General features: G+C 49.4%; 2 protein-coding genes across 2 annotated transcripts; both read right to left on the reverse strand.

The window, feature by feature from the left end:
• Window positions 1–695: 695 nt before the first annotated feature.
• DUSP8 (dual specificity phosphatase 8) lies at window positions 696–18,141 on the reverse strand. Its single transcript, XM_064287561.1, has 6 exons — window positions 13,985–18,141; window positions 12,031–12,169; window positions 4,744–4,910; window positions 3,988–4,147; window positions 3,587–3,710; window positions 696–3,291 (listed from the first exon to the last, which is right to left on the reverse strand). Exons 1-6 carry the CDS (start codon window positions 14,213–14,215, stop codon window positions 2,250–2,252), a joined length of 1,863 nt encoding a protein of 620 aa, XP_064143631.1. The 5' UTR covers window positions 14,216–18,141; the 3' UTR covers window positions 696–2,249.
• Window positions 18,142–63,581: 45,440 nt separating this feature from the next.
• Window positions 63,582–64,718, reverse strand: LOC100659587 (keratin-associated protein 5-6-like). The gene is made up of 2 exons (XM_023541578.2): window positions 63,989–64,718; window positions 63,582–63,721 (listed from the first exon to the last, which is right to left on the reverse strand). Exons 1-2 carry the CDS (start codon window positions 64,218–64,220, stop codon window positions 63,582–63,584), a joined length of 372 nt encoding a protein of 123 aa, XP_023397346.1. The 5' UTR covers window positions 64,221–64,718.
• Between the last annotated feature and the right edge of the window lie 5,960 nt (window positions 64,719–70,678).

Raw genomic sequence — 70,678 nt, forward strand, 5'->3', positions numbered from 1 at the left:
AGGTGGGCCACACAGGGGGGCTGGGGAGGGGCGTGCGGAGGCTTGGGGAGGACTCCATGGTCCAGCCCTCCTGCTTTGGACAGTGGGTGGACCAAAACCAGGAGGGAGGGCCTTGGCCCCCTCACCCAGCGTATGGGAGGTCAGCGGTGGAGACAGAACCATCTTCCCCATTTCGGCTGCTCCCTTGGGGTGATCTGTGCCTCAAGGGCAAGAGCCAGAACACACTGGGGCCCGAAAGGCCCCCGCGCCTCAGGGTGAGCCACAGCGATGCTGGCGGCCATGAAGAAAAGGAAGGGAAGGGAAGGGAGGAAGTGGGGCCAGCAGTGGGACCTGCCTCCTGGGTTTCGGGGCCCAACCAGCAGCCCCGCACCACTGTCTCCTGGACAGCATGGGGGGGAGGTGAGGAGGGGCCCAGTGCATCCTCCACACCCAGGGTCACCTCAGAAACCCAACGAGACAGACGGGGGCACATTTACATAATTAATAATAATAATTAACCAATAATAATAAATACTTAAACCCCTAATCCATAGATTGCAAATACAACAATGATAGCTTATTTTCTTGGGGAAAGGGTGGGGATGGGGAACAGGAACAAGACTTTTGCTCTGAAGAGGACAAGGACACTGGGCTGGAGTGAAAACAAGAACAAAGAGCGAGGAAACAGCAGGGGGTAGGGGCAGCTTGGTGGGCATCCCCCCTCCCCGCTCCAGGACTCAGTCCTGCCTGGGCTGCCCCCACTGCAGCGTCCCTGGTCCCCAGGCGGCTAGCCCTTACTCCCAAACTCTAGGACATCTGAACCGGTGGGGAGAAGCCACTCTGGTCCCCAAAGCCTTGGGTCCCATTGGCCCAGGGGGGTGTGGGGCAGGGGTAGTGAGCTTTTCTCCTGCCCTCACCCTCTGGCTGGCCCACGTGGGGCGGGGGCTGGCACGTTACCTTGCAGATACTGGGGAGAGTCCAGAGGGCAGCAGCTTTGGAAAAGGGGGTGTGCAGAGGGCTTTCTCTCCTGAGAGGCCCCCATGGGGTTGGGGCAGACATGGCAGACATGGCTGCATCCACATGTCAGGGGTCTTTACGTGCCTTGAGGTGGTTCTCCCAAAGCTAAGACCCCACCCCCTGGAAGCATAAGGGTCTAACAGGGGCTAACTTCCCATTCCTGACAAAAAACAAGAACGCCTCACGAAGGCCCCTTCAACCACAGGTAAACATACCTGAATTCCAAATACTTCCTGGAGGCATGAAGCTGGGGGAGGCCCAGAACATGACCCTGAAGTCATTCCCTTCCCATAGCTGGGGCTGGGCCAGCCCTCATTCACTCAGCTCCTCTTGCCTTGAGATCTGCTCCCCCTCCAGTGGCTACCCCATACTGCTCCATTTCCCCACCTGCCCACCTGGCAGGGGACTCTACAGGGCACCAGCAAGGGACGGGAGAGGGAGGCAGCCTCCACTGGAGCCCAGGCTTAGGCAGGAAAGTGGGGGCTGGACACCCTCATCCCGTCCCTGTCCTTGGGACCCATGTCACATGACACAAGAACCCCCTCTGCCTAGCCCAGCCCCTACCCTGTTCCATTCTCCAACCCCACTGAAACCCTGGCCCCATCCAGCCAACACTCCGTTAAGACCCACAGGGACCAGGTCTGAGGCCGGTAGGCGGCAGGGGTGGCACTGTGCCACCAAGGCCGGGCTCCAGCTGGTGGGCAGGGACCGACAGGGCCTCCTCTGTCCCACCCCGGGTCCTGGGGCCAGCCCGCCACTTATGGCTTTGGTGCAGAGATGGAGAGCGGAGCAGAGAAGGAGAGGAGGGGAGGAGACAGGGAAGGGGGGGGTTCTGCGGCTCAGTTTGTGGCAAAGGTTTTTTTTTGTTTGTTTTGTTTTCCCCTTTTTCTTACGTAAAAAGTGCACGAAAGCTCTGCAGCCTCCCCGCAACGGTCAGCAGTGTTTCCTGTGGGGTGGAAGGTGGGGAGGGGACCCCAAGCCTGGCACCCAGCTTGCGGCAGAAGGTGGCCTCATATTGCTTAGAAACATGTTTCATTTTAAATACCAGACAGTAAAAACAGAGGACCGCCTGAATCGTTGCCCAATCATTGCCAGAATGAACAGCTTAAATAAATAAAAAATCGAAATATTTACTTCTGGATAAAAATCGCGGTAAAATCGTTTACCTTTCTTTGTACTATATATAATCTGTATCTACAGCGGCGGCTGCAGAAGGCCCAGCGCAGGCCCAGGTCAGCGGTCCCGGCCCGCCGTCAGGACACCTCTATGACCTCCACGCTGCCGGAGAAGCTGGCTTGCTTGCCCAGGGCGGCCAGCTCCTCTCCGCGTGCGCGCCCTTCCACCATGCCTTCCTCGAACTCCATCTGGCAGCTGCGGCGCTTGAACTGCGTCTCCGGGGCCGGCTCCTCGGGCCAACCGGTCCGCGCGTCCCGGGGCTCGGCCCGCGCCGCCTCACGCCGCCGCAAGTCACAGCTGCCGCCGCCCGCGTTAGGCCCGGTCGGAAGGCCGAAGGGCACGAAGCGCGCGCCGCCCACGCCGCCCGCGCCCTCGGGGCTGAAGCACCAGGGCGCGTCCGGCGACGGCGTGCCCGGGGAGTCCAGTGGCGGTGCCCAGCCCCCGGGGCCGGTCGGCTGGCCCGGGCCAGGCAGCCCGGGCACTGACAGGGCCGAAAGGCCGTGTCGCGGAGTCTGCCGGGCCGCGTCCCCGAAGTTCAGGGCCAGGCCGTGCGCGGGGGAGCGCGCCGGGGAGCTGGCCGAGGGCCGTGCGCGCCGCCGGGGCCGCGGGCGCGCCTCAGTCGCCAAGTCCGGGCTGTCAGCGCCAGGCGAGGGCAGGCCCAGCGCGCCCCCGGGGCTGTCCAGCTTGCAGAGCTTGGGGGCCTCGCCGGGGTCGGGGGGCCCGGGGCCCTCAGGGCGCCGGCTCGGCGCGTAGGCCGACTTGATGTCCAGGGAGAACGAGCGCTTGAGGCGGTTGGTGTCCTGCAGGCGGTCCGAGGAGAGGTGCAGGCCGCGCAGGCCTCGCTGCAGCGCGCTGGTGGCCGGGGCGGCGGCAGGCGTTGGGGGCTCCCCGCCCGCGCCCAGCGCGCCCTCCCTGGCTGCGGTGGTGGCGCTCTCTGAGGTAGGTGGTGGCAGCGGCGGCGGGGGGGCTGTGGGGTCCGGGAGGGGCTCTGGGGTCCCTGGCGGCGGTGCCCCGTCGTCCTGTAGGGTTGCCAGCAGCTTCAGGCTGCGCTCGTACTCCAACAGCTGACCCAGGAAATTGAAGTTGGGCGAGATGGACGGGCGCCGGTCCTTCACGAACCTGGGCCAAGGTTCCAGTCAGGGCCAGGCCAGGGCCAGGCACCCATCTGGCTCCACCTCCTGACTCCCCCTGCACCCAGCCATGGGCGCACAGCTGATGCGCAGACCCATAGGGTCTGGTCCGTGCGGGTGGGGGCGGGGCTCAGGTTCCCTCCCCTGCCCAGGCACCAAGTCAGGGGACTTGAAACTCTGGGTGGCAGCCTCATCCCAGCCCTTCTGTTGCTGGTGGGAAAGGAGATGTGGAGCCACAGGCTGGAGAGTTCCAGATGGGGGCTCAGGACAGAAGGAGGGGCTACCTGTAAGCATCATCAGAGGACATGCCCATGGTCTTCATGATGTAAGCGATGGCGATGGTGGCAGAGCGGGAGATGCCGGCCAGACAGTGGACGATGACTTGGCAGCTGGACAGCTTGGCTTTATCTGGGAGCAGGTGGGCAATGGGATGGGGGAGGTCCGGGGTTCCACAGCCCCTTCCTACCTAAGCGATAACCTCAGGGGACCCCGCTCTCTTTCCCGCCAACAATCCCAGCCAGTTCTCAGGGACCTGCACTCTTGCAATGCTTGTGTGTGTGCCGTGTAGCTCACATGCCGGCTACACATGCACATGCCTGTGCACACACAGGCTGACTGCACCCCGCGAGCACATACACACACCAGGCGCTGCCTCTCCCCCTGCGCGTGCAGGCCCCGCCCTCACCAATGAACTCGATGGACTTGTCCAGCCAGGGCAGCAGCTTCTCACAGTAGTTGTCATTGACAGGGATACGCATGAAATGGCTCTCGCAGATGAAGTCTGGCTTGGGGCACGAGTTGCTGGCATTGAGGACGTAGCTTATTCCGTTTTGGGTCATCAGGTCCTGGAGGGTCAGAAGGACAGGTTGGGAGGAGGTGGTGGGAAAAAGAGAAGCCCTGGGGGGGAGGGGGTGGAAGGAGGGTGACTTCTTCCTCCCTGCAGCCAGGCAGGATCTTGGAATCTTGGGGTGCTGGCACCCCGGAAGCACATCAGGTGAGCCTGCCTCTTGGAGCCCCAGTGACTTTCATCTTGGCCTTGACATGTCTGGGCCAGGAGCCCACAGGACCTGCTCTGGGGTGGGGAGAACCATGGTTCTCTGCAGCCCCACCCACAGCCTGCGGGAGGCTCAGAGGAATTTATGGCTGCCTGGGCGGTGCCTGTACCCTGTTCCCTCTTTACCATTTTTAAAACACGGGATCCTTTCAGGGCTGGCCAGGGGCCCAGTGACATCAGCAGTGAGGCAGCTGGCTCCACTGAGGGCTGGGGAGCCTGCTGCTTGGCCCAGCCCCCACGGGCCTTCCCCCAAGCCCTGTTTGGTCCTGCCCTGACCCTGTGGGCTCCCCTCTGGCTCTGTCCACCCTTCTCTCTCCCCCACCCCCACCCCCAATCCCACCCCCCCATCTCCCTTTCTCCCAGCAGAGCCCCTGGTAGAGCACACACCTTGTTCAGGACATCTTTCTGAGAGCCCAGGTAGAGGTGAGGCAGGATGCGGGTCAGGCCCACGCTGGGCACGGGCAGGCAAGGCTGGGAGAGGCTCATGGGCAGCAGGGCGGCTGGCTTGCCCTCACAGAGGCCAGGGAAGCAGGAGGAGAAGGTGGCAAAGCCCCCTGCAGGGGAGAGTGTGGTCAGTAGGCGGCCACCGGGGCAGGTGAGCTGGCCATACCCAGCCCGTACCCCAGAGCCGAGGCCCAGCCGCTGAGTGTCTGGCCAGAGCACCTGGTTTGTGTCTGCTCACCCGGTATGTCCTGAATGTGGAGGGCAGCTGTGACCACGGCGGGCGCGTGCCGCTGCCCACCCACAGGCTACTCCACTGGCTAATTAGGGGCTGGCCTTGCTGAGGACGCTGTTGACAACGCCCATAAACATAGCCATAGTGGCTGGCCAGTGAGGCTTGGGGCCCAGGCAGGGAGCAGCTCCCAGGCCATGGAAGTCTCTGACGGGAATGTGGTTCACAGCCCCGAGAGGAAGGGCCCTCCCCAGCTCCTGACACCATGGCTTGCGGCCAGGCCGGGCCTTCCTGCCCCCCTGTGCTGATGCAATCCCTGCCTCCAGTTGGCTGGGAGCCCCGGGCTAGGCCTGGGTGCCAGGACCAGGAGGCAAGGGTTTCTGAGGGCCCTTCCCCCAGGCATGACATCACCCCTGGAATTGGCACAGCCCGCAGTGGCATCTGTGCTGCCATTCTGGCTCCAGCCCACCCTGTGGGAGAGGACAGGGGCACAGAGGCCAGCAGAGGGCAGGGGACCCTGTGGACAGGGAGCATACAGCCAGAGAGGGCAGAGTGCCACACATGACTGCCTCCCACACGTGTCTGTGTCCGGGACTGCAGATGTGGCAGAAGGAGCCCCTCTGCCGGCTGGACAGACCTGAGTTTGAGTCCCTGGCATGTCACGGACCCTGTGCGTGACCACGAAGAGGGAACACGTCACTCCTCAGACCTCAGGGGCCTTGTCCTGCCTGCTGCTTGGACAAGACACCAGCCAGGAAGACTCACAGTGAGGACAGGTCTTGGCCTGGCTGGACTGGCCTGTGGCTCAGATCAGCTGCTTGGCAGCACCCAGTGCCCCCCTCCACAGCTCTTGGGAGGGCGGGTAAGAACTGCCTGGGGTCCTTCAGAGCTGACCACACTGCTGGGCACGGGTAGACTCTACAGAGCATGGCATGTCCCTCTCCACAAGCATGGTAGGCTCCTGCTTCTAGCTGTGACTGCCCACCAGCCACACAGAGACAAGTGGGCTGAGGCCTGAGATCCTACCCACCAGAGGGGGCAGGCCGTGAAGGCAGTGCTGGGACCCCTAGTGCTCTTTCCTACCCTCTTCCTCAGAGGTCATTGACTGGGGCCTCAATGACCCCTGAGAACAGAGAAGCCTGGGGCCTCAGCCTTCTCCCTGGCCAACTCCAGGGGCTGTTTGTGGGTACCTCCCATCAGAATGCCTGCTGAGGGGGCTCTCTGAACCTCCAAAGGAGGCTTGACCTGGGGCCTGAAGCTGGGGAGTAAAGGCAGCAGCCTGGGGGGCGGGAAGTGTCCCTCCTGGAACCTGCTGGTCCCGTGGGAGGAGGCTGAGTGTGAGCTCCGGGTGCCTGGGTGCTCCTGCACACTGTCCAGGGCCAGTAGGCATGGGGGGCAGACTCTGCCCAGTCTCTGCAGACCCTTCTCTACACACAGTCCCCTGGGTTCCCCCTTGCTTCTTCTCTACTCTACCAACTGCTTGGCCAGAGTGGGTGAATTCCACCAGGGCTCCATCCTCCCCAAAGATGGAGGTAGAAGAGTGTGGGCAGGTACACAGACCTGACGGCCTTGGAAGCAAATCCTCACGCCCCAGGCGCTCCCTGCCCCTGCACACCCCCACAGATGACAGCACAGGTAGGCACTGAGGCTCCATCCTGTGGAGGTGCCAGGTGGCTCTGAGAAGTGGGTGAGAAGGGAGGGGGCTGGGAGCTGAGAGAGGGGCATGTGCCCCACCTCAAGGTATCGCCAAGGGCAACCCTGCTTGCTGTGCTCGGGATGTCAGGGCAGGTGAAGGCAGCTCACCCGCTTCCTCACAAAGAAACCTCAGACATGCACAAAAGCAAGCGTGTGCGCCCAGGCCCTGGGCCCATCCATGGCTCTCAGGACATGCAGCCACTGCCAGAGACCTACTCCTGCCTCAGTGGCCCTGCTGGGAGTGCGGGGTCCACACTGCACAGGGGCTGTGCCCACTGCCGATGGTCCGAGGCCAGACTGGGGCGGACAGGGCGCACCTTGGGGTCGCCTCAGCTGGTTGCCACAGGTGGCACCTGGGCGCTCTGTGGGTGCAGCCCCACTTAAAGGGCGAGGCTCCCTTCCTATCCCAACCCCTTCCCCCCAAGTCACAGGCTGTGCAGCTGGAGGGGGAGGGAGTCACAACAGCCATCCTCAGCCCCAGAGAGGCCTGTCCCAGGGCTCTCCTCCACTCCCTGCAGATCCCCATCAGGTGGGATCCCATCCCTCCCCGCACCAGCCTCTCAGCTCCAGGAAGGATGGGGTCCTTGCATTCCAGCCGCTGCTGCTGCAGCGACACTGCTGTCTCCAGCAGATGACTGAGCAGCCCTCCTGTGCTGAGTCCTAGAACCACCCCTCTCCCCATTCAACCTGTCCTCCCTGTCTTTTCATGCCTGTGCCCACCTTGCAGGGGCTGTAGGCAAAGCCAGTAGACTCCCCCCGAAACCCTGGCTCCTGATTCTGTGTCACTAGGACTCACTCCCTAGTCACCTGGGCCCAGGACTCCATCCCGATGGCCCTGGAGGAATGGGAACAAATAGCCCAACCTCCCAGGTAGGGATGGCATTGTATGGAGGAAGGGCAAGTGGCAGCTCGGGGCCTGAGAGAGCTGGGAGGGGCACAGCCAAGTCTCAGGTAAGCCCAGCTTGACACAGGTCAGGGGCTCTGGGCCCCTTCTTCCTCCTTCCCAGACCCTTCTGCCTTGTGTGGGTGGGGGAGGGGATACTGCCCCTTCCCATCCTGAGGGATGAAAATGGAGGGGGGCTGGTACCCAGAGGGCAGCTGCCCAGCCTAGAATCACCTCCCTCCCACATGTGCACCCAGCCTCTCATTATTGGACACATGCCATGAGCACCTACTAAGTGCCAGGTACAGAGGCTGCATCTGCCAGCATGACAGCATCTTCATCTGCCCTCTGGCTCAGAGCCCAGTGGGGTAGATTAACCCTAGCACAGTAATGTGACTCCGGGTGGAGCCCCAAAGGAGCCCAGGACCACGCATCTAATCCAGACAGGCTCCCTGGAAGAGGGGGTATTTGTACTGATCTTGAAAGGACAAGTGAGAATGTGCCCAGCGGAGGGCCAAGGACCAGCAGGCATAGAGCCCACCTAAAAGGGAGTGTGACACAGGGGGGCTTGTCACAGGGGGCTGGGTCTCTCCCCAAGGACAGTGGTGTGGAAGGAGAAAGTACAGGCTGCGCGATGGTTTGACGGGAGTGAGGGGCAGGGAGGTGGCTGCAGGTTCTGGCTTGAAAGTGCCTTCAGGGTCTGGGAATCCCAGGGTTGGGAACATGGTGAAGTGGGGGACAAGGGATTTCAGAAACTGAGGTACGAGAGGGAGATCTGGATGGAGAACCGCCACTGGTGCAGCGGGAGAGGGCCCAGGACAGATCGGCCAGGGTGGTTGGGAGCAGAGCCAGGACTGGGCAGCCAAGAGTCACTGTGGGGGGGTTAGGGGAGCAGGGGGAGGGAGGAAGACCAGGAGGGGAGAGGAGAGCAGTGAGGAGGTTCCTCAAGGCTCCTGAGCATCCTCCCCTCTCTCCTCCAGTGACCAAGTGACTGGCCACCATGGCTTGGGGCCCTGTCTGGAGGAAAGGAAGGGAGGGAGGGAGGGAGGGCGGTGGGTCGGCACCTTGGTTGCCGGTGTGCGCGCTGCCCTCTGTGCTGGGTGTCTGAGTCCAGTGCTCGGCACGTCTGGTCTGAGTGGGCACAAGGTAGAGACCCTGGGCACAGCTCTGGGAGTCTGGTAGTCACGTGTCCGTGTGCCTCCCCCACCTGTGTGTGTCTGTAGTGGTCCTGTGCATGTCTTGGTGAGGCATGTATCTGTGTGTGTTGTGTATGTGAACTCTGGGAACTGGAGAGCCGTAGAACTGCAGATTGTTGGATCCAGCCATCACCCGGGGTTAAATCTGAGGGCTGTGAAGGTGGGGAGGAGAGGGGAAGGGAGAGAGAACAGCGGTTCTGGGCTTTTCACAGCTGTCCTGGGAGTACAAGGCACCCTTGCCAGGCCCAGCTTGCTGCCCTAGCCAGGAACCTGGCCACGGGGTCCTCTGGGAGTCTGAGGGGGGGGTCCCAGGGGAGCTCGCTCCTTGCCCCTGCCCACCCCAGCAACCCTGTCTCCCAAGCTTTCCTCCTCATCAGTGCCCCCACCCCCACCTCCCCAGGGGCTGAGGGTCTGGTGCAGGGCCAGGGGCAGGGCCAGAGGTGGGCTGGGGATGCTTGCTGCCTCAAGGACAATGGTGGGGAGAGGGATGAGGAGTCCATGCAGAGGGCCCGGGATGTGCACCGGGTGAGTGTTGTGGTGGCTGTGGCTACTGTGGCGGCTCGGTGGCCGTGGTTACTGTGGTGGTTGCGGTTACCGAGGTGGCTGTGGTTACCCTGGTGGCTGTGGTTACCGAGGTGGCCGTGGTTACCGTGGTGGCCGTGGTTACCCTGGTGGCCGTGATTACCGTGGTGGCCGTGGTTACCGTGGTGGCCGTGGTTACCGAGGTGGCCGTGGTTACCGAGGTGGCCGTGGTTACCGTGGTGGCCGTGGTTACCGAGGTGGCCGTGGTTACCGAGGTGGCCGTGGTTACCGTGGTGGCCGTGGTTACCCTGGTGGCCGTGGTTACCGAGGTGGCCGTGGTTACCCTGGTGGCCGTGGTTACCGAGGTGGCCGTGGTTACCGAGGTGGCCGTGGTTACCCTGGTGGCCGTGGTTATCCTGGTGGCCGTGGTTACCGAGGTGGCTGTGGTTACCCTGGTGGCTGTGGTTACCGAGGTGGCTGTGGTTACCGAGGTGGCTGTGGTTACCGAGGTGGCTGTGGTTACCGTGGTGGCTGTGGTTACCGAGGTGGCTGTGGTTACCCTGGTGGCTGTGGTTACCGAGGTGGCTGTGGTTACCGAGGTGGCTGTGGTTACCGTGGTGGCTGTGGTTACCGAGGTGGCTGTGGTTACCGTGGTGGCTGTGGTTACCGTGGTGGCTGTGGTTACCCTGGTGGCTGTGGTTACTGTGGTGGCTGTGGTTACCCTGGTGGCTGTGGCTGGGCATGGGGACTTTTAGGAAGGAGCCCCAGTACCTGCAGTCCTCAGCTGGGGGTGTGACACATAGTGCTGGAAGGAGAGGTTCATGGCCCCATTTGAACAACCCCCACGACCTGTGTGGCCATGGAAAAGGCCTGACATTGGCTTTGGTTCTGGTGCCCAGGGCAGAGGATCAGCTCTGTCCCTGCCTCTGTCTCACCAGGAACCTTGGGTGAGTCCCTTTCCCAGTCTGAGCCTCAGTTTCCCCATCTACAAAACCGAGGTGGGGGGACCCATACGCAGTTTCAGACCGTGAGTGCTGCCCTGGCAGAGCATGGGGCAGTGGGCGTACAGCCTCAGACATAATGAGTGTCATGGGGTGAATGGCATCCCCAAAAGATATATCCAAGTCCTAACCCCTAGTATCTGTGAAGGTGATCTTGTTTGGAAGTGATGTCTTTGCACATATAACTAGTTAAGTTCATATGAGGTCATACTGGAGCAGGTGCGGCCTAGTCCTATGTGACTGATAATCCTATGTGTCCTGATTAAATAGAAGAGACACAGAGACACACAGGGAAGACAGAGGCAGAGAGTGGAGTGATGCAGCCACAAGCCAAGGAAAGTGTGGGCCACCAGAGGCTGAAGGGACAAGAAAGAATTCCCCCCTCAAGTCTTCAGAGGGAGCACAGTCCTGCCAACACCCTGAGTTCAGACTCCTGGCCCCTGCACCGACAGAGAATAAACTTCTGCTGCTTTCAGCCGCTTAGTTTGTGGTGCTTTGTTACGGTGGCCTCAGGAAATGCAGCTGGGGACAGGTGGCCAGTGTAGGCAAAACCCAACCCTCTGGTCATCTTTGCTGATCTTCCCAGCCCTGTCTCTCACCTGCCCGCCTGTCCTCGCTCTGCCCCCGGCACTGCCTACCTGCAGTCCTGCACCCACTCCAGGCTCACCCCTGCCTCAGAGCCTTCCCCCTGCACCCCTCTCCTGACGCGCTGGCACCACTTGGACACCCTTGGGTTTGGGCTCATGTGGCAGCTCCCCGGAGGGTCCACCTTGAGCAGCCTGGCTTAAGTGACCAACAGACCCCCAGCCCCCTGCAGCCTGACACGGGGTCCTCAGGGGCCTGTCACTGTGGGTACTCAGGACGCGGTGGGGGAATGGACAGGTGGAGAGGAACATTCCATTGCTGTGTAAGGAAGGGCTGTGATGGCATCTCCATCCTCTGTGCCTGCCCTGCACCTGCCACAGCCCCTGGCATGTAGAGACCAGGTGGCAGGTGTGTCCTCAGAGGCCCAGACCCCAGCTGGTAGGACACACATCCCAGAAGAGACCAGCTCCATCCAGCTCTGGGTCCTGCCCTTCGGCTCCTCCAGGGGAGGATTTTACAGCGTGGCCTATACCAGGATGGAACCATGGAGCCTCTGTGTGTATGTGTGCGTGTGTGTGTGCGTGTGTGTGTGTGTGTGTGTGAGTGTGGGTGCAGAGGGCTTCTCAGCCTCAAGCTGGTCCTGTCTGGGAACTGGCTGGCCAGGCTGCCTTTGGAGAATGGGTCACCTGGGGGGGCCTCTGCTCATCCCCTGGGGGGCAGCTGTGATTGGCTAGGCTGTTGCTAGGCAACCTGCACTGAGCCCAGCTTTCCAGGGGATTTCCCTGGTGTGGGACCGGCTCCATGTCAGACTTCCAGATGGCGGCCACCACCAAGGGAGAACTCTGGGAGGGGGCTCCTAAGGTGGGGCCACCCGTTTGCCCAGGTCCCATCTTCCTCTCACCTCCAGCAGCACTTGGGGTTTCCTTCTGCCCGCCCCCACCTGCTAGTAGTGGTGGTGGGCTGTGTGGAGGGGGTCCAGAGGAGGCATGGTGGAGTCCTGGGTACTGTGAGGTACTGAGTGAGGCCCCTGCCCGCCCCGCCCCAGCAAAGGATGGATCTGGCCCCACCAAGCTGACGTGGGATGTGGGGAGAGGCCAGGGAGGGTGTGGGTGAACTTACCCGTGAGGATGGCGACGCTGTCGAAGCAGCCATCCAGCTTGCTGAGCAGGAGGGAGAGGAAGCTGTCAGCAGCCAGCACGCTGGCATCCCGCGTGCTCTGGTCATAGACCACCACGTCCTGCGGCTCTGCGGCCTCCACCTGGGGGCCGTGAGGGCAGAGGTCAAGGTAGCCCCTGCTGCCTCCCACCGCCCACTGCCACCGGCCGAGGGAGGAACTGCTGTCACCTTGCTGCATATGGGGAAGACCTGAGGAGGCACTGGCCACACACCTGACATGCTCCCCCACACCTGGACAGATGGCAATGCCCAGAGCCCCATTGCCAGCACCACCCTCTCCTCACACAGGCAGGCCATCAGGGGAAGGGAAGCTCATGGTGAAGGGAACGATGATGGGCTGTGCCAAGGAGACGGAGGTGAGGGAAACAGGGTCTGCCTGGAGGCACGTACAGGTGCACGTGGAGGGAGGCACAGGCGGGGCTGGCTCCCTGGGTGCCCAATGCCAGGGAAACCTGCCCAGAGGGTCCCTGGGAGGCCTATTTCGGGGTTTCTAAAGTGGGGTCCCTTTGAGTTGGGGGTCTCAGTAGAGCTTCCCACTGAGCCAGCACGCCACTCCTCCCCTCCCCTCCTCACCAGCGATGGGGAAATGGGGTGCTGCGCTGGGGACCCCCTCTACTTAGGAGGCAGCGCAGGAAGCTGGGCTCTTCCTCTCCCTCCCCCAGTGCAGGGGGGTGGCCCCAGGGGTCTGGAAGCTGAGCAGCTTTTGCTGTAGATGGTGATCCCCCCCCGCCCCCCGCCAGCACACGCTGCCCAGAGTCAGCTGAGCTGCCAGCAGCTGATGATGTCACTGGCAGCCAATAGGATCGAGCTCTGGCCGCGTCCTCAGGAGGTGATTAATCAATGGATGGATTCCCCACATGGGACCTTGGGGAGTCGGTCTGGCCGGGGTGGGGGACTCCCGACAAGGCTGCCCCACCTGGGTCATCTCTCATCTCAACACTGTGCTGGGTGGCCCACCCCACAGCTTTGCAGGCATGTCATCGCTCCCCAGGCCACAGGGGTGGGGGGGTCCTGAGCCCCAGGAGGCAGCGGTGGAGGAGGGGCTGCTGCCCTCCCAGCCCACTGGCCCACACGACCCTCCCCAGGAACAGGACTTGGGGTTCCTGGGCAGGATCGAGGCATCCCTCCCAGTGGAGGGGATAGAGACATGTGAGTCCAGTGCAGGTGACCCCGACTTTCCTGGGGGCCGCAGAAAGGATTCCAGGCCACTAAAGACTCCAGAAAGGAAAAGGGACCTCTCAGGGTGGGCAGGTGTGAGAATTGGGGGGCTGGGGACATGGCTGCTCTATTTGAGCCACTTGACTACCCCACCTTGTCCCCTCTGCGTTGTCCAGACCCAGCAGTCCCATCCCCTGTGTGCACCCGAGCTGTCCAGGGACCCCCACTGCAGCCTGCACCCTGTGTGTATACCCACACACCTCACACACCCATTCACCCTGTGCCCAGTGCTGGGCCCCAGAATGGGGGACACAAACATGCAAGCCCAGGGCCCCTCAGGAGCTGAGTGGGAACCCTGACATGGCCAAGGCTCTGGGTCAGAAGGAAGGTGACAAGTACAGGGAGATGATGTTGTCCTCGGGGGGGTGTCATCTGTGCAGTTCTGAGAGGTCAGCACTAGGCAGGGATGGGAGGGACAACTGTGGCCCCTCAGAGTGTGCTAACCACAGGAGCTCAGTTCAGGTATGAGGGGCAGGGGGGCAGGGCTGGCTGATCCAAGGGCTCAGGCACCTGGCTGGAGAGCCCCTGGAGGCAGTGGCGAGCCCCTGCAGGTGGTTGGGAGCCCATAGAGGCAGTGGAGAGCCCCTGGAGGCAGTGGGGAGCCCCTGCAGGTGGTAGGGAGCCCTGGAGGAGGTGGGAGCCCTGGGGTGGGAGAGGCCTGCCTGGGCATGGCTGGTACCTGGCTTCGAGAGGCCGGCTGGACAAGCTCGGCGATGGTGACCTTGCCCTGTTGCAGCCTGCGCTTCACCAGCTTGGAGCAGCAGATGTTGACAGAGCTGAGCACATGCCAGCTGTTGTACTCCACGAAGGAGCGGCTGTCGATGACCAGCGGCCCCCCAGGCCCTCCCCGCAGCAGGCTGGCCAGCTTCTTGGCATCCATCACCTTCCGCGGGAGCCGATCCCCAGCCATGGTGGGCAGTGGACTTTAGGGAGGGACCCCTGAAGCGAAGAGGGGCTGTCTGATGGCCTGGGGTCTGGCCTAGAGTTTGGAGTGACTGGGCATGGCGCCTGACCTGTGGGGAGAGATGGTGGTCAGCAGGGCTGAACCCTAGGCAAGGGCACTGGCCAGCACCCCCCTCCCAGGGCTAGCCTCAGTGGGGCCAGTGGTGGGCCCGGAGCCTGTCCCCATGGGGCTGTCCCCGCTGGCTGGAAGATCAAACCCCACTAGCCTCCCAGGTGAGTGTTAGAGTCTACCACCCACGAAACTGGAAGAGTCCTTAGGGCAGAGCTTGTCCAGCCCTGGCCTGTGCAGGCCACTGTGCCGGCCTCCTAAACAGGAAGTGGCACAGAGGGGCTGGGGACCAGAGTGGGGTGGGTCTCAGGGCTCTGAGAGTTCCCATCCTGTGCCAACTGGGCCAGGCAGGACCAGGCTCAAGTCCTTCCTCTGGGCCCTTACACACCCGAGAACACTCCACCCCCCACAGCTTGTGTACAATCTCCCCCATTCTCGGGGTGCAGACCCCATTCCTCTGGCCTCGTCTTCTAGCTCCCAGGACCCCAGCCAAGCCAGCAGTCCAGAACACTCTCCCCTGCCCTCTTCTCAGCTCTGAGCTGTTGGAGACCCCCACCCTTCCCTAGCACCCCCCAGCCTCGCACAGCCCAGTCCTCAGCAGCTCTCTGATCCCCTAATCCTGCACTCCGGTGGATGGTGGGGGCCAGCTGCCTCAACGAGCTAGGGGGCTCCCGAGACTGACCTCCGGATCTTGGGCTGAGGGGTGTGTGGAGGGAGGAGGAGGACAGGGGCTAGGGGATCTGTGAACTCCAGACCTGCAGGGTAGAAGTCCCCTTCTGTGTACTTGGTGGACAGCCTCTGCCTTCCCCCACCCCATCAGTCCCCTGCCACCTGCCAGGATTGGCCCTTCTCTAGCCCCACCCAAGTCTCACAGCCCCCCAGGAGGCAAGCACCATCAGGATGATGAGTTTGCTTTAAGTATGGGGAAACTGAGGCTCAGGGAGGGGTGGGACCAGTGCAAGGTCACATATAAAGAGGCTGCAGGGAACCAGGCCCCCTAGCCCCTCTGGAGGCACCCTTCGCAGAGGGCCCTTCATGGTTGCCTTCCAATCAGGGTCTTCCCTCCACCCCCCAGCTCAGGGTTGGGAGAGGCTAGGAGACAGATAGACCCCCAGGGCCCACAGAAAGGGGACCACAGCGGGCAAAGGCCCCCAACTCTCAGCTACAGAGGATGCTGGGTGGCTTCCTGAAGACACTTGTCACATCACGGTACAATGACTCTGGAGACAATGGTGGCAGCTGCCACCGTTTCTGGACCACCCCCTCGGGTGACTGCCAGGCTGGACACTTCACACGCATCACCCCCTCCACATAGGAATTCTCGGGGTCCTGAGTCACAGCAGAGGAGGTAGGGGCCAGGGAGGCTGTAGAACAGCAGGTGCCAGGCAGGTAAGGGTCGTACACTCACCTGGCCAAGCCCGTGGATAGTGGGCCAGCCCCAGAGTCTCACCCCCCACACTCCACACACTCCTGTCTTCAGCCCCTTGGGGCTCAGCCCCCACCTGGCTCTCCCCGCCATGGGCATGGCTGTGTGCCCCTCCCACCACCCCTCCTGTGGCCCTGGGGCTCCTCTGGATGGGCAGACTGGAGGCTGTGCCATGGCTGACACCATGGAGGTGCCCCAGGGTCTGAATGGTCACGGGCCTGGTCAGCGGCAAGGGCATGGGACTCAGTGCACAGACCCCTCCCCTTAGGCCTCCTCAGGGTCTCCTCCACCGTGGGGACCAGGCCAGGGAATGGCTGGGCCACACCAAGCAATTCAACAGCAAAGGGTCTGCCTGCCGAGAGAGGTCCCTGTCTGACAAAGGGGGTCCCCACCTGTCAAGGGGGAATCACTATTCCATTCCTGTCTGAGCTGCTTTGGGAAGCATATCCTGGGTTCTGACATGAATCTTCCCCACGGTGGTGACAGGCCGGACCAAGGTGAGGAGCAGAGACCCCTGCCCTGGGACCATGGGACCTAGATTCTGGCTGGGAGGCCCAGGACCTGCCCAAACTCTGTGACTCCAGAGGGCATGGCTAGCGGGACACAGGCATCAGAGGGTCCCTGCTGGAGCTGGGGTCACCAGGGCCACCATGGCTTCTTCATGTAAATGGGTGGCTGGTCTCTCACCTGAAGACCAGAAGCCAACAGAAGCTCCAGTACAGGGGCGAGGGGATGCCAGGAGGGTCTGGGGGTCCATGGAGGCGTGGTACCCAGGAAATCAAGGCGGGGGGTGGGGAAAATGTGCCCAGAGGGTGGGAGGGCAGGGACCTGGGAGGGCAGGGACCTGGGAGGGGCAGGGCCAGCCGGGCTGCAGGCAGTGGGCAGGGGCTGGAGGGTGAGCAGGTGGGCCCTCCCACCTGGTACCTGTCCAGGCCCCTGTCTTCTTAGGAATCCTCCCAGCTCAGCCCCATTAACCACTGTACTATTGTTATTTGCAGCCGAGGGGGACTCATTAGCAAGTTAGCACCTCCGCCGTCACCATGGCAACAGCAGAGGTGCCAGGCAACCGCTTCTCCTGCGGCAGCAGCCACTGAGCAGGCTCGGTGTGCAGATCCACGGAGGTCCCGCCCCTCGCTCCTCTGGTCCACCCTCAAGCAGGTGCCCGGAGCTGGTACCTTCTGGACCCCTGCCAGGGCCCGGTGGGCAGGAAGCCTGGCAGGGTGCCAGCACCCACCCTGCTCAAGTTCATGTGTCCCCTCCTGCTGTGGCCCCCGCCCCCCTTCCTCCCGCAGGAAGCCTTTCCAGGGAACCCTCTTCACCGCTGCGTCTCCTTGGACAGAGAGCTCCCAGGGGAGGATCCCTCACCTGCCACCTTCTCACATGCTATGGGGCAGGACCCAGAATGGGGCCAGGGCAGCCGGGACACTGAGGCCAGCCTCTCGCACGCCGGCAGTGAGGCTCCAGGGGGCCAGATGGGAGCAGGGAAAGATGCATCCGGATAGAGCTTGAGCCTGCATTCTCAGAGACCTTGTGCCCAGACCACCCCAAACCAGGCTCCCCCCTTCCCTGGAACAGAGTGGGGAGTGTCTGGGTGTGGGTAGGGGAGACAGGGCGGGGCTCCCCAGGATAGCTTTATCTGCCCTTATCAAAGGACTTTGAGCCCAGGGGTCAGCAACTCCAAAGGCAGGAGGAGGCCCCTCCCAGCTGAGGTGGGGCCTTGCCCCTCCCCCTTGGCTGGGTGGGTGCTGCCTGGAGGCCACAGGGGCCTCACCAGGGAGGTCCAGTCGGCAGAACCTGGCCAGTGCCTGCTTGGAGCAGGAACACTGCCCTGGTATGCTCTGACTACACGCAGGGTGCCTGGAGAGCACCTCCTTCCCACACTCTGGCCCCCAGGTGCAACTAAAAAAAACCCAATTTTTTCAGTTGCAACTACTCACAAGAAAATGTGTGCACATAGGTGTGGTCACGGGCCACACACCTGAACGTGCACACACACACACTCGCCTGCACAGTCACGCATCCACGACCTCCGACTACAAGTACCAGCTCCACACCTCAGCTCCATGCACTGGGGCACCCACAAGGTGCATTCACGGCCCTGAGCATGCACACAACCAGTCACGGCCTGAGTCCCAGGGCGCACCCCAAACTCCAAGGACGGCATCCTGGCAATGCAACCTCCTGCTTGGCACCCTGTGGGGTGCCTGGCACACAGGGGTAAAACAACCAAACCAGTTGCCATTGAGTGGATCCCAACTCCTGGCGACCCCACGTGTATCACAATAGAAGTGGGCCCCATAGCGTTTAGGATGGCTGATCTTAACTGTAGCAGATCACCAAGCCCTTCTTCCCAGGCAACTCCGGTGGACTCGAACTCCCCACCTTCTGGTGAGCAGTCAATCTGTTAAGTGTTTGCACACGCACCCCTGCCCCCCCCCCCCCCCGGTAAAGGGCCAGCATGGAGGAAGCTGAGGTGCTGACAAGTCTGTTCACCGTGTCCGGGGTGTCTCTGGAGGCAGAAACAGGGTACTGAGGGGGCCAGGGTGAGGGGTGCCGAACTGCGGAGGCAAGGGCCAGTGCTCACGTCAGTCACCTTCCCCTCATCCACTCTCTCCATGTCTCTCAAATGCCCTCGTCCCTGCACCCGTCTCAGCCCCCTGGGGTAAGTGGGGGCAGGACCCAGGCTGGCCTCCACTCTGCCCCAGGCTTGGCCAGTGAGAAGCCAAGCAGAGTCAGCCTGCACCAGACACCGTGGAATAGGGGCTTGCTGCCCTCAGTTCTTGGCAGTGGGGCACAGGCTGGAGCAGGTGGGACCCTGAAAGCGCAGGACCCGCCAATGTCCACTTTCCACAGTTCCCTCCCTGGCTTGTCTCACCCCACTGATTTGCAGGCCTTCTACCGGTTACTGTCCTCATCATATGTGCAGGAGCAGCCCAGGGCTGCTGCAGGTTACTGTGCTCCCATTTAGACACTCAGGGACAGCCTAGGGCTCCTACTGGTCACTGTCCTCCCTATTACATGGTACAGCCCAGGGCTTCTACTGGACGGTGTCCCCCATTACATAACTGGGACAGCCCAGGCCTTCTATGGGTCACTGTTCCCTTGTTACACATGTGGGGTCAGCTCAAGCCTTCTACTTCGCATTGCCCTCCCCCCCCCCACCGTTATACACCTGGGACAGCCCAGGGCTTCTCCTCAGCCCTCACAGTCCTCATGGTCACAGTCTGGCCCAACTCCTTCCTGCTCTGGTTTGGCCCCCTCCTCTCCTTTCCCTGTGGGCCGCACATCTAGAAGATGTGGCCAGAACTCCCTCTGGCTTTCCTGGACCCAGCTCATGTCCCCTGGGGCCCTGTGTCCTGCTGAACCTTCTGGGTCCCTACGTCTGCCTTCACCTGAGCAGATAGGTGAAGCTGGGAAGGGTGTCTGGAGCAGGGGCCTGACTTTCAGCATCGCCCCAGCCTCCATTCACAGAACTCCCTGTTCCCTGAGGGGTCTCCCCAAGGGCTGAGGCAGGAGGGGAATAGAACCTGCCCAGCCACTCTCCCACCTGCCCTAGGCTGGCTGCAGCAGCAGGTATTTCAGTCAGACTCCAGGGTGAACTCCCAGCTTCTCATCACGTGATCTGCTACAGACAGTCCTGGGCAACCCAGGGAGCAAGAGTGTTCCGTGGAGGAGAGACAGGAGGCCCTGGGAACTCCACGCAGACCCTGGGAGGCTGGGCCCCAGGCCGGAAGCCCACTGCCCCCCTGGCCTGCAGCTCCCTTCCCCATGCCTGCACAACAGGGACCACTGCAGACCCCACTGGGCTACCCCTCTCCTCCATCCCACAGAGCCCCCACCTCGCTGCAGCACCTGCCCCACCTCCCCTGCAGAAGCCAGTCCATCTCTGTTGCTGGGAGCTCTAATAGAGGCTAATTCTCCCAGCGATCTGGTGGGGGCTGAACCCATTATTATCCCCTCCCCCCCACCCGGCCATAGGCACCCCCACCTGGGCCTGCCTCGCCCAAGGTGGGCAGATAAGCAGAGGGAGGCCCGGGCCCTCAGCCTGGCAGTGCCAGCCCCTCCCCCCACACCGCGCTGCTTCTGCAGCAGCCGCGGTCTTTATTCCGCAGAGGCCAGCTGAGCACCCCGGGGTGGGAATGCGCCTGCGGCCCGGCCAGAGGGGGGAGGGCCTGTTGCCCTCCCCATCCTACCCCAGCCTCCCACAGGTCAAAGGCCCTTCTGCAGCCAGCTCTCCCGGTATCTCCCGATGGCCAGGGGCACGGATGACCTCCAGTTCTAAGGGGGATGTAGGTGGGCGTCTGGGCGAGAGCCAGGCTGGATTCCAAATGGCCCCCTTGGGTCCCTGATTTACTTCGCCACCCCTTCCCCCAAAAGAAGGACTTGCCAGGAGAAAGGCGAGGGTGGCCAGGTGTGGGCAGCGGCGGGTGTCGCTGCGGGCTGCAGGAAGGAGAGAAAGGGCTCCCGCCCGGGGCGTCCCTGCAAGCGGGGTCAGGCTGCCGCCTTGCGCCCCTGGCCCCGCCGAGCCGCAGGCACCCACGGGCGCAGCCGCCGCCGACACCCTGGGAGCTGCGCCCCGGGCCCCCCAGGCCTGCCGGTTAACCCCTTCCCCGCCGGCCGCTCACCTCTCGCCGCGCTCGCCGCTCCGGGGCGCCCCTGGGTGCAGCACCGCTCTCAGGCCGCCCGCTCGGCCGCGCCGCCCATGGGTCCGGCGGGGGCTCGCGCAGCCGGGGCAGGGGCCGGGGGGGCGCGCAGGCCGCGTCGCCGTCGCCGCCGTCGTCGCGGCCGCCGCGGGGAGCGCTCGCTCGAGCCGGGGCGCGCGCACTGCGGGCGGGCACGCGCGCTCGCGGCGCGCATCCCAGCCCGGGCTCGGCGTGCGCTGCCGGTCCGGTCCGGCTTGGGGTCCGGGGCGCGGGCTGGGCTCGGGCCGCCGCGCTCGGACGCGAGTGACAGGCCCGGGGCGGAGGGCGGGCGCCGGCCGGGATGAGGTCATGCCGAGCGAAAAGGGCCCTGACGTCACCTATAGCCAATCAGCGCGCGCGGCTCGGGGGCAGGTGACGTCAGTGGAGCCCAGCTTCGGGTGCCGATTAGAGGCCGCGGCCGGGGGCCGTGGGTGCCTGGGGGGGGGGGCGGGGGCGGGTCCTGCCACGGTCGCCCTCCGCCCTCCGCTCTCACCCCGCGGCGGCTCTTAAAGGGCCCACGCGGGGCGTCCACGGTCAGTGGCGGCCCTGCCCGGGGACCCCGCCTCCAGGAAGCCTTCCGGCCGGGGCTCGACCCCACCGGGACCCTCGATCTTGGCTCACACAAAGCCACAGGGAGTCCGGCAGAGCGGGTGCTGGGTGCCAGGGTCATTGGCTCCCCCCAAGAGCGCCCACATTTGTTCCAGCGCCCCCTCCCCCCGGCGCCCCCCTACCTCCCGCAGACTGTGAGCGCTCGCCGCCTTACCTGCGGCTTCTAGGTTTACCCTCTCCTCAATCCCTGGAGATGGAAACCAGGACCCACCTCCCACCCCATCTACTTGGGAGGAAACTGGAAGCGCAGAGCTCATGAATTCTGGGGCGTGGGAGTCCCCAAAACCCACGTGCTCCCCAGTGCTGCTTTGCGCCCCAAGGCCCACTGACTGACACTCAGCCCTTGACCTTCGGGTGAAAGCTGCCCCTAAACAGCCCTCATATGCCCCCCCCCCCCACGGGCTGTCGAGTGTCGCCCACCTGGACCACCGTGGAACAAAAGCAAGCGGGCCCTGCTTGAAGCTGGGCAACTGGAGCGGGAACAAAAACACATGTAATTACACCTGGGGCGAGTGCTCCCCCGGGAAGCAAACAGGGGTCAGAGACACACTGGACTTGGCGTGGGGGTAGTCCAGGGCCACCCCCAGGAGGGGAGGTGCCAGCAGAGATGGAGGACTCCCTAAGGTGGGAGGGGACAGACGCCTCCGTCGGGAGTGAACTGGCTGTTTATGGACCAGGAGGAGACCTAGAGGCCAGCTGGGCAGAGCCAGGAGTACATGCTAGTCCCTCACTGGTGGTTTCTCCAAATATTTATTGTCTTCTGGGGCCTGGGCACTGGGGATCCAGTCCCGAGGAAGCGGACAGAAACCTCCAGCCAAGGAGCCCTGTGAGCCTTGAAGGCAATTATTTTTGAGGTGTAGGTGTATACAATGGGGCTTCTCTATGGGGAATGGGGTGGGCTCTCTCCCTGGGAGGGGGAGGGAGCTGGGAGGCAGCTCTGTCTCTGCTGGCTGAAAGAGGGGACCAAAAATGGATCAGGTAGGCCTGGCCCGCCCCCTCCAGGGTGGGGTGCTGGGGAGCTTTAGGTGGGAATGAGGATGGCTGGTGCTGGGCAGGGCTCTGGAGGTGCCCCCCCATCCCCTGCCCAGTTCTCCCCACCAGGCGGTACCTGCCTGAAAGCTTTGGACACAGTAGGTATTCAGTAAAGGCTTGTACTTCCCCCACCCGAGTCTTGCTAGCCTGAGGGGATCCAGGTATTCTGTGTAGGAGGGAGGGTGTTCCTGGCTCAGAGCCAGGATAAACAGCTCTAGGATAAACAAATAAGCTGGGGGTGGGTGGGGGTGGAGCGGTGGCTAGCTGTCCCGGAAGGAAGCGCTGGGAGCACAGGGGTTATTTGGGGCTGGGGCTTGGTGAGGCCCTTCCTCTTTCACTGTCCCAGGCTGGGCCTCAGAGAGAGTAACCTGGAAGGGAACCACAGCCCTGGGAGATAGAGAGCCAGGTGAGCAATGGAGCAGGGATGAGGGTCCTGCTGGGCCTGAACTCACTCAATGTCTCTAAGGTAGGAGCCTGGGTCAGGGGACTCAGTCCAGGAGGGAGCCAGAAGGCTGAGGGGGCCTGGGAGAGTTGGCCATACAGAGCTTGGCTCCTGGCAGGGGCCGGGAGGGCAGCAACACACCCTGCAGCGCCTGGGACCCTTGGAGGTGGGAGGTTGTCAGTTGCTAGACGGAAAAACTCCCTGGGGCAGGTGGGATGCCAGGCTTGCCCCTCTCCAGGCTCAGGTCGAGCCCAGGGTAGAGGAGGGAGGGAGGGTGGCCGGGTGTGCTCTGTGCTCATGTCCCTCCTCTTCCCAGCCCCGGGGGGTGGGGGGTGGGAGTGGGGGTGGGGGTCACCGCCTGCATCTGGCAGGTGAACTGGGAGTGCCCAGGGCCTGAAGAAGAGAACTTTAGCTCCTACGTTCTGGGTGGCCCCTGGCCAGGCCAAAGCTGGTATCAGTACAGACAGCCTGGTGTGGTGTCCTCGTGCCCCCTTCTGGGAGCTTCTAGTGGGTGGATGGGTGGGCCATGATTATTTTATAACCCTAACGGTAGTTTTTCTTTGCAATGTGATCACTTAAAACCGTGGGTTCTGCCAACCACCGGGTGGGGGGTCCCCACCCTAGAGGCAGCCACTGCCTCTTCAGCCTAGGTTCTCTGCAACCTGTATCTGAGGTTCTAACCCCCCCTCCCCACTTTGGGGATCTCCCTTGGGAACTCCCAGCAAGGGCTGTCAGTCCCACACCTGGGTCAGCTCAGATGCGGTGCCTCCTGGGGCGACCAGGAGGGCTCAGGTGCTGATGGATGGGGGCGGCAGCGGCGCGGGGAGGCGGCAGCTGCGGGACCCAGCGCCAGGCTGGGCGCGTTGACGGTCACTTGGGCAGGGGTGACGGCTCCACGGGGCTGGGCGCCGGCGGTGGCTGAGTGCCAGGCGGGGACTGAGGTGCAAGCTCAGGGTTCCCGCTGGGCACCGTCCCCGCCCCCGCAGCTGCGCTGTCTCGGGGTCCCGGGGCTGACAGGGACCTCAGAGCGGCGCCAAGGCCGCGGGTCCGGGACTGGGGGCCTGGCTGGACTGGCGCAGCGGTCGGAAGTCCGAGGGGGCGGGCTCCAAGGTCCGCGCGTGCCCTCTGCTGCTCGCAGGCTGCAGTGCGGGTCCGACCGCTTGAAGGAGGCTGGCATTTTTAATTCATCCTTCAGGTGCGAAAAGAAGGTAGGACGTGTAGGAAACATCTGTTCATGCCATTACAGCTCCCACAGCCTGACCTTTTGAAAAATAAATTAGACATAGTTAACTCACAACGAAATTCACTTTTCAGGTGTTCAGGCAGGCAAGCGTGGACCACTGCGTCCACTCGTGTGATAGCCGCCCCTAAGGAGACCCTGACACACACGTTAGTCTGTCGACTCCACCGCGACTGGCGATGGCAGGTGCAGCTCCAGGGAGGCAGGAGTGAGGGAAAACGCATCGTGAGTCAGGAAAGAAGGGAACAAAAGCAAGCATTCTCTTCCCCAGCTCCCGTAGACTCTCAAACAATTGCGGCTGGTGGCTTGTCTCCACCAGCAGCCCCAGGGAACCCTCGTGAAGGCAGGGCATCTCAGAGCAGTCTGGAAGGAGGAAGAAGGGCAGACAGTCTATTTGCGGCTCCACTCTGTCTTCCACTCTCTTTGGTCAGAGTTGGCCTCATGGGGCATTAACTTGCCTGCACTTTTGTGTTGGTTACCTGGCCCCTCTGGGCAGCCGTTGGAGCGGGATGCAGGAGGTTGTTGCTGGAGGTGTGAAGCCTGGCCCTCCCTGGAAAGGAGGCAAGGCGCTGAGGGCGGGAGTGGGTGGCCAGGCAGATGAGGGATCCTGTACAACAGACATTGTTCTTTTAGCGATGTCTGACTTTAAAGCAACTAGTCTAGAATTTCCCAACCTGGACTAGTTGCTCTCCAGGCTTGGCTGCAAAGCTGCCATCCAGGAATCTCCCTGGACCACAGCCTGGGGGTTCACTTAAGCATCTGCATCTCAAAGAACCATACAAGTTTGCAGTTTCCGTTCTCCCCTGGCCCTGTCCTACCCTTGCCAGGGTTTAAGACCTCCATGCTGCCTAGGATGGAAAGACCTTGACCCTACACTGACCCTCCTTTTCCTTGAAGGTTGTTCAGTCAGGATGTTGTTGTTAGGTGCCATCAAGTTTGCTCTGACTCATAGCAACCCTATGAACAACAGAATGAAACACTGCCTGATCCTATGCTGTCTTCACTATTGTTGGTATGTTTGAACCCATTGTTATAGCCACTGTGTCAATCCATCTTGTTGAGGGTCTTCCTCTCTTGCGCTGACCCGCTGTTTTACGAAGCATGACGTCCTTCTCCAGGGATTGGTCCCTCCTGATGAGATGTCCAAAGTAAGTGAGATGAAGTCTCACTGTTCTCGCTTCTAAGGAGCCTTCTGGCTGTACTTCCTCCAAACCAGGTTTGTTTGTTCTTCTGGCAGTCCGTGGGGTATTCAATACTCTTCGTCAGCACTGTAATTCAAACACATCAATTCTTCTTCCGTCTTCTTTTCTCGTCCAGCTTTTGCATGAATATGAGGCGATTGAAAATACCATAGGTTGGGTCAGGTACGCCTTAGCTATCAAGTTACATTTTTGTTTTTTTAACACTTTAAAGAGACCTTGCAGCCGATTTGCCAAATGCAATACATCATTTGACTTCTTGGCTGCTGCGCTATGGCTGTTGGTTGTTGATACGAGAAGAATGAAATCCTTGGCAACTTCAGTCTCTTTCCGGTTTATCATGATGCCGTGTAGGTGCAGGGCAGGTGGTGGCGCCTGGGGAGGGATTAATTCCAGGGCAGCCACCTGTTCTCAGCTCCTCCAGTAGAGGGCGCTTGACCTGCATGAGGCCCCTGGCTCAGTAGCGGCCCTCTTGGTTTCAAGGGTGACCCTGTGCCCACTTGGAGTCTCCCAGTGCTCCATCTGTGGTCCCTAGCTCCTCAGTGCCCTCTGTATTCGTCTCATCTTTAGAAACTTCCTTTTCACAGCCAGATTCACAGGGAATTATGGTTGGGTCGCTTTGGACAGGGTGTCTTGCTCCTTTCCTGGGGTTGGGCTCAGGCTGCAGAGACTGGTCTCATGTGGGGGGCCTTTGGGTCTCAGGTCATCATGGGTGTTCCAGCCAGAAGGTTGGAGGAACCTTCCTCATCACAGGTCAGCAGGCAGTCTCTGGGCAAGGGGCTCACCCCCGGGCTGAGGTCATTCGTGATCCAACCAGGTGGAGCAGCCCCAGCCCTCCGGCTCCGAATAGCTCCCCCAATGCATCCATGGGGTTTGGTCAGCCTCAGGGACATCTCCCCAGGCTGACATAACGTGGTCATTGAAACAATTCAAAGGGGCAAACCTGCATGGCAGCCTGAAGGGCAGTCAAGCATGAGATGGCCTGGCTGTGGCCACCACCGCCGGGAGCTTGACCTCTCTTCCCTCTCAGGACACAGGCCACCGCCAGCTCTGGGTGCTCCGCAGGGTCTGTGGACCCAGACAGTGGCGTCACTAGGGTTGGTGTCACCCCGTACTCATGGTGTCACGCCCCATGGACCTCATCCCCTACTGGATCGTACAGAATCCTCAGTCATGTTTTTTGTACTAAGGTCAATCCTACATGGTAATTCCTGTACATCACTCCTTCTTTTCCTCTAATTACTACTTTGTTCTCAAAAAAAGTTATTGTTATAGGTTCACAAATACTAATTACTACTTTATTGTAGTTAAAACAGCAGAAAATTTTACAAAATCAGAGACTATAAGAACATGGGCAATGAAAACAATGACCCGCGCTTTTGGCGCACGCAGATGAAACTACCTGATTCGAAGCGTCACTGTAATTGGCTGATAGTGGCAGCTCTGACCGGAGCGCATTAGAAGGTTCAAAAAGTAAATTAGCATAGAGTTTTAGCCTTGTAGACATATTGATACACGTAAGCTGGGCTTATAAAAGATGTTTTTGTTGCTAAAACTAACTGCGGGGATATTTTTTATAAAATATAACAAATTTCTGCTGAAACTCTGTAGGAAAATGTTATAGACAGTTATTTTGTGTCACCCGGTATGGTCCACACCCCCCTCTACCCCTTTAGTGATGCCACGGACCCCTTCTGTCCTCCCACTACTGGCCTGAGTCTCTGTTCTTGTACAAGGACACGTTGCCCTCAGGGATGGTCTTGGCTGCGATTTTCAGAAAAGGACGAAGTTCACTTTCCTCCCCAAACCTGTTGATGTTCAGTTGAGTCCTCCTCATGGCAACCTTGTGTGTGCAGAGTAGAACTGTGCTCCACGGGGTTTTCAAAGTTGGACACTTCGGAAGCAGATTGCACTTTTGGGTGGGTTTGAACTGCCAACCTTCTGGCTACTAGTTGAGTGCTTAACCATTTGTGCTGCCCAGGGACTCCAGGGGGCCCTTATCCCTGTCCTCCACCCCGTGGGAGGGGTGGCAACAACCATTTGGATGGCTTGTTTCAGTCTTCCTCTTGCTGCTCAGCTTCTAACATGAACTCGACTCACATTCATTAACAGGCAGGACAGCGGGGGACCAGTTATTTCCTCCTCCGCTTCCCACCTTACCCCCACTGGGGTGAGAACATTCACTACCAGCTTCTAGGGAATTTCCTCACATCCCTGAACTCAGCCTGAGGGGCACCCTTTTTCTCTCCCCAAAGGCCATTGTCCATCTCAGCCCCTTGCTTGCTGGACCACTGACATAGAAGCTGCAAGCAGACAAGGAGACTCAGCGGATCAGAGCAAGGCAGTTTATTGCTCACAGCACAGCGAACAGCAGGCGGCAGCATGTCGGTTTCCACAGGGAGATGCCGTCACCCACATGTGGCTGCAGGGACAGGAGTGCTGTATCTGAGGGGCTGGCCCCTCAAGCTCTTGGCCCCCCTCCCCTCTCCTCTCGCAGCCCTCCCCTCCCACCCTCTCCAACCTTCTCTCCATCTGTTTCCGAAAACTAGCCAATGACAATCTTATGGAGCACAACAAAATATTGTTCAATATAGTGCTGGGAGATGAGTCCCCAAGGTTGGAAGGCACTCAAAATACACAGTGGCCGCAACAATGGACTCAAGCATATCAATGATCATGAAGATGGCACACGAACGGGCAGTAGTTCCTTCTGTTGTACATGGGGTCATCTGAGTCAGATTTGACTTGACAGCAGCTAACAGCAGCAGCAACAACCACAGGTATTTACGAGACATGGCCAAATAGTCCTCCAAAGTGGTCATCCCCATCGACGCTTCCAGCCAGGTCCTGTTTCTCCACATCTTCACTCAAACTTAGAATTGTCAGACTCAACACTTGCCAGGCTGATGAAACAGGGTGTTATTGTGGTTGACTCTTGTGTTTCCGTGGTTACTTGTGATGCTTTCCATTTACTGACTTGTCATTAGTCTCTTTTGTTAACTACCCTCTTCATATCCTTTGCCCACTAAGCTAAATCAGGTTGCTATTTTTATTGATTCCTGAAGCTCTTTGCCCCCACACGTCTGTCAGTTTGTAGTACTGTGGGGGGTTGTGTGTTGCTGTGATGCTGGAAGCTATGCCACCAGTATTCAGATACCTGCAGGGTCACCCATGAAAGACAGGTTTCAGCGGAGCTTCCAGACTAAGACAGAATAGGAAAGAGGACCTGGAAGTCTACTTCTGAAAAGCATTAGCCAGTGAAAACCTTATGAATAGCAGCGGAACACTGTCTGATATAGTGCTGGAAGATGAGCCCCCCCGGTTGGAAGGCACTCGGAAGATGACTGGGGAAGAGCTGCCTCCTCAAAGTAGAGTCAACCTTGATGATGTGGATGGGGTAGAGCTTTCGGGACCTTCATTTGCTGATGTGGCACAACTCAAAATGAGAAGAAACAGCTGCAAACATCCATTAATAATCGGAACCTGGAATGTATGAAGTATGAATCTAGGAAAATTGGAAATCGTCAAAAATTAAACGGAACACATAAAGATCAATATCCTAGGCATTAGTGAGCTGAAGTGGACTGGTATTGGTCATTTTGAATCAGACAATCATATTGTCTACCACAGCAGAAAGACAACTTGAAGAGGAATGGTGTTGCATTCATTGTCAAAAAGGACATTTCAAGATCGATCCTAAAGTACGATGCTGTTAGTGATAGGATAATATCCATATGCCTACAAGTAAGATCAGTTAATACGACTATTATATAAATTTATGCACCAACTACTAAATTGAAGATTTTTACCAACTTCTGCAGTGTGAAATTCATCGAACAAGCAATCAGGATGCATTGATAATTACTGATGATTGGAATGTGATACCAAGGAGAAGGAGGATCGGTAGTTGGAAAATATGGCCTTGGTGATAGAAATCATGCCAGAGATTGCATGATTGAATATTGCAAGACCAATAACTTCTTCATTGCAAATGCCTTTTTCACCAACATAAATGGTGACTGTACACATGGACCTCACCAGATGGAATACACAGGAATCAAATCGACTGTATCTGTGGAAAGAGACAATGGAAAAGCTCAATATTATCAGTCAGAACAAGGCCAGGTGCCGACTGTGGATCAGACAATCAATTATTCATATGCAAGTTGAGGTTGAAACTGAAGAAAATCAGAACAAGTTCACAAGAGCGGAAGTATGAACATGAATATATCCAACCTGAATTTAGAGACCATCTCCAGGAAAGATTTGATGTGTTGAACACTAATGACTGAAGACCAGAGAAGGTGTGGAATGACATCAAGGACATCATACATGAAGAAAGCAAGAGGTCGTTAAAAAGACAGGAAAGAAAGAAAAGACCAAAATGGGTGTCAGAAGAGACTCTGAAACTTGCTCTTGAACTCCAAGTAGCTAAAGCAAAAGGGAAAAATGATGAAGTAAAAGAGCTGAACAGAAGATTTCAACGGGCGGCTCGAGAAGACAAAGTATTATAATGACACATGCAAAGGCCTGGAGATAGAAAACCAAAAGAGAAGAACACGCTCAGCATTTCTCAAGCTGAAATAACTGAAGTAAAAATACAAGCCTCGAGTTGCAGTACTGAAGGATTCTATGGGGAAAATATTAAATGACAAAGGAAGCATCAAAAGAAGATAGAAGGAACACACAGAGTCACTATACTAAAAAGAACTGGTGGACGTTCAACCATTTCAGGAGGTAACATATGGTCAGGAACCGACGGTACTAAAGGAAGAGGTCCAAGGTGCACTGAAGGGATTGGCGAAAAACAAGGCTCTTGGAATTGGTGGAATACCAACTGAGATGTTTCAACAAATGTATGCAGCACTGGAAGTGCTCACTCATCTATGCCAAGAAGTTTGGAAGACAGCCACCTAGTGAACTGACAGGAAGAGATCCAGATTTATGCCCATTCCCAAGAAAGGTGATGCAACTGAATGCTGAAATCATTGAACGATATCATTAATATCACACACAAGCAAAGTTTTGCTGAAGACCATTCAAAAGTGGCTGCAGCAGTGTATTGACAGGGAACTGCCAGAAATTCAAGCAGGATTTAGAAGAGGATGTGGAACCAGGGATATCATTGCTGATATCAGATGGATCCTGGCTGAAAGCAGAGAATACCAGAAAAATGTTTACCTGTGTTTCATTGACTATGCTAAGGCTTTCGACCGTGTGGATCATAACAAATTATGGAAAACATTGCAGAGAATGGGAATTCCGGAGCTCTTAATTGTGCTTATGAGAAATCTGTACATGGATGAAGAGGCAGTCATTCGAACAGAACAAGGGGATACTGTGTGGTTTAAGTCAGGAAAGGTGTGCATCAGGGTAGTATTCTTTCACCTTGCCTATTCAGTCTGTATGCTCAGCAAATAATCCAAGAAGCTGGACTAGATGAAGAAGAACAGGCATTAGGATTGGAGGAAGACTCATTAAGAACTTGCAATATAGAAATGACACAACCTTGCTTGCTGAAAGTGAAGAGGACTCGAAGCACTTACTGATGAAGATCAAAGACCACAGCCTTCAGTATAGATTACACATGAACATAAAGAAAACAAAAATCCTCACAACTGGACCAACTAGCAGCATCATGATAAATGGAGAAAAGATTGAGGTTGTCCAGGATTTCAATTTCCTTGGATCCACAATCAACACCCATGGAAGCAGCAGTCAGGAAATCAGACGACTCACTGCATTGGGCAAATTGGCTGCAAGAGATCCCTTTAAAGTGTTAAATATCAAAGATGTCACCTTGAGGACGAAGGCGCACCTGACCCAAGCCATGGCGTTTTTGATCACCTTATATGCATCCAAAAGCTGGACAATGAATAAGGAAGATTGAAGAAGAATTGGCGCCTTTGAATTGTGGTGCTGGCGAAGAATATTGAATATACCACGGACTGCCAAGAGAACGGACAAATCTGTCTTGGAAGAAGTGCGGCCAGAATGCTCCTTGGAAGCAAGGATAAGAGACTGCGTCTCACGTATTTTGGACATGTTGTCAGGAGGGCCCAGTCCCTGGAGAAGGCCATCATGCTTGGTAAAGTAGAGGGGTCAGGGAAGAAGAGGAAGACCCTCAATGAGATGAATTGACGCAGTGGCTGCAACAGTGGGCTCAGATACAACGACTGTGAGGATGGCGCAGGACCCGGCAGTGTTTTCCTTCTGCTCCGCGTGGGGTCGCTATGAGCGGGAGCTGACTCAAAGGCACGTAACAACAATCACAACAATGAAGTTCTTTGAATTTTCTAGATTCGATTCTAATCACCAAGGTGCATTGGAGCTGTCTTTTTCCAGACCATGGTTTTTTGTTTCGCTTTTTCTTCACTTTTTTTCCTAGTGACTCTTGGTGTGCCAAGTTTTAAACTGTAAATGTGGTGAGAGGTAGTACTTTTTGTTCTTCAGAGTTTGTTTTTGTGCCTTATTTAGAACACTCTCCCCTTCTCCGATCAGGAAGTTGATACTCTCCTATATATTTTCCTAAATGTTTGAAAGTTTGGGTTTAAAAAAACTCGACTTAGAATGGAACTTGTGTTTTTCGAAGTTGGGTTTCCACTTATTTGTTTCAATATGCGTAACCAGTCTCGTCAGCGCCGTTTACCTTTCGTTGTCACCTGCGACGCCACCTCTGTCTCATCTGTTGTCCTCACACACGTGGGGCTGTCGGGCTGCTGGCCCTTGGGTTTGATCCCTCGCCCCTGGACAGCCGTGTGCTGACATTCTACTGCCTTAACCGGCAAGCTTTGTCATAACCCGTTAGCCATCGAGCCAGCGCTGACCCTTGGTGCGTCTATTTAAATTTTAGAATCAGCTTGTCAAGTTTCACGAAGAATCTTTGTCAGGATTTTTATTTACTTGCACAGAATTTATAGTTTAATTTGGAGGTGAATTGACATTTTTATGATTTTGAATATTCTTTTTTTTAAAAAAACAGTTTATTGTGGCGGGCTTCACATAACAAAATTGGCATAAAGTGAAATTCAGTGCATTCTCCACGTCACGCAACGTCTGCCTGTGTGTAATTCCAAAACATTCCCATTGCTCCAAGGTAAAACCCAGCTTCTCCCCGCCCTTCAGTCCTGGCAACCACTGGTCTGTGTTCTGTCTCTATGCGTTTATTCATCCTGGATATTTCATATAAACGGAATCATAACACTTTGAGTATTCTTAAGCATGGACATGACATTTTTCTTCATTATTTAGAACGTTTTCCATACTTAAAAAAATTTTTCTATTATGCTTTAAGTGAAAGTTTACACACCAAGTCAATGTTTCATATAAAAACTTATACACACCTTACTATATACTCCTAGTTGCTCCCCCTCTAATGAGACAGCACACTCCTTCCCTCCACTCTCTATTTTTGTGTCCATTCGGCCAGCTTCTGACCCCCTCTGCCTTTTCATCTCCCCTCCAGACAGGAGCTGCCCACATAGTCTCATGTGTCTACTTGATCCAAGAAGCTCACTCCTCGCCAGTATCATTTTCTATCCCACAGTCCAGTCCAATCCCTGTCTGAAGAGTTGGCTTTGGGAATGGTTTCTGTCTTGGGCTAACAGAAGGCCTGGGGACCATGGTCTCCGGGGTCCTTCTAGTCTCAGTCAGACTATTAAGTCTGGTCTTTTTATGAGAATTTGAGGTCTGCATCCCACTGCCCTCCTGCTCCCTCAGGGGTTCTCTGTTGTGTTCCCTTTCAGGGCAGTCATCGGTTGTAGCCGGGCACCATCTAGTTCTTCTGGTCTCAGGATGATGTAGTCTCTGAGTTATGTGGCCCTTTCTGTCTCTTGGGCTCACAATTACCTTTTATCCTTGGTGTTCTTCATTCTCCTTTGCTCCAGATGGGTTGAGACCAATTGATGCATCTCAGAAGGCCACTTGCTAGCACTTAAGACCACAAATGCTACTCACCAAAGTGGGATGAAGAATGTTTTCTTAATAGATTTTATTATGCCAGTTGACCTAGATGTCCTCTGAAACCATGCTCCCCAAACCCCCACCCCTGCTATGCTGGCCTTTGAAGCATTCAGTTTATTCAGGAAACATCCTTGCTTTTGGTTTAGTCCAGTTGTGCTGACCTCTCCTGTACTGTGTGTTGTCTTTTCCTTCACCTAAAATAGTTCTTATCTACTATCTAATTAGTGAAAACCTCTCTCCCTCCCTTCCTCCCTCCCCGCCTCATAACCATCAAAGAATACTTTCTTTTGTGTTTAAACTATTTCTCCAGTTCTCATAATAGTGGTCTTATACAGTATTTATTCTTTTGCAACTGACTAATTTCATTCAGTATAATGCCTTCTAGATTCCTCCATGTTATGAAATATTTCACAGATTCATCACTGTTCTTTATTGACAATTAGTATTCCATTGTGTGAATATACCATAATTTATCCGTTCATCCGTTGATGGGCACCTTGGTTGCTTCCATCTTTTTGCTATTGTAAACAGAGCTGCAATAAACATGGGTGTGCATATAGCTGTTCGTGTAAAGGCTCTTGCTTCTCTAGGATATATTCCAAGGAGCAGGATTGCTGGATCATATGGTAGTTCTATTTCTAGCTTTTTAAGGAAGCGCCAAATCAATTTCCCAAGTGGTTGTACCATTTTGCATTCCCACCAGTGGTGTATAAGTGTTCCAATCTCTGCACAACCTCTCCAACATTTATTATTTTGTGTTTTTTGGATTAATGGCAGCCTTGTTGGAGTGAGATGGAATCTCATTGTAGTTTTGATGTGCGTTTCTCTAATGGCTAATGATCGAGAGCATTTCCTCATGTATCTGCTAGCTACCTGAAAGTCTTCTTTAATGAAGTGCCTGTTCATATTCTTTGCCCATTTTTTCATTGGGTTATTTGTCTTTTTGTAGTTGAGTTTTTGCAGTACCCTGTAGATTTTAGAGATCAGTAGTCTCTTGTTTTTAATAACTGCTAAATTTATAGCTGCATGCCATTTTTCATTCCTAGTTCAGTTTTTACAGTGAAACCTGTGAGAGATGGAATGCGACAGGACTACCTTGTTTTGCCAGGTCTCACAAGGTGCAGTCTTACCATTTTTTTTTATCACTCTGTACTAAGAATCCTACCTCGTAAACAGCTAGAAAGTAGTTCTTTTCAATTTTATAAGACTGTAAAAGAAACTAAGCCATTTTTTATGATTTGCGTGTTTATTGAAATTATGTACAGATATGTGCGTATACTTTTCAAACAAATATATGGGTAAACTTCATTTTTACTTAAACTTCTTGGAACATACACTGTGAGAACTGGAACTCTATGGGATGGCCTTGTTTTTCGGGTCTTGTGAGTTCTCTGCCTCTGACATGGTGCAGTCTTACAACTTTTCTGTCTCTTCTTTTAGTGGAAACTATTTGAGCTTTCCTTCTCTGACAAGTTTCCACCTTACGTAGGTTGCAGCTTTCACAGATTTTGCTGTACTTGCTCTTTCTCTCTTTGTTCTGACACATTTTGCTGGATTTTGAGGATTTTCTTAGCGTTTTCAGAGACCAGGTTCTGGTTCTATCAATCTTTTCTATTGTTTGTTTTAGTCTGTTTTAGTTTTCTCTCCTCTTCATGTCCCTCTACTTTACCATTAATTTTTCTGTTGTATCTTTTCTACTTTCTTAATATGGATGCTCTGCTCATTAATTTCCAGTCTTTCTTTTTTTCTGGCGGAGCATCTAGGGTTAAATTTATTTGAAAGGTTTTAGCTATAGACCCAAGTTTGATATATAGTATTTTCATTACTATTCAATTCTATTTTCTAATTTCCAGTTTGATTTAATTTTGACCTGTGAGTTATTTAGAAATGGTTGAAACTTTCCAAATGATTAGGGTTTTGTGGATATTCCCTATTTATTGATTCCTATCTGAAATGCGTGGCGGTCAGAGTGAACCGTCCGCCTGGTGCTGACTTTTTAATATCTGTTGGGATTTGCTCTAGTTGCTGGCATGTGTGGGCATTTTGTAAATGACCAGTATGTGTTTACGAACCCGTGGGTGTTCTCTAATCTCAACCGATCCTCTACTTTGTGGTGTTGTGGGAACATTCTGTGTCCTGACTAAGTTTTTGTCTGCTTAATCTATCAGCTGCCAAAAGAAGTGTGTTTTAAACTCTCCTACTGTGATTCTGGAGTTTTAAATTTCTTCTTGTAATTCTTCCAGTTTTTTTTTTTTTTTTTTAGTAGATTTTGAGGCTCTGTTAAAAGGTGCATACAAACAGGGAATTGTCTATTCCCCTAGCAGATCCATCTTTAGCATCATAGTTGCCTCTTTCCCTCTAGTCATGCTTTTTAACCTGAGTTGTGCTCTGCCTGGTATTAACATAGCTAGCTAGCTTTTGGTTATCCCTGGCTGTGTATCTTGTTCCCTCCCGTTTCTTTCAACCTGTGTCCTTATGTTTTTTTGTTTGTCTCCTGTGACCAGTGTAAAGCTGATGTAACCCCTACATAATGTGTTCTGTTCTCTAACTGATGAGCTGATCCCACCCAGATTCATATTAAAAAACAGAAACCAAACCCATTGCCGTCGAGCCAATCCTGACTCATAGCGACTCTATAGGACAGAGTAGAACTGCTCCTTAGGGTTTCCAAGGAGAGGCTGGTGGATTTGAACCTCTGACCTTTTGGTTAGCACCTGAGCTCTTAACCACTGTACCACTAGGGCTCCAGATCCATATTATTCCCAATATATTTTGATTTCGTCCTACCGTGCTTTGTATTTGTCTTAGGCTGTGTTCTCTGGAGAAGCAAAATCTGTAAAGTGTACAAATATATACAGAGAAGTTTATATTAAGGATACAGCTCATGCAGTTGTAGGGGTTGGAACGTCCCAAATCCTGGGATCAAGATAGAGGCCTTTCTCAATTCATGGAGCCACAGAAGCTGGCGAACCCAAGAAGAGCAGGTTGGAGAGCAGGGCCCCCGCTCACAGCCTGGAAAGCCCCCAAGGTCGGCAGGAAAGACCGCAAAGTTTCTCCTGAGTCATGTAGCTGCAGGGGCTGGTAAACCCAAGATAGGTAGGTCGGGGAGCAGGACTGTTGCTCAGAGGCCTTGAAGATTGGTGAATTCCAAGACGGACAGGTAAGGTGCTAGCTCAAGCCCCAAGAACCAGAGGTTGGACAAGAGACAGCTGCTGCATCCAGAGCAAGCCAACCAACTTTGCAAGGTGAGCAGGAAGGAAGTAGGTGGCAGAAGGTGGGGAGATGAAGGCTGAGGGGATGGTGAGCCACCACAGGTCCCACCCCTGCTGGCACCACTCAGCAGATTCCATCATGGGGGGGTGATCACATATCAAAGTTCAACAGGGAAGTGATCACGACATTATACAACTGCCAAAACACTGAGAACCATGGCCCAGCCAAGCTGACACACAATGTTAACCATCATAGTATTTAACTGTCATAACTTATTTTTATGCTTCACCCCCTTCTTTTAGATGGAGTTTTTAAGTTTCTTTTTTCCCTCTTGACTGGTTTAGATACTGTCTTAATCTCTCAGTGCTGCTGTAACAGAAATACCACAAGTGGGTGGCTTTAAAGAACAGGTATTTATTTTCTCACAGTTTTGGAGGCTACGACTCCAAATTCAGGGTGCTGACTCTAGGGCAGGTCCTTCTCGATTTATTTCAGATTCTAACCTGTCGCCATTGAGTTGATTCTGACTCACAGTGACCCCGTAGGACACAGTAGAACTGCCCTATCAAATTTCCTAGACTGTAAATCTTTACAGAAGCAGACTGCCACATCTTGCTCCCATGGAGCAGCTGGTGGATTTAAACAGCCAACCTTTCAGTTAGCAGCCAAGTGCTTAAATCACTGCACCACCAAGGCTCCTTCATTTCAGCTTCACGTAGCCAGCAATCCTTGGAGTCCCTGGGCTTTTAGGTTCATCTGCTTCCACTGTCATCAGGTAAAGCCTGTCTTCCCCATTTGTGCTCTCTTGTCTCTGTGTGGAAACCCTGGTGGCATAGTGGCTAAGTGCTATGGCTTCTAACCAAAAAGTTGGCAGTTCGAATCTACCAGGTGCTTCTTGGAAACTCACGGGGCAGTTCTACTCTGTCCTATAGGGTCACTATGAGTTAGAATTGACTTTTAATTTTTTGAGTCTTGTCTGTGCGTATGCTGCTCCTGATTGAGTTTAGGACCCACCCTACATTGATGCGGCCTCATTAACATAATAAAGAAAATCCCATTTCCAGACAGACTCACATCCACATGTATAGGGGTTAGGACTGCACTGGGGGACACAATTCAACCCATAGCAGATATTATATCCTATATTCCTATTTTTAGTGGCAGCCTCGTACATTTCATATGTATTTCTAATAAAACACTGCCTCAGTGTAATTAGCATCTCTACCTGTCCCTCCTAAGAACAGAGCAAGGAACTTAGCATGCCTTAACCCTGAGCCTCCCCTTCCGTGTCAGGTGTGGGTGTTTGTTCCAGTATCTCAGCTCCATCTTGTTTTTCTACTCCCCACATTACTCATTATTACTTATTTATACAGCCAATGTTTACCCACATGCTTACCCAATAACTGTATTCATCATTGTTTCTATACCTTGGTCCTTTAATGCTCTATTTCCTTCAGGAGATCCTTTACTGAGCATCTGCTAGTAGACAACTCACAGTTTTGCCTGAAAATGACTTTATTTTGTCCTCACTTTAAAATAATATTTTGGTTGGGTACAACATTCTAGGTCAACAATTATTTTAATATTATCCTATTGCTTTTTGCTTCTGTTGTTGCTGAGGAGAAGTCTGCTGTCAACTTATTTGCTCCTTCTCTGAAGGTCATATGTCTTTGCTTTAAAAGTTTTCTGTGTGTTTGATAATTTAGTCTGACTGATACACAGTGTCCTTCATGAACATGAGAGTCTTATTTTCACTACCTTTGGGAGTTTCTCTTTGAGTCCTACTCTCCCCAGTCTCTCTAATCTCTAACTGGACAAATGCTAAAACTACTTTTCTGTCCACATATATCTTTTGTTTTTAAACTGTTTTATTGAGGCAAAATTCACATATCATACACCTCACTTGTTTAAATTTTACAATTCAGTGGTTTTTAATGTATTCCCAGAACTGTGAATACATTCTACTCTCATTACTATCCATTTTAGAACATTTTCATCACTCGCCATTCCCCCCCCACCCCAGCCCTAGAAAACCACTAATCCACTTCCTTTCTCTAAGCATTTATTTGGTATTCTTGATATTTCATATCAATGGGATCATGCAATATGTGACCTCGTGTGACTGGCTTCTTTCATTCAGCATAGTGTTTTTAAGGTTGCAGCAAGTGTCAATACTCCACTCCTTTTTATTGCCAGATGCTATTCCATGGTATGAATATACCGCATTTTAACCAATGTTTCCTTTCAAAGTCAAGAAATAAACAATAACTGTTCGCCGTAGAAGGGGACCTTTGGCATACTTTTATTTCCTCCTCTCCCCTCCTAAGTGTAGTTGAAATAATAATCTGAAATTTAGTTTCTAGATTATTTTACTTTTTCCCTTAGGTTGTTTCTCTTTTATCTCACAAATTCTTTCTTCAAAGTTATGTTACATTGTATTTCTCCACCACATTATCAACAGTTATTTAGGTTTTGCTGTGAGTTTCTGTAAAACTCCTTGCTCACCAGTGTTTCTTGTATGTTGTATTTTTATCCAACTTTTCATTCCATGCTTATTGGGCTGGGGAACTGCCTCAAATAATTTTGTCTCCTTCTATCCAGAAACAGGAGCCCTGGTGGCTCAATGGTTAAGCGTTCGATTGCTAACCAGAAGGTTGGCAGTTTGAATCCATCAGCTGCTCCTTGGAAACCCTATGGCGGCAGTTCTGCTCTGTCCTGTAGGATCCTTATGAGTTGGAATCCACTTCACAGCAACAGGTTCGGTTTTAATTTTGGACCCAGAGACAACGTTGTTGCTAAAACCTTGTGTACGTATCCAGCTCAGAGACTAGCCTCAACCTGGTGGTGTGTTAACTTGAAACAATTTCTCTTTCCTAAAATTTTCCCCTGAGTCGAGGAGGTGGAACTTTCCTTACTGGCTGGGAGGCATCCTTTTATGACCCTGTGGCAATTTTAGAACTTTCTGGTTACTTACAGTTATTAAAAGCTGTTGGTCTTACTGAATTGTATACAAGAAAAATGTTGAATTGGCAAATTTTGTGTTCTCTATATATTCACAATAATTAAAAAATTGGAAGCAAGTGAGGACGTTTTAGCGTAATCCGAAGCTTAGAGAGTAAGCTCTCAGTATCTCCACACAACAAGACACGTAAAAGGACATTTTTCAGGCTGAAAGGAAATGCTACAAAATGGGAATCTGGCTTGAAAGAAAGGAAGGAAAAGGACTGTGATGGTCAACGTGTGGATAAGTATAAACGTCCGCCTTTCTCTCCTTAAGTTCTTTAGAAGTCAACTGACTAAAGCAAAAAATAATAAAACCATGTTTTTGTGTTAAAAAGACCCTGCTGTGTTTAAAATTCTAATTTTGTACTTGAGTCCTAGCTGGACTTGTGGCTCAATGAGGAGGGAGGTGGGTTTTTACTCCTTCTCTCCCTGGTCTTTGGCCTGCTCTTCTTCCCAAGGATCAGAGCTTCTGTGCTGGGATCTGAGGGAAGAACAGAGGAGGGAAGCTGAATGTCTCTTACTCAACTGAGCACATACATCAAGTCCCTGCGTTGGGGCTGTCAGGGCTTCTCTGGCTAACATCATCTGTCCCTCTGTGTCTTCTGCAGTGGGCACTGAATGCCAGCTTCTGCTCAGAGCCCCTAAACCTGCGAGCAGAAAGAGGGAAGGTATTTGGACCATAAAACCCAAAAAACCAAACCCATTGCTGTCAAGTCGATTCCGACTCATAGTGACCCTATAGGACAGAGTAGAACTGCCCCATAGAATTTCCAAGGATTGGCTGGTGGACTTGAACTGCCAACCTTCTGGTTAGCACCTGTAGCTCTTATCCACTACACCACCAGGGTTTCCATAGGAGTGGTTGAAGTTGTATTTTTTTCTACAGACTTCCGGGAGTTAAAAAGTCTCTTTTAAAGAGTTAAAGAGTTTTGGAGGCTTCCGCCTCGGGTCCTCTTGTTTGAAATTCCTATCTCCTTTTGACCTAATTAGTTCCTGTGACATTTCTGCTTGCACATTCCCTTGCTGGCTTAGAAGTTTTAGCTCAGACATTAGACAGACCCTTTTGAACACATATGTTTGAAAGTTTAGGCATTCTGTTAGCCCTGTTCTTTATTTTTCTAAATATTTTATTGTGTTTTCGGTGAGAGTTTACACAGTAAATTAGCTTTCCATTTGACAATTTCTATACAAATTGCTCAGTGACATTAGTTATAGTTCTCACGCTGTGTCAACACTCTTTTTAATGGCATTCTGGTTGTTCCATTTCCAGTAGTCTAGTTTCCCTGCCCCCTTATCTTCTTATCTTTGCTTTAGAGTAATTGTTGACCTTTTGTTCTCATATAGATACTTTTTAGTAAAGCATCGCACTGACGGGTAATATCCTTGATTTTGTGTGCCACTTTGTTATTCCACTGAAGGCTGACCTCGGGATATTTTTGGTTTGAGGTTTAAAGAGTATCTTGGAGTGATAGCCTTGGGAGTCCACTAGTCTCAATTGGTCCAGTGAGTCTGGACTTTTTAAGATTTTAATTCTCTTTTGCATTTTTCTTCCATTCTGTCAGGGTCCATCTATTATGGCCCTGATCAGAACGGTTGGTAGTGGTAGCCAGGCACCACCTAGTTCTTCTTGTCTCAGGGTAGATGAGGCCGTGGCTCCTGTAGGCTATTAGCTCTGAAGACGAATTTCTTCTCTGAGACTTTGTTTTCCTTCTTTCTCTTTTGCTCCTGAGGAGTTGTAGTGTGATGGATCACTTTGTGTGGCTTTCTAGCCGAGGTCTTGTAACTCCCACCGAAGTGGTTTGGCTACACTGTGTGATAGGGTAATTGGTCAGATTTGCCATGGTGGTGGGCTTGAAATGAACCACCTCAGAGGCAGGGAAAATGCAGGACCCACCATCACCAAGGAAGGAGAGAACCGCAAGAGAGAGTGCTGTGGGCTTCCCGGACCACGGAGCAAGAAAGCTGAGTGCCTTTGTGCAGAGCCTGAGGGCCAGGGAGAGGTGTGACTGTGAGTATGGCTGGGAAGAGGCTGTCCTGATGGAAGAACTGTATCCTTGAGTGTTCCTAAGCCTGAATTGTAACCGGTTACTTTCTGAATAAACCCTGTAATCGTGGTTACGTGGTCTATGAGTTCTGTGTGGCCACTGTTATGAATTATCAAACCCGGCAGAGAAGTAGAGAGAGCATGGGGAGGGATGCTTGGTATCAGAATTGGTACAGACAGTGGAGAGACGAGGCATGTCTGACCTCCACCTCATAGGAATCAGCCTTGGGCAGTTGATCTTGATTCTCCTTCCCCCTTGTGAAGTTAGAGGAGATCAGACATCACACCACGCCATTTTTACAGGAGTAGAGACCAATAATTTTACCTTACACGACTACTTTCGAGCTTTTAAGACCCTAGATGCTACTCACCTCACCAGGATGCAGAGCCTGAACTCTGTGAACTATATTCTGCCAATTAACTGAATTGTCCCATGAGACTAAGGTCCTAAGCCTTCAAATCCAGAAAACCGATCTCCCGAGGTGTTTGGTTATGTTTGAGAAGTGTCTATAATTGTGTCCTCTATGAATATATACACCTTCACACACATACCTGTACCTACACATACTAATAGATGTGTCTATCTGCACACACATATGTACACACCTGTACCTACCTGTACGCATATATGCCTATACACATACATATGTGACCATACATTTTTTTGGTTATTGCTGGTGTTGTTGTCAAATTATATATGTCAAATTCTTTAGTACAAACATCCTTTTCTCTTGAGTGCTTCTTAATGGCATTGTTTACTTTGTTCAAGCTATGCTCACTACACCCCCATCTGATGCTACTTGTCCCAAGAATAACACGTACTAAAAAAAAAAAAAATTTTTTTTTTTTTACTCTATCTAGATTGTGGTTCCACCACCCCCACCCCAGTAACCACCGATGAACGTTGGTCTCTGTATATATATATCTATTCTCTTCTTCTTAAAAAAGCGGGTTCATTCAATATTTGTCCTTATGTGATTGACTTATTTCACTTAACATTATGTCCTCCAGAACCATTCAGGTTATAATACGTTTTGCAGATTCATCATTGTTCTTTATATTTGTGTAGTATTCCTTTGCATGTTTGTACCACAATTTGCTTATCCATTCATCTGTTGATGGACATTTAGGTTGTTTCCATTTTTTTTTTTTTTGCTATCATGAATAATGCTGCAATGAGCAGAGGTGTGCTTATGTTTGTCTGTGTCTCTTTTATTAGATATCTAGGGTATATACCTTTGGAACCCTGGCGGTGAAGTGATTAAGAGCTTGGCTGCTAATCAAAAGGTCGGCAGTTCAAATCCACCAGCCCCTCCTTGGAAACCGTATGGGACAGTTCTGCTCTGTCCTATACAGTCATTATGAGTCAGAATCAACTTGATGGTGATGGATAACGGATACCTAGGAGGGGGATTGCTGGATCATAAAGTATTTCTATTTCTAGTTTTTTGAGAAAGTGCCATACCATTTTCCATAGTGGTTGTATCATTTTACAGTCCCACCAGCAATGAATAAGGCTCCAGTCTCCTCACATCCTTGCCAACATTTATTAAAGGCTTCTTCTTTTTTTTTTTTTTTATCAGTGCCGTGTTAGCAGGGGTGAGATCTTATCTCATTGTAGTTTGCTTTGCATCTCGGAGTCTACTCGTTGGCAGTGGGTTTGGTTTTTGATGAAGGGTTAGTGAAGATGAGTATCTTTTCATGTGTTTGTTTGCTGCCCGAGTGTCCTCTTCGGTGAAGTGTCTGTTCATGTCCTTTGCCCATTTTATAATTGGGCTGTTTGTATTTTTGTTGTTGAATTGCTGAAGTTTTCTATATGTTTTAGAGATTAGACCCTTATTGGATATGTCGTTTCTAAAGATTTTTTCCCATTTGGTAAGTTGTGTTTTTACTCTTTTGATAAAACAACCTGTTCTTATAAGACCTTAAAATATATGAAAGATGCTTGAAACTATTGCCCTGAGGTAATCTTTAAACCCTAAACTAAAAATATTCCCTGAAGTCTTCTTTAAACCAGGGCCTTAAAGTGGGCTTGTTCTGGTTCAAACTCTTGCTGAGAATTTGCATTTCTAACAAGTTTCCTGCTGAGAATTTGCATTTCCACTCCAGATATACTGAATCAGAATTTACATTTTAACAAAACCCCAGGTTTATTCTTATGTATGACTTCCCAGGAACTTGTTTGAAATGCAGATTCTCAGCAGGGGTTCGAACCTGAATGAACCAGCTCGAAGCTCTGCTTTCTGGTCCTAACCCCAGCTTTAAACCAAAAGTAGTTTAGCTTAATTAGTAAAGAATGTCTGCCTTGAGCATTGTACTCTTTTAAGAACTATCCATATGGGATGAAGTTGACAACAACAGCTCAAACGGTCAGGTGGGAAGCTCAGGGGGCAGTGAGTGCATGTCAATGGGCGGGGGGTGGAGGGGGGAACAATGCAGAAAGGGAGGGTGAGACTGGCTGCAGAACTCCAAGAACGTAATCAACGTCTCAGAATTGCACATGCGGAAACTTGTATTAGTGTATGTTTTGCTGTGTATATTCTCAACAACAACCGAAGAAATAAGACAAATTAATAAAAAGTATGTATGAAAATTGTTTTGTTCTCTGTCTTGTATCTCTTGTAAAAACTCTCAGCTTGCTTTTGTTCAGGGAAGTTCCTGAACTTCCTTTTGCTGGGAGATGTACTTCTATCCATGGGTCTTTAGAAACTAAATAAACGATGAAATAAACCTCGTCAGAACGTATATATATTTTTAAGAGAGTAAACTACATGATCCTTGGCGAATATACCAGGCAACCTGGAATGGACTTCCCAGCATACCTGAGAGACCCCCAACTCACATTTATGGGGAAGGTGCTAACAAGTCACCAACCACACAGGAAAGAAGTTGAAAAGAAAGAATTGCACCAAGCTTAGGGTGGGTTTGCAGAGAGAGGGAAAGCTTTATTAAAAGGAAATTCAATTTTTTAAAAACACATCAGGAAGGAAGCAAACCTCTTGTAGGGGGCATGGGTTGTAGGGTAATCAGAAGTGGTCTGCTCCAGTACAGGGTCCCAAGAGTTAAGAAGCCAAGTTGAAACAGTCCTCGGCCAGTCAGTCAGCAGCGTGGGCCTGGCCTTTCTGGGTCAGACCTTGCACCTCGGTCAGCCCAGGAAGAGGCAGAGACCTACCCACCCAAAAGCCAGAGGGCCCACTGTGGCGATTGGATGGGAGGCTGCTTTTCAGTGGGGCACCTCCGAAGTCTAGGAAATACTCTTCTCTGGATGCAAGGAGGCAAAGACAGGCCGGGGACAGGGGGAGCTGAGCCACAGAGGGAGATGTGTACATGCATAAAAAGTGGAAAAAGGTTCGCAGTTACCTCAGGAGGTTGTGTGAAAAGGAGCCGATTCAGGAAAACCACAAGAACACGGGTTTCACCAAACCTTGAGGAAGCTCGGTGTCTGGGTGCACAACCTCAGATCTTGCGCTGGCAGCAAACGGGGACACAGCCTGAAGAGCAGTATCTGGGCTTACAGCAGCTGGACTGGCAACAGCTAGGCTTACAGCAGCTGGACTGGCAACAGCTAGGCTTACAGCAGCTGGACTGGCAACAGCTGGGCTTACAGCAGCTGGACTGGCAACAGCTGGGCTTACAGCAGCTGGACTGGCAACAGCTGGGCTTACAGCAGCTGGACTGGCAACAGCTAGGCTCACAGCAGCTGGACTGGCAGCAGGATTGCCCACAGCCTGAGGAGCAGCAGTAAGGTTTCCAGCAGCTGGACTGACAGCAGCCACAGGAGCCACAGCCCCCCTTGGTGCCCCCACAGGAGTCACAGCCCCCCTTGCTGCACCCACAGGAGCCACAGCCCCCCTTGCTACCCCAGCAGGAGCCACAGCCCCCCTTGCAGCCCCCACAGGAGCCACAGCCCCCTTTGCTGCCCCCACAGGAGCCATAGCCCCCCTTGCAGCCCCCACAGGAGCCACAGCCCCCCTTGCTGCCCCCGCAGGAGCCACAGCCCCCCTTGCTGCACCCACAGGAGCCACAGCTGGAACAGGGACAGACTGGCACACAGCAGCACACAGGTTTGCAGCAGCAAATGGGCACATAGCAGCTGGAGCCCCAGCCCCCAGAGCCCCTACAGCTGGAGCCGCAGCCCCCACAGCCTCCGGAATAGCCACAGCAGCTCATGATTTTGCTGTGCTGAGGATGGGTTTGGTCAGAAGAGCAGGTAGAGGGGAAGACGTTCAGGTGTGGAGCCTCCTGTGCCAGGAGCCTTTATATACCTGCCATCGGTCATGCTGGGCACCTGATCCCTTCCTTGTGACTGGCAGTAATATTTTTTCAGAGCCATATATATTTTTTCCTCCTTTCTAGTGACCTCCTGCTGGCTCAATTGAGCATCCACTTCCTTTGTTTCCTGAATGTGTCCTCTCCCTCTTTTGCTTTGGCTCCTATAATTAGACCCGCAGGTCCAGGCTGCCTGGTGTTCCCCCAGGAATCTTGGGTGCTAGTCACCTGGTCTTGTTGCTGACCACATGTGACCTCCACATGTGACTTATGGATAACAGCATCCTTCCTCCCCAACCCCACTCCCCCAGCCCTTACATCTACTGTGTTGAGACTTCCCTGATAATATTGACCTTACATTCTTAGATTTTAAAAGTAAAGTATGACCTTTGCTTGGAACAATAAAAAAAACTAAAGAAAACAACTTATCCCAACCCTGTCACCTAGTATCATGGATTGAATTGTGTCCTCCAAAAATATGTGTCGACTTGGTTAGGCCACGATTTCCAGTATTGTGTGGTTGTCCTCCATTTTGTGATTGTAATTTTATGTTAAAAAGGATTAGGGTGGGATGTAACACCGCCCTTACCCAGGTCACAACCCTGATCCAAAGTAAAGGGAGTTTCCCTGGGGTGTGGCCTGCACCACCTTTTATCTCTCAAGAGATAAAAAGAAAAGGGAAGCTAGCAGAGAGGGGGAACCTCATACCTCCAAGAAAGCAGTGCCAGGAGCACAGTGTGTCCTGTGGACCCAGGGTCCCTGCACAGAGAAGCTCCTAGCCTGTGACAAGATTGATGAGAAGGCCGCCGAACAGAGGAAGAAAGCCTCCCCTGGAGCCAAAACAAACAAACAAAGCCAGTGCCGTTGAGTCGATTCCGTCTCATAGCTGACGCCCTGAATTTGGACTTTTAGCTTACTTTACTATGAGGAAATAAATTTCTTTTTGTTAAAGCCAGGCACATGTGGTATTTCTGTTATAGCAGCACTAGATGACTAAGACATTTAGAGATGACATTTGGGTAGGTTTCTGTAAGCACGGATAAATATATCTACACCAATGAAGTTGTCAGTGATTTCATTCTGCTTGGATCAACAATCAACACTCATGGAGACTGCAGTCAGGAAATCAAATGACATATTGCATTGGACAAATCTGCTGCAAAATACCACTTTAAAGTTTGAAAAAGCAAAGAGGTCACTTTGATGATATCTGACCCAAGCCACAGTCTTTTTAATAGCCTCATTTGCATGTAAAAGTTGGACAGTGAAAAAGGAAGACATAAGAAGAATTGATGCATTCAAATGGTGGTATAGGAAAACAATATTGAATATACTGTGGACTGCCCAAAGGACAAACAAGTCAGTCAGTCTTAGAAGCAATACAACCAGAATGCTCCTTAGAAGCGAGGATGATGAGACTTTGACTCACTTACTCTGGACACGTCATAGGGAAAGACCATTCCCTGGAAAAGGACATTACGTTTGGTAAAATAGAGGACCCATGAAAACCAGGAAAACTCTCAATGAAACGTATTGGCACAATAGCGGCAACAATGGACTCAAACACACCAGTGATCATGAAGAGGACACAGGGCTGGGCAATGTTTTGTTCTGTTATACGTAAGGTCACCATGAGATGGAGCTGACTTGATGACAACTAACAACAACAAAAACACATCTGCATTGTCTGGTTACCCATGTTTTCGCCTGCTTTCTGGGGGATACCCTTTACTTTACTATCCAAATAAAAATAATCTGATCCCCATCCTGGTGTTTGCAAGAGAATCCATTCCTTTTCCAGTGTGTCTCTGAAAATTCCCACAAGTCTCTCTGGTTACTGAAGCTGGACTATGTGAGGAAGAATGGGGCATCAGAATTGGAGGAAGACTCGTTAACAACCTGTGTTATGCAGAAGACACAACCTTGCTTGCTGAAAGTGAAGAGGACTTGAAGCACTTACTGATGAAGATCAGAGACCACAGCCTTCAGTATGGATTACACCTCAACATAAAGAAAACAAAAATCCTCACAACTGGATCAATGAGCAACATCATGATAAACAGAGAGGAGATTGAGGTTGTCAAGGATTTCATTTTACTTGGATCCGCAATCAACACCCCATGGAAGCAGCAGTCAAGAAATCAAAAGATACATTGCAGTGAGCAAATTGGCTGCAAAAGATCTCTTTAAAGTGTTGAAAAGTAAGGCTATCACCTTGAGAACTAAGGTGCACCTGACTCAAGCCATGGTGTTTTCAAGCATCTCATATCATGGGAAAGCTGGACAATGAATAAGGAAGACTGAAGAAGAATTGATGCCTTTGAATTGTGGTGCTGGAGAAGAACATTGAACATACCATGGGCTGCCAGAAGAAGGAACAAATCTGTCTTGGAAGAAGTACAGCCAGAATGCTCCTTAGAAACAAGGATGGCAGAAGTACGTCTTACATACTTTGCCCATGTTATCAGGAGAGATCAGTCCCTGGAGAAGGACATCATGCTTGGTAAAGTACGGGATTGACTAAAAAGAGGAAGACCCTCAGCCAGATGGAATGACACAGTGGCTGCAACAATGGCCTCAAGCATAACAACAATTGTGAGGATGGCGCAGGACTGGGCAGAGTTTTGTTCTGTTGTGCGTGGTATCGCTATGAGTCGGAACTGACTCAATGGCACCTAACAACAACAATATACTCTTTAGTCAGTTGCCCTAAGCCGCAGGCAACTACTAATCTACTTTCTGTCTTATCTATAGATTTCCCTACTTTGGACTTTTATATGAGTAGAATCATATAATATGTGATCTTTTGTGTCTGACTTCTTTCACTCAGTATTATGTTTTCAAGGTTCATTTATGTTGTAGGACATATCAGAACTTCATTTTTCTTCATTGCTGAATAATATACCATTGTACGTATATATCATATTTTGTTTATCCATAAATCAGTTGGTGGAATTTGGGTTGTTTCTACATTTTTGCTATTAAAAATAATGCTGCTATGAGCATTTGTGTTCAAGTTTTTTGTGAACATGTTTTCATACCTAGGGGTAAAACTGCTGTATTATATGGTAGCTCTATCTTTACTTTTTGAGGAACTGTCTGACCATTTCCCAAAGCTGCTTCACTATTTGACATTCCTACCAGCAGTGTATGAATTTTCCAATATCTCTACATCCTCACTGTTATGGATTGAATCCTGTCCCCCCAAAATATGTGTTGTAAATTCTAATCTCTATGCCTGTGGTTATAATCCCATTTAAGAATATGTTGTCTTTGTTTTGTTAATGAGGCAGGATTAGCGTATGGTGTATCTTGAGTCAATCTTTTTTGAGATATAAAAGAGATTAAGCAAGCTGGCAAGAGAAATGGGGGACAAGAGATGTCAAACCATATGAAGATCGCCTAGGACTGGAAGCTAAGAGACAAGGACCTTCTTCCAGAACTGACAGAGAGAGAAAGTCTTCCCCTAGAGTTGTCACCCTTAATTTGGATTTCCAGCTTCCTAAACTGTGAGAAAATAAATTTCTGTTTGTTAAAGCCACCCACGTTATAGAAGCACTAGATAACTAAGACACTCACCAACACATGTTATTATCTGACTTTTTGATTATAGTTATCCTATCATTATTGTTACATGCCATTGAGTTGGTTCTGACTCATAGTGACCCTATGTATAAACAAGACACAATGCTGCCCAATCCTGTGCCATCCCCACAATCATTACTATGTTTTAGCCCATTGTTGCATCTACTGTGTCAGTCCATCTTATTGAGGGCCTTCCTCTTTGTTGCTGACCCTGTAGTTTACCAAGCATGATAACCTTCTTCAGGGACTGGTCCCTCCTGATAACATGTCCAAAGTACATGAGATGAAGTCTCACCATCCCCACTTGTAAGGAGCATTCTGGTTGTACTTCTTCCAAAACAGATCTGTTCATTCTTTTGGAAGTCCACAGTATATTCAATACTTTGCCAACACCATAATTCAAAGACATCAGTTCTTCTTTGGTCTTCTTTATTCATTGTCCAGCTTTCACAAGCGTATGAGATGATTGAAAATACCATGGCTTGGGTCAGGAGCACCTCAGTCCTCAGTGATATCTTTGCTTTTTAACACTTTAAAGAGGTTTTTTGCAGCAGATTTGCCCAATGCAATATATTGTTTGATTTCTTGACTGCTGCTTCCATGGGTGTTGATTGTGGATTCAGGTATATGGAATCCTCAACAACTTCAATCTTTTCTCCATTTATCATGGTTTTGCTTATTGGTTCAGTTGTGAGGATTTTCGTTTTCTTTATGTTGAGGTGTAATCCATACTGAGGGTTGTAGTCTTTGATCTTCATCAAGAAGTGCTTCAAGTCCTCTTTGCTTTCAGCAAACAAGGTGGTGTCATCTGCATATCAAATGTTGTTAACGAGTCTTTCTTCAGTCCTGATGCCACGTTCTTCTTCATATAGTCCAGTTCCTCGAATTATTTGCTCAGCATACAGATTGAATAAGTGTGGCCAAAGGATAAAACCCTGACGCACACCTTTTCTGATTTTAAAACACGCAGTATCCCCTTGTTCTGTTCAAACAACTGCCTCTTGGCTTATGTACAGGTTCTGCATGAGCACAATTAAGTGTTCTGGAATTCCCATTCTTTGCAATATTTTCCATAATTTTTTATCATCCATACAGTCGAATGCCTTTGCATAGTCAATAAAACACAGGTAAACATCTTTCTGGTATTCTTTGCTTTCAGCCATAATCCATCAGACATTAATAGTGACTTCCTTTGTTTCATGTCCCCTTCTGCATCTAGCTTGAACTTGGCAGTTCCCTGTTGATGTACTGCTGTAACCATTTTTGAATTATCTTCAGCAAAATTTTACTTGTGTGTGATATTAATGATAATGTTTGATAATATCAGCATTCTGTTGGATCACTTTTCTTTGGAATGGGCACCACCCTGGTGGGTGTAATTACTTCTCCATTTATCATGAAGTTTTTTATCAGTCTGATTGTGAGGCATTTTTTTTTTCATGTTTCAGTGTTATCCACTATGAAGGCAATACTCTTTGACCTCCATCAATAAGTACTTCAAGTCACCTTCAAGAAAAAAATGAAATTGTCAATGATTTTGTTCTACTTGGATCAGCAACCAACATCCACGGAGCCAGTCAACAAATCAAATGATGTATTGCACTGACAAGTTGTGATTGTTAAGGTTATGGATCAACTTGGTAGGTCCATGATTCTCAGTTCTTTAGCAGTTATGTAATGATGTAATTTGGCAGACATTGGGCTGATTGTTCCTCCATAAAGCAATCACATCCGTGATGAGATCTGATGTAATGTAACCACCTCAGTGATGAGATCTGCACTGTGCAGCCATTCAGCTGTAAGAGGAGTTTCCTTGGGAGTGTGGCCTTACCGATATATATGGACATCCTGGCAAACTCACTGGCTTTTGCTTGCTCTAGATGCTGCGTCCGTGTCGCTTTTATCAGGCTTCTGGTTCTTGGGACATGAGCTAGCAGCTTACCTGCTGATATTGGGATTTGTCATCCCCTGCAGTTATGTGATGGAAACCTTGGTGGTGTAGTGGTTAAGAGCTACAGCTGCTAACCTAGAGGTCAGCAGTTCGAATCTGCCAGGTGCTCCTTGGAAACTCTATGGGACAGTTCTACTCTGTCCTATAGGGTTGCTATGTGTCAGAATCAACTCGGTGGCAGTGGAGTGGGGCAGTTATGTGAGTCAGGAGAAGCCTCCAGTCTGATGCCTGACCCTCGGACTTGGGACTTGCTAGCCTCTACAACTGTTAGCCTTTTCCTTGTGATAAATCTCTTTCTATCTCTCTCTCTCTCTATACACACACACACGCTTCACTGGTTTTGCTTCTCTAGAGAACCCAGCCTAAGATGCAAGTCTACTGCAAAAGGCCTCTTTAAAGTTTGAAAAATCAGTGATAAAAAACTTACATTTGACCCAAGCCATGGTCTTTTCAATCACCTCATATGTATGAAAAGAATGGACAAAGAAAAAAGGAAGATAGATGAAGAACTGATGCATTCAAACTGTGAGGTTAGTGAAGAATATTGAATAGTCTATGGACTGCCAAAAAAAGAAACAAATCAGTTTTAGAAGAAAGACATCCGGAATGTTCCTTAGAAGTGAGGATGGTGAGACTTCGACTGGCTTACTATGGACACGTCATTGGGAAAAACTGATCTCTAATAAAGGACATCATATTTGGCAAAGTAGAGGAACAATAAAAGTGAGGGAAACTCTTCATAAGATGAATTGACGCAATAGTGGCGACAGTGAACTCAAACATACCAATGAGCATGAAGATGGTGCAGGACTGGGCAATGTTTGTTCTGTTGTACATGAAGTCCATGAGTTAGAGTCAACTCCACGGCAGCTAACAAGAATAACACTTAAAAAGATGAGATTAAAGCCATACCAGTTGACCTGGAGAAATTTCCCCTAGGCTCTGGATAGTGAGAAATGTTAGATGGAGAGTAACGAGCACAATATGATCCCATTTTGGTGACAAAAAATACAAAATAGCTCTTACACATATTTTCGGTATGTATAAGCCTTTGGCTTCTAACTAAAAGGCCGGCAGTTTGAAGCCACCAGTTGCTCCATGGAAACCCTATGGGGCAATTCCACCACCATCACCACCCATTGCCATCGAGTTGATTATGACTCATAGCAACCCTATACAGAGTAGAACTGTCCCATAGAGTTTCCAAGGAGCACCTGGTGGATCTGAACTGCCGACCTTTAGGGGCAAGTCTACTCTGTCTTATAGGGTGGCTATGAGTTGGAATTGACTCAACGGTAACGGGTTTACCTGAAGGTGAGGTAGGACAGTGGTGACGTGGCGTGGGGGAGGGCGTAGGTTGTTTCGTTGCTAGTTGCTGTCGAGTTGATTCTGATTCATGGTGACCCAATATGTGCAGAGTAGAACTGCTCCACAGGGTATTCAAAGCTGTGACCTTTAGGAAGCAGATCGAGTAGCCTATGGGCCCATTTGAACTACTAGCCAAGTGTTTAACTGTTTGTACCACTCAGGGACAGGCCAAAAAGAAAATGTTTTGTTAGGTTCCATTGAGTCGGTTCTGACTCATAGTGACCCTACATACAACAGGACAAAGCATCGCCTGGTCCTGTACCATCCTCATAATGTTTGAGCCACTGTGTTGCAGCCACTGTGTCAATCCATTTTATTGAGGGTCTTCCTCTTTTTTGCTGACCCTCTACTTTACCAAACATGATAATCTTCTCCAAGACTGATCCCTCCTGATAACATGTCCAAAGTACGTGAGATGAAGTCTCACTATCCTCACTTGTAAGGAGCATTCTGGCTGTACTTCTTCCAAAGCAGATTTGTTTGTTCTTTTGAAAGTCCGTGGTGTGTTCAATGTTTTTGACCAATACCATAATTCAAAGGCATCAATTCTCCAGCTTTCACATGCATATTTGGTGAACGAAAATACCGTGGATTGGGTCAGGAGCACCTTAGTCCTCAAAGCAACACCTTTGGTTTTTAACACTCTAAAGAGGTCTTCTGCAGCAGATTTTCCAAATGCAATACATCGTTTGATTTCTTGACTGCTGGGTCCATAAGCATTGATTGTGGATCCAAGTAAAATGAAATCTTTGACAACTTCAATATTTTCTCCATTTATCATGATATTGCTTATTGGCCCAGTTGTGAGGATTTTTGTTTTCTTTATGTTGAGGTATAATCCATACTGAAGGCTGCAGTCTTTGATCTTCATCAGCAAGTGCTTCAAGTCCTCTTCACTTTCAGCAAGCAAGATTGTGTCATTTGCATAATGCAGGTTGTTAATGAGTCTTCCTCCAATCCTGATGCCGTGTTCCCCTTCATATAGTCCAGTTTCACAGATTATTTGCTCAACATACAGGCTGAATGAATATGGTGAAAGGATACAACCCTGATGCACAACTTTTCTGATTTTAAACCACTCCTTACCCGTTGCTATCGAGTCAATGCTGGCTCATAGTGAACCTATAGGACAGAATAGAACTGCCTCATAGAGTTTCCAAGGAGCGCCTGGTGGATTTGAACTGCCAACCTTTTGGTTAGCAGCTGTTGCACTTAACCACTACGCCACCAGGGTTTCCTTAAGCCACCCAGTATCGTCTTTTCTGTTGGAATGACTGCCTCTTGGTCTATGTATAGGTTCCACATGAGCACAAATAAGTGTTCTGGAATTCCCATACTTAACAATGTTATCCATAATTTTTCACAGTCCACACAGTGGAATACTTTTGTGTAGTAGTCAGTAAAACACAGGTAAACATCTTTCTCACATTATTCGCTCAGCATACAGATTGAATAGGTATGGTGAAAGGGTACAACTCTGACACACACCTTTCCTGACTTTCAACCACTCAGTATCCCCTTATTCTGCCTGAACAGCTGCCTCTTGATCCATGTACAGGCTCCTCTTGAGCAAAATTAAGTGTTCTGGAATTCCCATTCTTCACAATATTGTCCTTAATTTGTTGTGATCCACACAGTCAAATGCCTTTGCATAATCAATAAAACACAGGTAAACATCCTTCTGGTATTCTCTGCTTTCAGCCAGGATCCATCTGACATCAGCAATGATACCCCTGGTTTCACATCTTCTTCTGAAACCGGCCTGAATTTCTGGCAGTTCCCTGTCGATATACTGCTGCAGCCATTTTTGAATGATCTTCAGCAAAATTTTGCTTGCATGTGATATTAATGATATTGTTTTATGATTTCCGTATTTGGTTGGATCACCTTTCTTGGGAATAGGCATGAATATGGATCTCTTCCAGTCAGTTGGCCAGGAAGCTGTCTTCCATATTTCTTGGCATAGACAAGTGATCACTTCCAGCACTGCATCCATTTGTTAAAACATCTCAATTGATAGTCCATCAATTCCTGGAGCCTTGTTTTCTGCCAGTGTCTTTAATGCAGCTTGGACTTCTTCCTTCAGTATCATCGGTTTCTGATCATATGCTACCTCTTGACATGGTTGAACGTCGACTAATTCTTTTTGATATAATGACTCTGTGTATTCCTTCCATCTTCTTTTGATGCTTCCTGTGTCCTTTAATATTTTCCCCACGGAATCCTTCACTATTGCAACTTGAGGGTTGAATTTTTTCTTCAGTTCTTTCAGCTTGAGAAACGTTGAGCGTGTTCTTCTTTTTTGGTGTTCCAACTCTTTGCATGTTTCATTATAAGGCTTTACTTCATTCTCCAGCTGCCTTTTGAAATCTTCTGTTCAGCTCTTTTACTTCATTATTTCTTCCATTCGCCCTAGCTACTCTATGTTTGAGAGCAAGTTTCAGAGTCTCTTCTGACATCCATTTTGGTCTTTTGTTCTTTCCTGTCTTTTCAATGACCTTCTGCTTTCTTCAAGTATGATGTCCTTGATGTCATCCCATAACTTGTCTGCCGTTTGGCCATCAACGTTCAATCTATTCTTGAGATGGCCTCTAAATTAAGGTGGGATACACTCAGATTGTACTTTGGCTCTTGTGGACTTGTTTTACTTTTTTCTTCAGCTTCAACTTGAACTTACATGTGAGCAACTGATGGTCTGTTCTGCAGTTGACTTCTGGCCCTGTTCTCCCTGCTGATGTTGATCTTTGTTGGTTAAGTGTATTGCAGATATTGTCTACTCTGTGGCTTGCCTTTTTTTTTTTTTTTTTTTAATTTATTGTTTTTTAAGTGAAAGTTTACAATTCAAGTCAGTCTCTCATATAAAAACTTAAACACACCTTGCTATGTACGCCTAGCTGCTCTCCTGCTAATGTGACAGCACACTCCTCCTCTCAATGGTGTATTCCCGGTGTCCGTTCACCCAGCTCCTGTCCCCCTCTGCCTTCTCGTCTCACCTCCAGGCAGGAGCTGCCCACACAGTCTCATGCATCTACTTGAGCCAAGAAGCTCAGCTCACTCCTCACCAGTATCATTTTCTGAGTTATAGTTCAGTCCAATCCCTGTCTGAAGAGTTGGCTTCGGGAATGGTTCCAGTCTTGAGCCAACGGAGGGTCCAGGGTCTGTGACCTCTTGGGTACCTCCAGACTCAGTCAGACCATTAAGTCTGGTCTTTTTACGAGCATTTGAGATCTACATCTCACTGTTCTCCTGCTCCATCAGGGATTCTCTGTTGTGTTCCCTGTCAGGGCAGTCGTCGGTAGTAGCTGGGTACCATCTAGTTCTTCTGGTCTCGGGCTGATGGAGTCTCTGGTTTATGTGGCCCTTTATGTCTCTTGGGCTCATAATTACCTTGTGTCTTTGGTGTTCTTCATTCTCCTTTGTTCCAGGTGGGTTGAGACCAATTGATGCATCTTAGATGGACACTTGCTAGTGTTTAAGACCCCAGATGCCACTCTCCAAAGTGGGATGCAGAATGTTTCCTTTTTTTTTAAATTGTGCTTTAAGTGAAAGTTTACAAATCAAGACAGTATCTCATACAAAAATTTATATACTCCTTGCTATGTACTCCTAATTGCTCTCTCCTTAATGAGACACTCCTTCCCTCCACTCTCTCTTTCATGTCCATTCGGTCAGCTTCTGACCCCCTCTGCCCTCTCATCACATCATCTCATGCATCTACTTGATCTAAGAAGCTCATTCTTCACCAGTATCATTTTCTATCCCACTGTCTGGTCCAATCCCTGTCTGAAGGCACCATCTAGTTCTTCTGGTCTCAGGCTGATGTAGTCTCTGGTTTATGTGGCCCTTTATGTCTCTTGGGCTCATAATTACCTTGTGTCTTTGGTGTTCTTCATTCTCCTTTGATCCAGGTGGGTTGAGGCCAATTGATGCATCTTAGATGGACGCTTGCTACCGTTTAAGACCCCAGATGCAACTCTCCAAAGTGGGATGCAGAATGTTTTCTTAATAGATTTTATTATGCCAATTGACTTAGATGTCTCCTGAAACCATGGTCCCCAAACCCCCGCCCCTGCTACACTGGCCTTTGAAGCATTCAGTTTATTCAGGGAACTTGTTTTATGTATCTTGCAGCCCTGTCATTGGGTGCATAAATATTTAATATGGTTATATCTTCTTAGTGTATTGTCCCTTTAATCATTATATAGTGTCCTTCCTTATCCTTTCTGATGGATTTAACTTTAAAGTCTATTTTGTCAGAAATCAATATTGCCACTCCTGCTCTTTTTTGATTGTTGTTTGCTTGATATACTTTTTTTCATCCTTTGAGTTTTAGTTCGTTGTGTCTCTAAGTCGAAGGTGTGTCTCTTGTAGGCAGCATATAGACGGATCTTGTTTTTTAATCCATTCTGCCACTCTCTGTCTCTTTATTGGTGCATTTAGTCCCTTTACATTCAGGGTAATTATGGATAGGTATGAGTTTAGCACTATCATTTTGATGTCTTTTTTTGTGCGTTGTTGACAGTTTCTTTTTCCCACTTAATTTTGTGTGCTGAGTTGTTTACCTTTACATATTGTCTTTTCCTCTTACTCTTTCTTGTTAATTCTGTTTCTGCCGAGTTTCTACTTTTCTCTTGCATTTTATTTTAATGTGCAGGATAGTTAGTCTCCTTGTGGTGACCTCAATATTTACCCCTATTTTTCTAAGTTTAAAGCTGACTTTTATTTTTTCATACCACTTTGTTTTCCTCTCCTTATGAAAGACCTATTACTGCATTTCTTAGTCCCTCTTTATTGTTTTAGTGTTGTCTTCTTTTACGTAATAGCATCACTTTTTCCTTGTTTTGAGTGTTTTTTTTTAATCCTGATTTGTTTTTGTGATTTCTCTGCCTGGGTTGACATCTGATTGCTCTGTCCAGTGTTCTAGTCTTTGGTTGACACCTGATATTATTGATTTTCTAACCAAAGAACTCCCTTAAAGTATTTCTTGTAGTTTTGATTTGGTTTTTACAAATTCCCTAAACTTCTGTTTATCTAGAAATGTCCTAATTTCACCTTTATATTTAAGAGACAGTTTTGCTGGATGTATGATTCTTGGCTGGCAATTTTTTTCCCTCAGTGCTTTATATAAGTCATCCCATTGCCTTCTTGCCTGCATGGTTTCTGCCAAGTAGTCCAAGCTTATTCTTATTGGCTCTCCTTTGTAGGTGACTTTTCATTTATCCCTAACTGCTCTTAAAATTATCTCTTTATCTTTGGTTTTGGCAAGTTTAATTATAGTATGTCTTGGTGACTTTTAACATCTACCTTATGTGGAGTTCGATGAGCACCTTGGGTAGATATCTTCTCATCTTTCACGATATCAGGGGAGTTTCCTGCCAACAAGTCTTCAGCAATTCTTTCTGTATTTTCTGTTATCCCTCCCTGTTTTGGTACTCCAGGTTATTTGTCTTGATAGAGTCCCACATGATTCTTAAGTTTTCTTCATTTAAAAAAATTCTTTTATCTGATTTTTTCTTCAAATATGTTAGTGCCAAGTGATTTATCTTCAAGGTCACTAATTCTGCCTTCCACTTGCTTTATTCTGCTCCTCTGACTTTCTCTTGAGTTGTCTAATTCTGTAATTTTATTGTTAATCTTCTGAATTTCTGATTGTTGTCTCTGGATTCTTGCAGCTTATTAAATTTTTCGTTATGTTCTTGACTAACCTTTTTAATTTCTCCAACTGTTTTATCTATGTGTTCCTTGGCTTGTTCTGCATATTGCCTGATCTCTTTCCTGATGTCTTGAAGAGTTCAGTATATTAATCTTTTGTATTCTGTATCCAGTAATTCCAGGAAGGCACTTTCATCTAGAAGATCACTTGTTTCTTTGTTTTGAGAGCTTGTTGGAGTGATCATGGTCTGTTTCTTTATGTGATTTGATATTGACTGTTGTCTCCAAGCCACCTGTAAGTTATTATATTAGTTTATTTTATGTTTGCTTACAGTATCCTAGTTTCTTGCTTTGTTTTGTTTTGGTATGTCCAAATAGGCTGCTTGAGTGAGGCAGCTTGATTATTTTCACCTTTGAAGCTCTGATGTCCTGTCACCAGATGGATAGAGCTGTTATCAGGTGTATCAGCCCAAAAGTCCATTCACTTTTCTTGTATGGATTCAGCTCAGGTAGCTGGACATCAAATGCGTGGTACAGGCTCTGTCCTACAGTCTTAGAGGGTCAGGGGAATTGGCATAGGTACCAGTATCTGGTTGCAGCAGCAGGTCACGCTCTGAACAAGGCAGGGGATTGACAACCATCCCTCCAGTGTCTGTGAGGAAAGCCCGCCCCTGTTCCCTAGAGCACACAGGTGGGTGGGTTCCACAGATGGACCATGGTCACCCAATGCTTTTGGTTGTAAGGACTGGGAGGTACCAGTTATCCCTGGACCTCTGTTGTGGGTAGCTGGGTGACCTGAGTGGAGGCACTAGTCCTTAGGCCCCTGATGTGGGTAGGTGAGGACCCTGTTTAATAGGCAAAGCCGTGTCAGATATCAAACACCCACCTCTCCACTGCTCAGCTGAAACAGTTGCTGTCTGCCATCAAGGGCCTATTCTCCTGAAATAGGCTCACACAGGTACATGCAGGGGGAAAGATATTCAAAGTCCACAGACCATTTTTGCCTGAACAGGAGCCGCTTCTGTCCGGAGCTCTCTGGGTTAGTGAAGCTGGCAAATCATCTTTTCCCTCAGTTGTGAATTTATGCCTTCTCCAAGGGCAGGAGTATGGTTCCCGGAGCTCAACGGTGCCTATCTCAGGCCCAGGGAAATCAACAGCCTCTGAAGCCAGCCTGGGGCTGGGGGGTGTGGTAAAATATATGCAAGCACTTAGCTTTTGGAAGAGTTCCATTCTTCTTTGGTTCTGGAGGTGTGAGTAGGCTGTGCGGCTGGCTGCTTCTCCCTGAGGGAACTGCAGCAGCCACTCCCAGGAATGGTGCCTGAGGGATCCTGGTAATTCAGGTCCAGCAACTCTTCTCCACCTGTGAACTGTGTCTTCCTCCCCCTGCTGCTCAGTCTGTTTTCTAACTTTGCCTTTGATGTTCAGGGCTCCTAGCTTGTCGTAAGTATAAGTGTTTCACTTGTTTTTTCGGGTCTTTGTTGTAAGAAGAATCACTGGAAGCATCTGTCTATTCCTCCAGCTTGGCCCCACCACTGAAAGATTGTTTTCTGAAGTTTTTTTCAACAATATTTTGTGGTTAGTGTACAAGTCTTTTACTTCTTTGATTAAATTTATTCCTAAATATTTTTTCTTTTTGATGCTATTTTAAATGGAGTTGTTTTCTTAATTTTATTTTCTGATTGTTTATTGCTGGCTTTGGTAAATACAATTGAATTTAGTGATTCTGTATGCACAAACTTGCTGATCTCATTTATTAGTTCAAATAGTCTTTTAGTGAATTCTTTCATATGTTCTATATTCAAGATTGTATTATCTCTGAAAATAGTTTTACTTCTTCCTTTCCATCTGGATGCCTTTTATTTCCTTTTCTTGAGTAATTTCTTGGCTAGAAATTCCATTACAGTGTTTAATGGAAGTGGTGAAAGTGGACATCTTGTCTTTTTCCTGATCTTAGATAGAAAGCTTTCAGTCTTTCACCGTAAATATAATGTTAGCTGAGGGTTTTTCATAAATGTCTTTATCACGTATGAAGTTACCTCGTATTCTTAGTTTACTTAGTGTTTTTTTTAAATGGTCATGAAAGACGTTAGATTTTGTCAAGTGAATTTTCTTCATCAATTGATATGATCTTTTTTTTTCTAATAATATGTGTGTCATACTGATTGATATTGTACTTGGGTATAGTGTACAATCCTTTGAACATACCTCTGGATTTGGTTTGCTAGTATTTAGTTGATTATTTGTGTATATATGCTCATAAAGAATATTGATTTGTAGGTTTCCTTTCTCTGTGATATATTTGTCTTGCTTTGGAATTGGGATAATGGCGGCCTTATAGAATTAGTTAGGAAGTATCCCCCCTCTTCTTTTTTTTGGGAGGAGTTTGAGATGGCTTGCTTTAATTACTCTTTAAGCATTTGGTAGAATTCACCAATAAAGCCATCTGGTCTTTGACTTTTCTTTGCTGCGTTTCTTGATGACTGATTTAATCTTTTTACTTGTTATAGATTTGTTCGGCTTTTCTATTTCCTCTCGAGTAAGTTTAGGTAATTTGTGTGTTTCTAGGAATTTTCTATTTCAGTTAAGCAATCTAACTTGTCGGCATAGAATTGTTCAGAAAATTCTGTCATACTCCCCTTTATTTCCACAGTACTGTCTCCACTTTAATTTTTCATTTGATAATTTGAGTCTTCTTTGTTATTTCTTAGCTAGAGTTTTGTCAATTTGGTTGATATTTTCAATGAACCCATTTTGGTTTTCTTTGCTGTGTTTCTATCCTGTGTTTAATTTATTGCTGCTCTAATCTTTATTATTTTCATTATTCTTGTTTTGGGTTTATTTAGCTTTTCCTTTTGTAATTTTTTTATGGTGGAAGCACATGTTATTTATTTGAGATCTTTTTTTTTTTTTTTTTAATAGGTGTGTTTACAGCTATAATATTCCCTTTAACTCAGCGCTCACAGCATCCCATGAGTTTCGGTTTGTTGTGTTTTCAAAGCATTTTTTAAGATTCCCCTTGTGATTTTTTCTTTGATATATTGGTTACTTAGGAGGGTAAATTTCTGAATTTCCTAAATTTCTTTCTGTTGTTGAATGTATTTTCATTTGACCCCATGGGCACCAGTATGGTAAATGGTATGGAGTCTGGATATATATATATATTCCTGTTCTTCAAATTGCATAATCTCTATTCATCTGTCTTCAAGTTCATTGTTTCTTTCTTCTGTGAGATCAAGTCTACTGCTTAGCTCTCCGTTGAAGTTTGCATTTGTTATTGTACTTTTCACCTCCAGAATTTCTTTTTATTTCTATTTATAATACTAATTTATTTAGTTAAATATTCCTATTTAAAATCACAAATTATGTGAAATTATTTATTTTTAAAGAAATACTGTTCTTTTGCCCAACAATGTTTCTCTTCTAAGGGTTCAGAAGTCCCGATACTCAGAATGCCTTTCTTGAAGAATTATTTAGAAGACTGTTAATTTTAAGTTAAACTTTCTGGATCATTTTGTTATTGTAAGATCTTTTAAAATCAACATAATAAACACATAGTTTGAAAAGTCAAATGTATCAAAAGGCATATAATAAAATATTTTTATTATTGTGTTATAATAATTTTATTATATATGTACACACAAACACACACATACATGAATATGTATGTAAAAAACATATAAAATAAAAATCGGTCATTGCCGCCATTCCCTTCTTACCTCCCAGTTACTCTCTGCAGAGATAGCCACTTCAGTGTTGTACCATTTTCTTCTCTATACCACCCTTTCTTGGTTTATCAATTCTTTTTGCATTATATATTGATGTTTTACAGTAGATAAAGGCTTACATGTATTATGAACTGTCATGGGTTGAATCGTGTCCCCCCAAATATGTGTGTATCAACTTGGTTAGGCCATGTGTGGTTGTCCTCCATTTTGGGATTTTAGTTTTATATTAAGAAGATTAGGGTGGGATTGTAACACCACCCTTACTCAGGTCACAAGGTAAAGGGAGTTTCCCTGGGGTGTGACCCGCCCACCTTTTATCTCTCAAGAGATAAAAGGAAAGGGAAGTAAGCAGAGAGCTGGGGACCTCATACCACCAAGAAAGCAGCACCAGGAGCAGAGTGTGTCCTTTGGACATGGGGCCCCTGCACCCGAAAATTTCCTCGACCAGGGGAAGATTGAGGACAAGGACTTTCCTCCAGAGCTGTCAGAGAGAGAAAGCCTTTCCTAGGAGCTGATGCCCTGAATTTGGACTTGGAACCTTCTAGACTGTGAGGAAATAAATTTCTCTTTGTTAAAGCCATCCGCTTGTGGTATTTATGCTATGGCAGCACTAGATGACTAAGGCATGTTTTCCATGTTGGAAAACAAAATTTCTTGGCAAGTGAAAAAAAGACAAGTAGAAAGCAAAAAAAAAAAAAAGGTATGATCACAATAGGAATTTCATCCTATGTGTGTAAGAAAGGACAGGGGCCCATGGAAAAGGGAGACGGACATTAAGAAACACAGCTGTACCTGCCGCAAAGGAGCAGGGAATGTAAACATCGGAGGGATGTGGCAGTAATTAGAGAAGCAACAACTGCCACAGACGGAAATGTTACTCAGGGCCTGGTCACGCCTAAGCCAAGAAAGACTGTGCTTTGACACTGTCCCTGCTAATATCATAAATCTATGTACTATAATGACCCTAGGGGTGTTTGTTCTCACTGCTTAGGGTCCACCCTGTGGATGTCACAATTGCCAAGGTTTTAGGTAAAGCTCCCAAATTATTCCTCTTACAAATAGTGATGTGATAAACAGACTTCTCCACAATTTTGGGGGGTCAATATCCAAGATTCATTCCTCAGGAGAATTTCTGAGAAGGTGTGTATGTTGTAAGAGGCTATATAAGTTAACATTTATCAATATTGTGAAACTTCAGCTTCCAAGAGGGATTGGAAGTTTTTCCATCTACAACAGGTAGTAAGAAAAAAATAACAGGGAGAACAAGGCTTGTGGTTGGAGAATGTGTTTATTTAGAGGTTTTCCAGGGTCTGGAGTAGACCCTGGGGACAGAGGCAGAGTGAGCAGGTGTTAGGGAGGAAGACTTGGGGAAAAGGAAGAACGGTTTGGGGGATCTGGATAGCCCCAGGGGTCAGAGGTGTCGGCCACCTCCTGGGCATCTGTAGGCCTGACACCAGTTGCAGCTCAGGCAATACAGGTGCTATGGTTGAAGGAGGAGAGAGGAGGGAGGTGTCAGAGACGGAGTATGGCGGGTTTTTGGTGGTAACGGGGCTATCTTAGTGCATAGAGTTCACTGGGGAAGGTATGAGTGTCTTCAGGCTCAGACTCCTGATGAGGCTGCAGATGAGAATCTTCTGGAAAGTGATTGTGTACATGATTCCAAGGCAGGTCAAAGCACATGAGGTGACCCCTTAGTCTCTATCAGGGTCTGGAGAGCTGTGACTCTGAGTCCCAAGTATCAGGAGATACCTTTTCCGGGGAAGATCAACAATGATCTGTGCTTCAGGGATCTGGGGTGAGCCACTGGTCGTGACCGAGGGGACCCACAAGGGCTGGAGCCAGTGGTATCTGTGGCCAGAGTTTTAGATTTTGCGCTGGCAACAAATGGGGACACAACAGCTGGACTGGTAGCAGCTGGGCATGTAGCAGCTGGACTGGCAGCAGGATTGCCCATAGCCTGGAGAGCAACAGCAAGGTTTGCAACAGCTGGACTGGCAGCAGCTGGGCTTACAGCAGCTGGACTGGCAGCAGGACTGTCCACAGTCTGAAGAGCAGCAGTTGGGTTTGCAGCAGCTGGACTGACAGCAACTATAAGAACCACAGCCCCCCTTGCAGCCCCCACAGGAGCCACAGCCCCCCTTGCAGACCCCACAGGTGCCACAGCCCCCCTTGCTGCCCCCACAGGAGCCACAGCCCCCCTTGCTGCCCCCACAGGTGCCACAGCCCCCCTTGCAGACCCCACAGGTGCCACAGCCCCCCTTGCAGCCCCCACAGGAACCACAGCCCCCCTTGCAGCCCCCACAGGAGCCATAGCCCCCCTTACAGCCCCCACAGGAGCCACAGCCCCCCTTGCTGCCCCCACATGAGCCACAGCTGGTGCAGGGACAGGCTGGCACACAGCAGCACACGGGCTTGCAGCAGCACAAGGGCACATGGTAGCTGGAGCCCCCACAACTGGAGCTGCAGCCCCCATAGCCTCTGGAACAGCCACAGCAGGCCATGATTCTGGTAGGCTGAGGATGGGTTTGGTTAGAGGAGCAGGTAGAGAGGAAGGTTCAGGTGTGGAGCCTCCTGTGCCAGGAGCCTTTATATCCCTGCCCAGGGATCTGGGTTGTTCCATATTGACTTCCTTCTTCCTGCTTAAGCCATTTTTCCTGAGTCATCTTGTGTGTGTGTGTGTGGTGTGTGGTGTGTTCTCCTGCTCCACAGCCTCCCATTAGCTCTAACATCCTCTTTCTCAGGTGTCTAAATTTGGCCTCTTCCCAAATATTTGGTTCATATTAATGGGATTGTATCCTTTCACCATACCTATTCAATCTTCATGCTGAGCAAATAATCCAAGAATCTGGACTATATGAAGAAGAATGCGGCATCAGGATTGAAGGAAGACTCATTAACAGCCTAACTGTTATGCAGATGACACAACCTTGCTTGCTGAAAGCAAAGAGGACTTGAAGCACTTACTGATGAAGATCAAAGGCGACAGCCTTCAGTATGGATTACACCTCAACATAAAGAAAACAAAACTCACAACTGGACCAATAAGCAACATCTTGATAAATGGGGAATAGATTGAAGTTGTCAAGGATTTCATTTTCCTTGGATCCATAATCAACACCTATGGAAGCAATAGTCAAGAAATCAAAAGACACATTGCATTGGACAAATCTGCTGCAAAAGACCTCTTTAAAGTGTTGAAAAGCAAAGATGTCACCTTGAAGGTTAAGACGTGCCTGGCCCAAGCCATGGTGTTTCTTTTTTTTTTTTCCAATCGCATCATATACATTCGAAATCCGGACAATGAATAAGGAAGATCAAAGAATTGACACATTTGAACTGTGGTGTTGGCGAAGAATGTTGAATATACCATGGACTGCCAAAAGAATGCACAAATCTGTCTTGGAAGAAGCACAACCAGAATGCTCCTTAGAAGCAAGAATGGTGAGACTAAGTCTCACATACATTGAACAGTTGTCAGGAGGGATCAGTCCCCGTAAAAGGACATCATGCTTGGGAAAGTAGAGGACCAGTGAAAAAGAGGAAGACTCTCAACAAGATGGATTGACACAGTGGCTGCAACAATGGGCTCAAGCATAACGATTGTGAGGATGGCGCAAGATGGGGCAGTGTTTTGTTCTGTGGCACATAGGGTCACTATGAGTTGGAACCAAAGAGATGGCATCTAACAATAACAACCTAACAACATGTCACGGATTACGTTATGTCCCCCCCAAAATGTGGGTGTCAATTTGGCTGGGCCATGATTCCCGGTATTGTGTGATTTTTCTACATGTTGTAAATCCTGCCTCTACGATGCCAACGAAAGAGGTTGGGTGGCAGTTGTGTTAGTGAGGCAGGACTCAATCTACAAGATTGGGTTGTGTCTTGAGGCAATCTCTTGATATATAAAAGACAGAAGAGAGCAGAGAGACGGGAACCTCATACTACCAGGAAAGCAGTGCTGAAGCAGGGTGCATCCGTTCAACCCAGCGTCCCTGCACAGAGAAGCTCCTAGTCCGGGGAAGATTGATGAGAAGGTTGACAGAGACATGCAGCCTTCCCCTGGAGCCGATGCTCAGGATTTGGACTTCCAGCCTACTTTACTTTGTTAGAGCCATCTGCTTGTGGTATTTCTGATACAGCAGCACTAGATAACTAACACACAAGATCCAAGCTTTTCTTGGATTTTCTAGGGGTGTTGCGACACTTGTCAGTTCTTAGCTGTGTGTTATTCCCTCTTCCTCACTTCAAACAAAGCTCAGGCCCTCCCTTACATTCAAGTTCCTTTGGCCCAGGTGCCCATTCTCCCCAGGAGGGTCAAATAGCGGGAAGCCTGATGTAAAAGGGGAGGTGACGGGGCGGATTATCCAATAGGCAAGGTAAGCACGGTGCTTACCTTGCTTACCAAATCATCTGTAGTGAACAATTTCACAGTTTTTCACCACATCAAAGATTCTGCTTCTAGGTATGGCTGGCATCTATCTCTGTCCCAGCCTCACAGCACCTTCCTAGAGAATCAAAGCCTCTTTTCAAATTTACAATCCCTGATTAGGGACGGACTATCCAGTAATCACGGTAAGCACGAGTGTACTTGTGGTAATTTACTAATCTGTGGTGACCAAAGTCAAGCCTGTACTTACCTTGTTTACTGGGTAATTTGCCCTTAGAGGCGATCTGTGTTCACTCCTAATGCCCAGAATCCCCACCTTTACAGGTTATCTAATCTTCTAGTCTTAATTTCAAAATAATCTTTCAGGGTCACTTTACTATTAATTTGTTACTTAAACTAATTTTTATTTCTTATCAACCTAATAAACAAGTAATTTTAAAAGGCAAATAGTACCAGAAATCAAATAATAAAAATCAGCTGTTTCAACCCCTGTCCTTTAGTACCTTCTAGCCTCTTTCTGTAGAGGGAGCCACTTCAGCATTGTAGCATTTTCTTCTGGTGTTTACCTTCATATTTTAAAGCAGTATATCATCATGTCAATTGAAGAGGAATGGCATTGTGTTCATTGTCATAAAGAACATTTCAAGATCTATCCTGAAGTACGATACTGTCAGTGACAAGATAATACCCATGTGTCTACAAGGAAGACGAGCTAATAAGACTATTATTCAAATTTACACACCAACCACTGAGGCCAATGATGAAGAAATTGAAGATTTTTACCAATTTCTGCAGTCTGGAATTGATCAAACACACAATCAAGATATGTTGATAATTACTGGCAATTAGAATTTGAAAGTTGGAAACAAAGAAGGATTGGTAGTTGGAAAATATGGCCTTGGTGATAGAAACAATGCTGGAGATCTCATGATAGATTTCTGCAAGATCAGTGAGGTCCTCATTGCAAATGCCTTTTTTTCAACAACATAAACGACAACCATACACATGGACTTTGCCGGATAGAATGCACAGGAATCAAATTGACTTCATCTGTGGAAACAGACAATGGAAAAGCTCAACATCATCAGTCAGAACAAGGCCAGGAGTCAACTGCAGGACAGACCATCAATTGCTCATGCAAGTTCAGGATGAAACTGAAGAAAATTAGAACAAATCCAAGAGAAACCAAAGCACGACTTTGAGTATATCCTACCTGAATTTAGAGACCATCTAAAGAATAGAATCGACACATTGAACACGAATGACTGAAGATCAGATGAGTTGTGGAATGACATCAAGGACATCATATATGAAGAAAGCAAGGGTCATTAAAAAGAGAGGAAAGAAAGAAAAGACCAAGATGGATGTCAGAAGAGACTCTGAAACTTGCTCTTGAACATGAAGTAGCTAAAGCGAACTGAAGAAATGTTGAAGTAAAAGAATGAAACAAAGGATTTCAAAGGGCCGCTCAAGAAGACAAAGTATTATAATGACATGTGCAAAGACCTGGAGATAGAAAACCAAAAGGGAAGAACACGCTCGGCATTTCTTGAGCTGAAAGAACTGAAGAAAAAATTCAAGCCTCATAGTTGCGATATTGAAGGATTTTACTGGGAAAATATTAAATGAAGCAAGAAGCATCAAAAGATGATGGAAGGAATACACAAAAGAATCGGCTGACGTTCACCCATTTCAAGAGGTAGTATAGGAGAGGAACCGATGGTACTGAAGGAAGAGGTCCGAGCTGCACTGAACTCATTGGCAAAAAACAAGGTTCCAGGAATTGACGGAATACCAATTGAGATGTTTCAAGAAATGGATGCAGCCCTGGAAGTGTTCACTTTTCTATGCCAAGAAGTTTGGAAAACAGCTACGTGGTCAACCAACTGGAATTGATCCATATTTGTGCCCATTCCAAAAAAAAGGTGATCCAACAGAATGCAGAAATTAGTGAACAATATCATTAATACCACATGCAAGTAAAATTTTGTTGAAGGTCATCCAAAATCGACTTCAACAGTGCATTGACAGCAAAATGCCAGATGTTCAAGCCAGATACAGAAGAGGATGTGGAACCAGGGACATAACTGCTAGTGTCAGATGGGTCCTGGCTGAAAGTAGAGAATACCAGAAAGATGTTTACATGTGTTTTATTGACTCCGCAAAGGAGTTCGACTATGTGGTTCATAACAAATTATGGATAACACTGTGAAGAACTGGAATTCTAGAACACTTAACTGTGCTCATGTGGAACCTGTACATAGACCAAGAGGCAGTCGTTCAAACAGAACATGGGGATGCTACATGGTTTAAAGTCAGGAAAGGTATGCATCAGGATTGTATCCTTTCATCATACTTATTTAATCCACCGGGTTGCTATTAGTTGGAATGGACTTGAAGGCAACAGTTTTTTTTTTTTTTTTTAATTCAATCTGTATGCTGAGCAAGTAATCTGAGAAGCTGAGCTATATGAAGGATTGGAGGAAGACTTATTAACAACCTATGTTATGCAGGTGACACAGCCTTGCTTGCGGAAAGTGAAGAGGACTTGCAGCACTTACTGATGAAAATCAAAGACCACAACCTTCAGTATGGATTACACTTCAACATAAAGAAAACAGAAATCCTCACAACTGGACCAATAAACAACATCATGATAAACAGAAAAAATATTGAAGATGTCAAGTATTTTATTTTACTTGGGTCCACAATAAATGCCCATGGAAGCAGCAGTCAAGAAATCAAACGACACATTGCGTTGGGCAAATCTGCTACAAAAGACCTCTTTAAAGTGTTTAAAAAAAAAAAGCAAAGATGTCACTTTGAGGACTAAGGTGTACCTGACTCGAGCCATGGTATTTTCAATCACATCATGTGCATGTGAAAGCTGGACAATGCATAAGGAAGACCCAAGAAGAACTGATGCCTTTGAATCATGGTGTTGATGAAGAATATTGAATATACCATGGACTACCAAAAGAGTGAACAAATCTGTCTTGGAAAAAGTGCGGCCAGAATGCTCCTTAGAAGCAAGGATGGTGAGACTACATCTTGCCTACTTTGGACATGTTATCAGGAGGGACCAATCCCTGGAGAAGGACATCATGCTTGGTAGAGGGTCAACAAAAAGAGGAAGACCCTCAAAGAGATAGACTGACACAGTGGCTGCAATGACAGACAGTGTTTCATTCTGTTGTACAATAGGGTCGCTAAGAGTTGGAACAGGCTCGACTGTACTTAACAAAAACAACAATGTAGGCCCAACAAGGAGCCCAGGTGGTGCAACAATTAAGTGCTTGGCTGTTATCTTTGTCATCTAGTGCTGCTGTAACAGAAATACCACAAGTGGATGGTTTTATCCAAAAAATTCTTTCTCTCACTGCGTAGTAGGCTAGAGGTCCAAATTCAGGGCATCAGCTCCAGGGGCAAGCTTTCTCTCTGTGTTAGCTCTAGCAGAAGGTCCTTCTCATCAGTCTTCTCCTGGACTAGGAGCTTCTGTGAGCAGGAACCCTGGGTCCAAAGATATGCTGTGCTCCCGGCACTGTTTTCTTGGTGGTGTAAATTCTCCACCCTCTGCTTGATTCCCTCTCCTTTTATCTCTTGTAAGATAAAAGGTGGTGTAGCCAGGGAAACTTCCCTTACATTGGATCAGAGATACGACCTGAGCTAGGGTATTATATCACACCCTAATCCTCCTTAATATAATCTAAACTTGCCTCATTAATCACAGGCAGAAACTAGAGTTTACAACACATAGGAAAATTATATCAGATGACAAAATGGTGGACAATCACACAATGCTGGAATTATGGCCTAGCCAAATTAATACGTATATTTTTTGGGGACACAAATCAGTCCATGACAGCTGTTAAGATTGGCGGTTTGAGTCCCCCAGCAGCTTCTTGGGAGGAGGGCCTGTCATTTTACTCCCATAAAGATTACAGTCAAGAAAACCCAATGGGAAAGTTCTACTCTGAAACACAGGGTTACTATGAGTTTAAATCGACTCTACAGTACCCAACAACATAGGCCCAACAATACAATTTTATAGATATTGTTTTATGCAGTAGATTTTTAAATCACTTATTTTACTAGAATAAAGAAAAAGAAACACATAATTATACTGTCCTTTGTCATTACCTCTATAACCACTTTGGCCAGAGCTCTTTGTTTTGTGTGTGTGTGTGTGTGTGTTTGGATTTAAATTACTTTCTGGTGGTGATTAAGAGCTTGGCTGCTAACCAAAAAGTTGGCTGTTTGAGTCCACCAGCCACCCCTTGGAAACCCTATGGGGCAGTCCTATTCTGTCCTTTAGGGTCACTAGGAGTCAGAATCGACCTGACAGCAACAAGTATCACTTACTTTCAGCCTGAAAAACTTCTTTCAGTATTTCTTGTAAGGCAGCTCTGCTAACAGTGAATTCTCTCAGTTTTGCCTTCTTTGTTGATATTCTCTATTTGATGAGTCATTGGTGTTATATTTTCCTTTAATTCCTTCAACATGTTTTCCTTCAGTTCTTTGAACATATTTGTAATAACTACTTTGAAATCTTTATTTTCTAAGTCCAAA

This window comes from Loxodonta africana, chromosome 7 (assembly GCF_030014295.1).
Source record: "Loxodonta africana isolate mLoxAfr1 chromosome 7, mLoxAfr1.hap2, whole genome shotgun sequence".
In the NCBI taxonomy this organism is placed as follows: Eukaryota; Metazoa; Chordata; class Mammalia; order Proboscidea; family Elephantidae; genus Loxodonta; species Loxodonta africana.

Excerpts from the sequence above, each read along its gene's own strand:
- DUSP8 (XM_064287561.1), bottom strand. The coding sequence starts at position 14,215 with ATGGCTGGGGATCGGCTCCCGCGGAAGGTGATGGATGCCAAGAAGCTG. Across the intron at positions 4,148-4,743 it reads AGAAAGATGTCCTGAACAAG|GACCTGATGACCCAAAACGG; the intron begins GTGTGTGCTCTA and ends CTGACCCTCCAG. Across the intron at positions 3,292-3,586 it reads TCCTCTGATGATGCTTACAG|GTTCGTGAAGGACCGGCGCC; the intron begins GTAGCCCCTCCT and ends ACCTTGGCCCAG.
- LOC100659587 (XM_023541578.2), bottom strand. The coding sequence starts at position 64,220 with ATGGCCTGCTGTGGCTGTTCCAGAGGCTATGGGGGCTGCAGCTCCAGT. Across the intron at positions 63,722-63,988 it reads GGGGGGCTGTGGTTCCTGTG|GCTGCTGCCAGTCCAGCTGT; the intron begins GGGGCTGCAAGG and ends GCTGTAAGCCCA.